General features: G+C 45.1%; 2 protein-coding genes and 1 long non-coding RNA gene across 3 annotated transcripts; 1 reads left to right on the top strand and 2 right to left on the bottom strand.

Moving 5' to 3' along the window:
• Positions 1–2,424: 2,424 nt before the first annotated feature.
• On the bottom strand, positions 2,425–5,483 carry LOC146172939 (uncharacterized). Its single transcript, XR_014702285.1, has 2 exons — positions 5,043–5,483; positions 2,425–2,558 (listed from the first exon to the last, which is right to left on the bottom strand). It is a non-coding gene; the product is annotated as an uncharacterized LOC146172939 (long non-coding RNA).
• Positions 5,484–8,622: 3,139 nt separating this feature from the next.
• Positions 8,623–26,217, bottom strand: LOC146172938 (calcineurin subunit B type 2). The gene is made up of 6 exons (XM_084583643.1): positions 25,963–26,217; positions 21,223–21,262; positions 19,334–19,510; positions 17,606–17,665; positions 16,703–16,887; positions 8,623–13,378 (listed from the first exon to the last, which is right to left on the bottom strand). Exons 1-6 carry the CDS (start codon positions 25,963–25,965, stop codon positions 13,331–13,333), a joined length of 513 nt encoding a protein of 170 aa, XP_084439769.1. The 5' UTR covers positions 25,966–26,217; the 3' UTR covers positions 8,623–13,330.
• A 514-nt stretch (positions 26,218–26,731) lies between these two features.
• On the top strand, positions 26,732–52,283 carry TrpRS (Tryptophanyl-tRNA synthetase). Its single transcript, XM_084584541.1, has 8 exons — positions 26,732–27,070; positions 27,267–27,375; positions 32,037–32,156; positions 34,916–35,098; positions 39,532–39,745; positions 43,862–44,035; positions 48,729–48,869; positions 51,757–52,283. Exons 1-8 carry the CDS (start codon positions 26,926–26,928, stop codon positions 51,919–51,921), a joined length of 1,251 nt encoding a protein of 416 aa, XP_084440667.1. The 5' UTR covers positions 26,732–26,925; the 3' UTR covers positions 51,922–52,283.
• The last annotated feature ends 9,889 nt before the right edge of the window (positions 52,284–62,172 follow it).

The raw sequence follows: 62,172 nt of genomic DNA, 5'->3' as shown, positions 1-62,172 counted from the left end.
TGGCAAAACGCGGGCGGTGGTCGCCTCGGTGGTCGACGGCCGAGGTGCCCCGGTATCAGCTGCCACCATTAGAAGCCGCAACATGGAAACGGCTGAAGAAGTTGCAATAGCGCTCGCTTGCGTCGGAACGCAAGCCAATTTCATAATCGGCGATAGCAAAACGGCCATTTGGAAAAGGTAGGGTCTCGCCGGAAGCGGCAAGGATTCTGGCCAGTAGACGACTAAACAGGAAAATTCGCCTAATTTGGACCCCTGCCACGCGTCCGTTCCCGACAACGAAGCGGCCCACGAGCTAGCCCGAGCTCTCTGCTTCCGGGTAACTGGAGCCGCCCGACTGCCGGAACACGGACGAGCGTCAGCAAAATTATACGGATTCTTGCAAATTACAGGTTAAGCAGGTAACTGGTGCCACCACCGGATAAAAGTCTAAATAGGGAGGCAGTCGCATGGCGGCATCTGCAAGCTGGGAACATTGTAAACCCGGTCTGGGTATATTATGTCCAGGCGGACGATGCAGAAAACGATAAATGAAAGCACCGTGGGGAGAGAAGGACCCTCGACCATATAATCTGGGAATGTGCTAGCTCCCCAGCGGCTAAACAAATATAAATTGTAGAGAAGCCTGGGAAGCCCTGCTTGGAGCGAGGCCCTGCTCCACAGCAACAAGCCATCCGCCTGGCGGAAGAAGCCGCAAAGAACCAAGACCTCTTTGCCTGCTTCTAATCGCGGAGCTCTCGTCTCCCGTCCCTTAGGCCTGCGTGCCGGGGGGCGTATTGACAAACCATATCCCGTAGGAGCACTCGAGCAGACGACGCTCTGACGCGCAAGCACCTGACACAACGTCACTTCCGCGAGTAGCAGCGACGCTGTTTCTCCCTAGCGCCGTGTGACGAGACTACTCATGGTTTCAGTTTCGTTTCATGCAGGGCTCGCATTTACGCTTTTTTCCCGCTGGTGTTTGTCAAAGGTACTCATGTTTCGGTGTCGTTTTCGCGCAGCGCCCGTATTTTCGCACGGCTGTCGGCTGAAGTTCACGTAAAAATAACGCGAATTGCCGTCGGCTAAAAGTTCGGTCACGCCATCACGTTAATTTCGGTCCAGTGACCACTGCGCGGGCTTTTTGCTCTGGTGTTCTGTAAACGTCGGTCGGTTACCGGTCACGTGTTACGTAAATTTCAGTCCAGTGGTCACTTGCGCGGCTGTTCTTGTTCTGGTATTTTCTGGAATCGTCGCTCGGCTCGGCTACACCCCGAAGTTTGCACTTCTCCCCATCCGCATAGCTCCACGCATTTCGTCCGGTGCTTCTGGGTTGTACGCACGTGCACTTGGCTCATCCGTTGCGCGCTGCGCTAACCAGGGTGATTTTGTGCTTGGCGAACTTGTGTGTCAATTGCGGATAACTAGAGATGATGGACGAGCTCCCAGAGCCGCTCGAGCTCGTAAAAGATGAGCTCGCGTCAAAAGGGCTCGGATCAGTGTATCGCGCGAACCTGACAAACGAGGCAGCCGTCAACGAATGGCTGGAAGTCTACAGCGTCGAAACCAACAAGTCTTGGATTGTGCAAAAGGTTCAAAAGGATGGAGAAAGATACGTACTTTGCCGATCAGCCAGTATTGCTCATAGCAGTATATTTCAATCATTGCCAAATAATTTATACTCGGCTAGTGCTATATGTGGGTTGAATTTCAGTCAATTTAACAAAAAGTGGAGCTACATTTCTCGCTTATACACTGGAGTCGAAAGTACACGAGCGCAATATATTAGGCGATAGTTTCCATGCAGACCAATGCAGTTAGCTGGCAAGCACGAGAGAAGAGGCTTTTGAAGGAAGTCATCACCTCGAAGCTAAATGACTAATTGTAGAAATGATGACACAAAGTGCTAGTCACATGCCGTCAATCTGATAACTTTCCCTTGTAAACGTTCGTAAAATCAGTTTACAGAAAAAAAAATCTTAGCCAAAGAACTTATACTGAGTGAACATCTAGTGAATATCTGCCGCAAATGTTAATAATATATCATTATAGTATACATTATAATGTCCACGTTGAAGAGAGTAGAAAGTGGACATGTACCGAATACCCACATATGCCCACACATCTCTTGATGAGATATTAAATGATATTCTGTAGATATGTAGCCAACATCTTTTTAGGGATCAGAGCAATTGCTGAAAAGTGCCAAAGAAGATAATTGTTTATCCAAGGTAAAAATTTCCTACTGGTTTCTTGCGGGGATCCTACTAGTTCCAGTAGTACTGGTTTATAAACACATTCCCCATAGCCACTGGAATCGTTAGCGGCTGGGTCTCCCTGCAGAAGGTCGGTTGGGTGCATTGGTTCTGGTGGGCCTGTTGACCTATGAAAATCTTGGTGCAGCAGCTGCCTAGGGCCGCACTATCAAAATGAAGACAAGGGCAAAGGTTTCATAAGTATGAATCATACTTTATTATTTTCCATGTCTACAAAAGTTCTGCAATCTGCGTGGACACTTTTGTCTTGCTGTGTGGTACTGCTGCAGGTGTTCCAGCTTCAATCAGATGTTGCAATGAAGTTAGCTGCACAGCAAGATTTTTTTCAGAAAAACATACAGCACCACACTACTTTAATTTGAATATCAACAATTTGGAAAGCAGCCATTCAAGAACAGTGCATTTGGATTACGTTTGTGTACTTGCATCGCCAAGGGCTTAGATTACTTCCAACCAAAGCCATCATCTCAGCTTTTAGACATTAGTTGATGGCATGGTACCCTGCCAATTTAACAGTCAAACCATTCCATATGTGACACACCACAAATTGTTAGTGCTGTGCTTCGCATGCTATACAGCTGCTTACAGTGCGATCAATCATGTTTCTGTCTAGTTTGAGCTTTTTCAGAATCAGTGCGTGGCGAGCCTGTGTATGCATTTGGACCAGAATATGAGAGTGAAAGTGTGTGCAATGACAACTGGTGCATGTGGAGAATATGCACTTCATGTGTTATATGTAGACTATGCGAGACAAGTGCAATCCACTGTGTGCGTGGTCTTCTCTATAACTCGAACCAATTCACTGCACTACAACATTGTCATCAACCATTTTTATCCTCATTCTCCTTTTATTTCCCTTTTCTCCCTTCTCTAGTGTGGAGCAGCACGCTAGGGTCATATTGCTGCTGGCTGAACTCTCCACCTTTCTTTTCGTTGAATTATTTTCATCGCTATCTTGCTTATTCACTGTGCTTTGGGCCTCCTTGCAAACACAAATGTGGCTATTTGCAATTCAAAGTAGGTTCTTTGATGGCTGCATGGCTGCCCAGTGTCATTTGTAGAACTGAAGTCACATCTGCCACTTTTTCCTGCCAAAAAGTTGAAAGCATTTGCCAGTAAAACAAACTGCTTCTGCATAAATGGTTTACAATGTATTGCTTGCCGTGCATTTACTAAACAGCAAAGGCATTGTTTCACCTAAATTTAGAAGCAGTGTATTTCAGTTTTGTTTAGTATAGTGTCCCAAATTGACTTAGGCTTTGCAGGATTCTGTAGTGTAGGTCTCCGGCTCATTTTTGACCAATGATTTTTTTTAACATGCACTGACATCACACAGTAAATGGGTGCCTTACATTTTTCTCTATCAAAATATGGTCACTATGGCTGGGATCGAACTCAGGTCCCTCATATTTAAATGCCTAAAACTGGTTGTTTCATATTATCTCCTAGACGACTTTCATCGGGGTAGCCTTGTAGTACCTAATTTACTATAGCCACAAGTCCTTGTAGTACCTAAATTACTATAAACACACTTGTGGCACATGATGATGACATTAACAAGCGTTTCTTTGAAATGTTGGATTGCTAGCTGACCAGTGTGCAAACCATAAGGGAATGATGTCAAAATACTCTGGTTCTCCCCTCTTCAAGTGTTGCTATAATTTGTGAGCTTAATCCTTTAATTTTGTAGCAATGATTCCTTCTTCAAAAAGATTGGTAGGCATAATGGTGCATGTACAACATGTCACCTAATTCAGAAGCTTTTGAAGCGGCTGTAAGATAGTTTGGAATTCAAGTTAGCCAAGGTCACTTTGAGATGTATACAAGGAATAAACAGTTGTTGTGAAAACCAGCACTTATTTATTTGACTCAATATTGAACTGCACCATTCTGCGTAAGCATGTTATGGGTTGCCCACAACTTCAAAAATAAACACTGTTGTTTCTTCTTGCCATGACACTTGAGCAGAATACCAATCACATACATAAAGAGTTACAAAAAACAAATTACACAGCATGCTATGTCACTGCCTCTGCTTAACAGGTGCAGTTAAGTTAGCTATTGCGCTCAACAAATGCCTATTCAACACAGTGCTCTCAAACAAGCGTGAGTACTTTAAGAGGGTGGAAATTCTGGCTGGTTGGTGCATGATCTGTGGCTAAAAACAGCGCTAACACGAGACGAAGCAGACGAAACAGCGTCGTGTCCCCTCTGCTTCGTCTCGTGTCAGCGCTGTTTTTAGCCACAGAAGCGTGAGTACTTGGTTATAATATCACACTACTTTCAGAATCAATAGTTTGACGTCGCCAGATTATGGGCTTCAGAAAAAGGCGGTTGCCGCTATGACCAGGGCGCCGTAATCATGCGTGCGTTCACAAAACGAGAGCATGTTTTCATTTCAAGGATTATTACCGCTAATTTCAGAAAACTGGCTTCGCTGTTCCAGCATGTTGCCATATGAAACATTTCCGTATTTAAATGCCGGAAACTGGAAAAAGAAAGAAAAAAAAAAACAATCCAATTCTGAGTGAAAACAGCTGCTCACAAGGTAGCATAAAATGAGAGACGGCCTTTGAGATGTAATTTAGCATCGATAGTAGTCTACATTTGCCCTTGGGTAGGCCAGTAGCTTTAGCATCCTTAGCGAAGACCCCCGAGCAGCGATGCAGCATTACAGCAAATGTTGCACAAATACACCACGTAACCAAGTTTTTTTTTTTATCTCTTTTTTCCCCCCTTTTTACCCCCATATTCCAGCGGTGCTTATCTAAATATTGCAGTGCTACTAACCAAGGCACTTTCAACGATTAGTGGCTCCAAGGCGAGCTCCAACCGCGCTGCGCAGCTTTCTTGGAATCGACACACTTGCACATCCAGCACCAGCACAGTCGGCATCCAGCATGTTTAGGCAGCAAAAGTTCAGCAGTCGTGGCTTCACAAAATCGCTTGCTGTCAGAGTCAAACACCAGACTTCGAGATGACGGCCAAGACACTTGTTTCGAACTGCAAACATCACAGTATCCAGCATCCAAATGGCACGGCTTGGGCCACTGCATTTATAAAGCCTCAAAACTGCGGCCGCAGCACCCCTTAAGCCACAGGCACTACCACTAAGCCATGGTAGAAGGATACGCGTTTGTCTGGTTAACCAACGCCCCAACGCCAGCGTCGGCGAAGCAACGGCGCGAGCGTGTGCGCCGCCATCTTCCTTTGGCATAAAAAAAAATTAAAACAAGCAAAAAACAACTTAAAGAAAGTGACGTCGTGTCACGTGCTTGTGCGTCAGAGCGTCGTCTGCTCGAGTGCTCCTACGGGATATGGTTTGTCAATACGCTGCCGGGGGCAGGGATTGGGGGCCTCCTTATCTGGCGGAGTTATCATCACGCATATACGAAGCTGACCCCGCCGGGCGTTCGATCCAGGCTTCCGTATGGCGCCTTTCATTTGGGCTTCTTCGAACGCCGCAGTACAGTTTAAAATTGATTGACAGCAAAGAAAAGGCACAGTATCAGTCAATCACAAGCGGTCTCGCAGTCAATGCCTAAGCAGCGCGGCGGGGAAGACGCGCCTTGAAGCCCTTTAGTGAGCCAAAGTGTCCCCCGATTTTTTTTTCTTCCATCATGGTACCGACACAGCACTTCGTTAACTAAGCCAGAGCCACCTGCTAGTTCAACGGACGCTGGTTCGTTCGCGCTCGCCACCACCGTGAACTTTGCACTGGGCTTGCCAGAGAGCCCCATTTAGAATGATGGGGGTATCTACACATTGTTCACTGCATCACATACATTTTGATGGGCATTTTGTAGGCCATGGGTATTATCTTCTCGAAGTGGTCTTGGTCTAATTAAATTGTTTCTGGGCAAGTTGTATGGAATAATAAATTTGAAAGCGCTCAGAATTCAAAGGACGACGGGACAAACGCCACTTGCATGTTTATAATGAACCGCCTTTTCCGCTGTGACCTCCTATTTTATCGTCTGGCTGTGCATGCAGATGCATACAGCAACGTCTAGCGCAATTGAATAGCCAATGATAAAAACTTATAGCATATATTCAATCCCAGGTCAGATGTCCCGTGTGCGTACTGCTAATGGACAATGAGAAGCGTGGCCGAACCGCCTTTTTGCTCATAAACGCAACTTTTTGTACTCGCTGGCGCACTTTTTACTCAAGCCGTGAATGAGTGAGCATTCTAACATTTCCGTTTCGAGCTGTTTTTTTCCACGTCCCAAGTATTATGCAGTGCTGGGAAGCAGCCCGACTTATTCTTACAGTGGAGACTGGTTGTATCCAGTGCCCATTGTCAAAAACATGCTCACTGAGGCTGTCAATCGTTCCGCAAGTAAGCGCCCTTTTGTTTGCTAAATATTAATCACTGCTTGGTTACGCAAAGCGATACTTAATAAAATAAATGCAGTGAGCCTATGTGTATAAAATCCCAGCCAAAGGCAACGCGCTGGAAAACGTGTCGATAAAAACCACGACCTTAATTTCGAAATCTGTACATACAGGTGCGTGGGCCAAAATATTGCAAATAAAAACGGCGCACACAAGATGGGGCACTTAGCAGCGCGGAAAACGAATCCGCACACAGCATGCATATGGCGCAGAATGCAAGATTAGTTAGTGATCACTGTGCTGCGTTGAAGTCAGCCCGATCGACTCTATGCAGCAAAACCATCTTCCGCGCCGCATCTCGATAACCGCTTGCAGACACATTATCGTGTGCTGCACTGAAAGCGCAGCACGGCATCGCGAATGAGGCACACTATGCTAGAAATAGCACAAAAAGGTGTAGAACGTAGCGAAACCTGACCTTCGTGTGCACCGCACGCTGTTTGGCAGCGCACTGATGTTTCAAATGATAGACATTGGCATAGGGCGAGTGAGTTGTCAAAATTCCTCTTCTCTGGACAGTCGGAAACCGGTTTTGCTGCAGCTTCTACAGTCACTGCGCGGGGTGCACATTACTGTCCTGGCTCTACAGCGAAGGCTTGGCAGGAAAGGGAAGAACTTTTATCCTCAAACCCTGCGGAATGGGCTCCTCAGTCCTTACGACCCTGTACCCTCTACAAACTATCCCGTTCACGCAGAAGAACCTCCTATTATGAGCAATGCATGCCACGGCGGCGACAAAGGAATGTCTCCTGCCCAGACTTCACTTCGGAGACACAGAATCACACGGGCGAGTATAGTGCCTGTTTGTTAGCACATAGGTACAAGCGCGACAAGAAATTCAATCAGCGAAGTATACAGGCTCCCCGCTCTTTACATCAGCGCATTTTTATAATAAGAGAACCCTATCAGTACTATATCAGTTAAGGGTATAGGGTAAATACCGGTTGACAATGCGCACGCGCAGAATATGTTGCGCTGAAAGGCGACTTTCATTCTGGGTGTACGCACTCTCGCCACTAACCGATATGGTCCCCCATTTTAAAACTAACCACTTGCAAAGGAATACCGAGGTGTCCAGGGCATCCTTTTATTGTGCAACAAATACCGCTCTTAGCCCATAAACGTATTCACTCGAAAACCGCCAACCTCTTGCCTACCTTGTCTTTTGCTCTGACGCTCATCTTCCGCCAAAACAAGGCACCACTCACATACATATCCAGACGAATGGCAGTTCGGCACATGTGAAACTGGGATGACAGAAAAGCGCCGCGACTAATGTCACTGCAAAAGTTACTTGAGGCGATCGCTTCACCACAGGTGAAAATTTAGAACTGCAATTATATGTGCATGTTCAGCTCATGAAAACCATCTTGACAGTTGCTTGTTTCATATACGAGTATTGCCTATTGCCGAGTTCAACTATAAACTCAATTCCTGGAGATTCCACCTGTCGCGTGAAAGAACCGGGCCCTACCAGCTTCATCCTTTTCGCACTGTATTCGGCAGGGATTTCCCTTTGCAATCATTTTATTGCTTTGTTACTCGACCCAACTGGCGAATGACAGAGCTTAACAGCCAATCATGAGAACACGTCTCATCAATACCATCTGAAAAATGAATTGCAATAAGAAAGCTAAAATGGTACGGTTTTGAATACTGCAAGTTTTCCAGTGGCAAGAATTTCATTTTTTTTCACAGTGCCATGGGAAGATACTTTCCTGTCGCTATACTGTTGCTTTGCTTGTGTGACTGCATATGGTGCTAAAATACACCCTTAATGGCCCAGCAAGATGTTTCCCCACTTTCAGTTCATGCAAGTTTTCACCTGTATTTAAGTTTGTGATGAACACTGTTTGCGGTGCCAAGGCTAGGCAGCACTTTTTTCTGTAGCAGACAGGAAGTGTGACGCACGAGGCTGTGTCCCGCGTGACACCAAGACGCCGCGGGAACAAGTGAGTGACACACACGAATGAAACCAGAGAAATTTCGGGAGAGTGCAGTTTTTAGTCGGGGCAAGAGAGTATTTACAGACGTATGGTACAATCACGAGCTAAAGAGCACGAGGCAATAAATTCATACATTTTTTTTTCGCTCCATTTTTAAGGTCTGCATCACGTGGGACAGTATACACGCTCACACATGCACAAACGCACACACACACGCAAACTCACGCACGCGCACATCAAAACGCCTCGTATGTCGCGAATAGACCGCGTTATTATTTGCCGGCAAAAGAAAAAGAAAAAAGCTGTTTCCTACAGTAAGAAAAGCAACAGCTTGCGTGCTGTGTGGAGACGCGACCACGAAGGCCGTAATGTGTTGCACCTTATAAGCGGGGAAGTACAGGGGCGTATTCAGTGGAGTACAACCCCCTTGGGGTGTATTCATATTTGTGAGAGGGTGTCTATAAATGGCTTAGTGCACTAGTGACAAAAACAAAGTAGCATTTTCGTAGGAGTGATAAGAAGTGCATTAACATGCTATAATTGTGCATATGCATGTTAACATGCTACGGTACACGCTGTCGAAAAAAAAAAAAAAGGCGGTGGCTAGTTTTCTGTGGTGGACATTCATTGATCATGTGCCAAAACAACACTGGGCTAAGAATCACTGAACGGCAGAGGCCTGCAGACCAATTTTGACCATGTGGGGGGTTTGTTAGCAAGTTCTCAATTGCTGCCTTGACATAAGACAAACACACAAAAAATTTGAATGGCAAGCGACCCTGGATACATCGCAAGTATGAATACACCCCTCGTGGGACGCTGGTGCATGCAGTGCACACACGCAAGCACAGGCTAGGACAAAAAAACAAAACCACAGCGAACAAGAGATGCGGAGCATTGGGGGAGAGTGCGAGTGTGTCAAGAAAGGCAGAATGCAAATAGATATTGACAGTGATGGTGCCGGAAAAATCAACGATCACCCTGCAGCTATTACGTCGTGTGAGCTTGCAAGCTCTGTATACGCCATGGGCGCCGCCATATTGCTTTCGTTCATGCGCGCATAAAGTGCCGATTACACAGGCGATGGAATTTCTCCTCAAACGAGGGAGACCGCACAGGTCACACCAAGGGGCTCCACGACAATGCGAGTTCCGGCAACCATCCAGAGGCAGGAGGACGCTCCAGCGAGCCGGCATAAACAGTCTCGGTCTCCCCGAAGGAGAAAAAAAGAAGAAATGTGTGGTATGGGTTGAACTTGCTGCATCTATTGTTTTGCCGAGTGGTAAAGAAATGTTAGTGGTCAGAAACACCTGTCCTATGTACTTTGCTGTTCTCCTGTCAAGCTGTATGCGGATGGAAACAGACATTGCTCTCAACGACTCTTCGCTGCCCGTGTGAAAGCATGAACCGCCAGCCCAATATTGGGACCAATAGTTACCTGCCTGGTTCATAGGTGGCGTCCATGTCTGCTAAGTTTCCTGTATCAAGCTGAATACCATGCTTGGGCTTTGATTCGGAGTCTCGTAAGTGCTAGCTAGCACTGTAGGACCTCCAGGGAACTGCGGCATGTTGACAGGCATAATGGTCAAGTTAAGAAGCTTCGGGTTTTAGGACTCACGTCCTTAGACTATGGAGTAACCATCGTGATCAGTAAAAATGCCACCATTGTTTACAAGCACTACACAACAGGTCTAAACCTCGCAGATTCCCTCATTTATATGTCTGCTGTGACAGCCTTTCAAAAGCACTGATCCATTAACAGCGAGGCTGTGCACAAAAATGAAAATCCAGCACTAAACTAAAACCCTTGGAGAAAAGCACTGCTTTCTGGTTATATACTGGCTTGGAGCATACAGTTCACAATAATAATAAAAATAAATCAGCAAGCTAAGCATGGTTTCTTTTTCTTTTTCTATGGCGTCACCATTTGACCCCTGAGGACACACACATGTTATTCTAAGGTTAAATGAGGTGTTAATAACAGTTGCTGCTGAACTGAACACAACATTCATCCAGTTGACCAGATGGAAAAACGGTAGCATCATTGATTAAAATGGTCCGAGCCAAATTTCAATTGGGAATGGCGAAATCTACTCGCAAACGCGGCTTAACACTTCATTTCGTAATGACATGAAGTAAACATGTAAAACAGTAAAAAGACACCTTCGAGGTCGCATGAGACAATGACAACTTGCAAACTATACTATAAGGCTATCTATCCCTGCTGACTGACTGCGTTTCAGCCACATTTACCTGCAAAATGCTTCGGAAATTATATAATGCCTACCTCAACAATGCTACACAGGCCCCGAGTAGAGCACGAACATTGACAAGCAATCGCGCAGAGTAAATAACACAAGGCCTCGCCAGCTAACCAACGAGATCGATGATGCAAGCATCCACTAGTGACCAAGTCACACACACGCTTGTGACACCCGGGCAGCACACCTCCGTAACATGGAAAAGGAAAGCTCGACGAAACCACACCGAAAAGCTGCAGTGGTTCGTTCACTACGCATGGCACTTTCCAACAATGGTGCCGCATTATGGCCGAAAGAGGGAACCGCTACGCTCCAGATTATATTCCATTTCGTTATAGCGAGAAGTTCACCATGACACCTTCATCCTCCCTATTCCCGAAAAAAGCGGGATTACTCGACGCTTGTTGCAACTGATCAACAAACAGTAAATTTGTCTCTCCCACTGGGCACACTTCACAGGGAGCAAAAATGCAAAAGCCATACCATTTGCTAAAATAGCAAGAACTAAGGACTACGGCTCCATTCGAGGACGACATTCAGGCCTCAAAGTTTCAGTATTTATCTTTTTTTTTTATCATGACCTAGTGAATGCCGCAAAGTTGGGCTCCAATGCGCTAACCATCGAGTGTACTGTCTAATGCAGAATATGCTAAGCTCAGTGAGCAAATAAGCTTTGCCTGAACAAGCACAGTGACCTGGCACAACTGCGTGCAATGTTCAGGAAAGCTTTATCACTAAGAGCCTGGCACTATCGAGGCGGGAATGTCCAAGAAAGGTGGTGCACAGTCCGTTACAGTGCGCTAAAGATGAGCCTCTAAAAGACAAGAGGCAGCAGGTCGATCACACACGGCCCCTCTTCACCCTTGCTTGAATGGTAATCGTGCGAAAACCGAAAGCTCTAGCGGCGCCCATGGCACATAAATACGAATGACACACACACAAAAAAAGGCAAAACTTTTCGTCCACTAGAAAAAACACGAACATGAGGTAATGTTCTGGTGGTGGACGCTGGTGAGGAAATGGGACCAGGGGGGGGGGGGGCAGGGGGAGTACACAGGAAGCACGGAAACTAAAGGAAAAAAATAAAAACTAAGAGAAAAACACTGGGAAGGCTGTGAAAAAAGGAGTGTGGGGAGGGAGAACAGGGTGTGCCACATGCCGACTAGAGTTCCATGTTTATACGCCGTAGCTCTCTCTAGCGTCGACGCAATGCGCTAAAAACGCCTCGAAATATAGTATAATGTGAACACACGCTGGCCGGAAGTCGGCCCTGAGGCTTCCCACCAAAATGGCTGGCTGGGCTGGGCTAGCGCCCGTGCTGATCGGAGGCGCTGGAAGTATAAGTTATACGAGAGATAGATTAAGAGAGCCAAGGCGCAGCCCATGTGTATACACTGTGCATTCAACTCGCAAAAAGAAAGAAAGAAAGAAAATAAAATATGCGCGCGGAGTTGTCGAAGTGCGCGAGTGACCAAGGAACTCAGCGCTGCTTTCGAGGCGGCGGCGACCCCTTCGAAACACTGGCACGGAGGAACGCAAAGGTAAGTCTGGGCGGGTGCTACGTGGTGTTCTCCCCGTTCCTTGCTGTGCACACAATATAGGGCAGAAGAAACTGACAAGATTTTAGATGGGATAAGAGAAGCAAGTTTGCCAACATGGCAGCATGCCAGTTTACACCATGACCATTTGCCTCTCCCACTGTGCCAACAACGGTCCTTGCAACTTGGCACCCTGCTGGAATAGGACAAAAAACTCCACCCAAGTACCTCTACCTGCAGACTTCAACGAGTTGAAGCTACCGCTTTCGCGATTTCACAATTCTAGGCTACGCCGGGAGCTACTGCAGAAATCTCTGGGGTCCCATGCCTCCAAAATATTTGGCTGATTGGTATAAGGCCAGCGGCGCTCTAGTTTCCCAAAGGACTATGAACGGCGGCACGACCGCGCTCAATGGGGAACAAGGTTCTAATGCTTGTCTCTAATCGCCGAAAACTCAACCTCAGCATAAGCGTCCGGAACTGCAACAAAGGCGTCTCGATTTGTCACAGCTCACCTATCACATTAACCTCAACGATCAATACCCCACAGCGTCCTATAGAAAGCCCTCCATGCGTCTTCATTGGCTCCATAGATGAGCTGTACTGACGTTATCACAGCCGCCATATTGGAGAACCAGGTGCCCGGCAGCGCATTCGCCGCCTTCGGCAGGTGCGAGCCCTCTACATACCATCTCGTCACGGCCTCGAAAGCAGCGTCAAGTCTTCGCCTAGCGGTGCGCGCCGCTTCGGCTTCCGCCTCACGCGCAGCAAACGCGTATTGCGGGCCTGCCGCTGCTTATCGGCTTTCCTCTTCGACTGGAGCAGAGATAACGGCAGGAAACAAGGGAGCACACGTTTGAAGTGTTCCGGAGGGGGAAAACGGGCCGCGAGAAAATCAAATCGTCGAGATACGGGCACGCCTTCGCGACGGGCCATCAAACGTCCACCACCATCTTCTTGTGGATATCTGTGTTGCCGACAACCTGCAGAGAGGAAAGAAAAGACCTCGTCAGGGACTACCTCTTTGCAACGTGCCCCACTGTACGCTCAGGCCTGACAACACAGCAAGGTGTATGGGCATCTCAAGCCTGATATAAGCAGCAAAACACTAGCACATCATTATAGGTTTGGTTTGGTTTGTGGGGGTTGTCCCAAAGCAACTCGGGCTACGAGACGCCGTAGTGGAAGGCCCGGAAATTTCGACCACCTGGGGTTCTTGAACGTACACCAACATCGCCAAGCACACGGGAGCCTAGCTTTTCGCCTCCATCGAGCTAACATCATAACATTAGCTTTCATTATAATGACTATTTTCTATCTTCAGGAGATTTAAGGAAGCAACGATTTCCTTATATGGCCTGTGAAGACTGTTTTAGGCACATTAACTTAGTGCTACTGGAGAAGCTACAGGGGGTGTCGCGGAAAAGTAAGCGCATTTTGGAATCCCAAACAAGTTTTCAATTTCTGCTTAGCCTTTTGAGCATCTTCCAAATAATGTTTACAGGCACAAGTGCAAGACCCCAAGTTTCAGATTCAAACAAAACTGATTAGCAACAAGCATTACAAGGCAACTGTGGCCTGATAACAGGTGTTCAACAAAGTTCCATTTTGCATTTTACTGCTAAGCAAAAAGCAAGAGCCAAGATGAGATCATGACAGTAGCACCTTCATTTTGAAAAAGATGACAGTGAACTCGAACCCAGACGCACCTTTTTTTTGCATACTACAGGACAACCGACGTTGCTCAGAATAGGTTTGCTGTATTGCTCTCTTGCATAGTCCTTACATCTCTGATACTACCACAGTAATCACTACTACTACTACTAACTAATCAGCTGCCCTCTAGCTGTACTATTAAAACAGCCATTTTAGCACTTTGACACTGATATTGTGCAAAAAGCTTACTGTAGAATGACAACTCCCATATTAGGATGCAAACTTTCCAACCCTTACTGCCACTCCAGACTAACAAATGTATAAAGGGTATGGGCCAGTGCTGCAGACACGAGGTATAAATGACTTGTATGACTTGTATAATTTGAAGATGTACATGTCTAGATTCATAAGTGGAACAAATATGAAGGAGGGACAAGCAAGCTAAAAGATACAACCAGCTCTGGTCATATTACAGTAATTTGAAGATCTCCTAAAAGCAGAGCGCCGCCATTTTGAGATTTCTTCTCGAGGACAACTTTTAGGATCAGTAAGGGACTTGAACGTGTACTATATTCCACATTTTGAACAGCCTAAAAATGCCGTCTACACTGTGTGCGGCAATCAAGCCATGCAGAGTGAGAGAATAGGAGACTGCCTTCTATGCCTTCAGACAGATGGAGGGAAGAATTGAATAGAAAAAACCTCAAAAGTCCGCACACAAACAACTTAATTCGCTAGAATGAAATTTTACAAGAGCAACGAGTTTTCTACATGACAGCGCAAAAAAACAAGTAGCAGCTAAGAAACTCGGCAGCAGAGGAAAAGAAGAAAAAATAAAAAGAAAATAAAAGACTGCTGTTTATTATTTCTACCATAGCAGCACACTTCCCTCTGAAATTTGCAAGAATCCGCGGCTCTTGGAATCGTTTTGAAGCAAAAAAAAAAGGTATCTGGTGCTCCCGAGACTGCTCTCTATCTACCTGAGCAGCCGTTGCTGCAGGAAAGGCTGTGCAGAGTAGGCCAAGTTTGCACATAAAGGGCAGATCTGTTTTTGCACAAACCACTTTACTCCTAAACAGTTCTCGACTAATGAAACCTAGAAATTATATTCGTAAGCCACAGGTGACATGGCAAACGCAGGCGACAAAAATATGCCTCGAAGCCAACCCACGCTACATTTGCAGCAATCAAATATTTAGGGGAATTCCCCACGGTGGAGCAGATTTGTAATAAGGGAGAATTACTCATTATTCCCTTATTGTAGCCATATGGGTGCGCTTGGGTGGATGCCAATGAGTAATTACTCCCTTATTAGTTTTGCACAGGCGTAGTTTCATTATTGCGCCTTCAGACGTTAGCATCCCACAGCATGAAAATTGAAACTGCAAAATGAAAAAGATTTGCAGTGCCTGAGGCAGTGAGGGTGCAATCTGCTTTGAAAACAGCTGAACAGTGAACATCAAATGCCTATGGAGTCTAGAGTTTTGCTTCAGCCAGCCTGATGTCACTGTTCTGCACTTGCTAAATGTAGGCTCAAAATCTCTGCACAGAGGAAAGCACAACGGTGAAGAGACATTTGCGATGAAGCATGCAGGAACTCCGCCAAGGTTGACACGACAACAGTATCGCGTGGATTTCCACGAGTTCGGATGAGACTGGCCTATGAAAATATAGGAGCAGGGTCCATAACATGGAGGTTCTACTGTATTAGAGTTCATTTCAGCAAACCACTGGAGGAGTCTCACTGCAGCTATCAAGTGCAGGAACTGTTATAAACACTGGCATATTAAATGGTTAGTGCCGATTTCACTGTACACAAGTTTTCTTTTTCTGTTTGAAAGCAAAATATTATACGGACTATGGAATATCATACGGAACAGCAACAGACCAAACAGTGCCAACAGATAAAATTTTGGCAGACTCAGCTTTTTGTTGTAAGCAGCCTTAATAACAAAGGTTACAAACTTTATTACTTGATTGCACATTTCCAGTCAGCAGTAAAATAAAAGGCATTTGAGTTTACACTGCACTGGTGCAGTGCACAAAAAGTACACTTGAGGACAAACATAAGGTCAACAGGAAAACAAATGTGCTGGTATCAAAATTATAATTTATACACTTGCAAGCTTCTAGCAGCAGTTGTACACTAAATCTTACTTTGAAGAAGAGAGGAAGAGAACACTGGAATGCAGATAACGGATCAATGAACACTGGTGCAAGAATGAAGCACACCTTCATCTAAGACATTAACATTATGAACATGAGCAGCACAATAATGCACTGAAGAAAGGAATGGGAAACCGATTGGTCACAACCATTTAATTACAAACATTGAGCTGCTGAGCAAAAAAATAAAAAAATAAAAATAAAAATAAAATAAAAATAAAAAAAAAAGCTCTGATAACCTGATGTTTTCCTTTTTTGAGTATACAATCATCAGGGTCATCACAGCTCCGGTTTACCACATAAAACAAGAGCAGCCTGCTCAGAGGTGTCCAAAGTTCCTATGCACTAAACGGCAAAGCACCCTTTCCAATGCCCAGGAAACTTTCTTGAGTTAGACGTCTAACATATATTTGTTGGCCTTTTGCAAAATGCTTGCACTATTACAGAGACATCACAGGCAGCTCGAATGGCAAACCAGCACAAACCGAGCAGAATTCGTCGAAGGAGATCTTGCCGTCCTCATCGCGGTCAGCGAAAAGGATGGTCTTGTCAACAATTTGCTGCAGCTGAGCTTCCTTGAGGTTGTTGCCAACCATCATTTTGAGCACCTGGAACAACTCGCCGTTGGAAATGAAGCCGTCGTTATCCATGTCGTAAATCCGGAAGGCAACTGCAAGCGGGCACAGTGTGCATGTAAGCAGTTGACCATATTCTGAACGGATTAAAAGAATGCAGATGCTGACACTTTGCTCTTTTTTTCACTAAGGATTAAAGCAACGCACGGTTTGGAGACATTGCTTTTTTTTATCACAAACTATGGAAACTTGAAATTTTCAGTGTGGCGGGCCACGTTGCTTGCTGCTCTGCGGCGAGTAGCCAGTTAAGCCTGGTCACTGCCAGGCAACACTTTTTGTTACCACACGCAACCAAAAAGCAGAAAAGCCACACCGTCCAGTCGGCAAAAAACACTCCTTGCCTGTTCTACACCTCATGTGCTCATTTAAGGTTGTTAGAAGAAATTACAATTAACCAAGAATAATTAACAGCTCTCTCAGATGTTTCTTAATTATCTACATGATGGGAACTTATACTGAATCTGAAGGCACTAAAAATCCATTCTTAATATATGCCGATTTGTGATGTGGGAGAAGATATATCAATGCGCTCAAAAGGCAACCAAGTTTATGATTAAGCTACACCCAGTTTATCTTACACCTACATGTTAGCTACTTTTCCTTTTTCCAGTCAGGCCACAATACCAACTAGTACTACTATCGTAACACCATGTCCTTAATGCCTTCCCTGTAACACAGTTGCCAAAAAGAACCAAGATTCTTCGTGCACGCCAAAATGTCTAGATCAATTACTGTACTGACGACAACACTTACATCTGAGCTTGGACTCCTTGTCCCCTTTGACGCTAAACTGCGACACTCCTTGGATAAATTCTGTGGAAGAGAAAAATAACCCGATGGAGGCTAAATCAGTTCAATGAATTCAACCAGCCCCGAAAATATCAGCCACACAGGCAAATTCGAGAAATGAGACTCTCCTACGAGTTAAGTTAACATAAAGGGAGTCTATAAGAAGCAGTGAAAGGCGTCAAACTATGAAGGATGGGTTTGGTTTGTGGGGTTTAAATTCCCAAAGCGACTCAGGCTATGAGAGACGCCGTAGTGGAGGACTTCGAAAATTTCGCCCACCTGGGGTTCTTTAATGTGCACTGATATCGCACAGCACACGGACGCCACGCCGTTTCGCTTCCATTGAAACGCAGCCGCCGAGGCCGGGATTCGACTTGGGAACCACAAGGATGGGTCCGTATGTTTTTTTTTTTTTTTTTTTAGTGTTTTAATTTTTTTAGTGTTTTATCATTTGTAATGATGCCTATGACATTATTGTACACGGATCAGTACGTCACATTTGCCTAAGACTTATAATCGAATTTCTTTTCTCACCTGTTTCGGTATCAACAGCCAAACGATGGCTGTGACATCACAGTCAAGTCTAGGTCAGACGAGGGATGAAAATACAGCGATATCATCATTGCTGCATCATTTAAATTCACTACAATAATAAAGCCGCCTGCCTCAAGAACAGGGATCACTACCAGTGAAAAATGAGCAATTATATAGCTGTTTTTTCATGCCGCACATCAAGACAAGATTGTGACGCCACAGCCATCTCTCGGCTGTCGAAACCGAAACTGGCGAGAAAAGAAAATTCCATTATAAATTATTTAGCGGCCGTAGGCGAAAACTGCATGTGGATCGATATACAGGAATGACTCATTAACAAGAAGAAAAATGCATCAATGCATCATTAACAAGAAGAAAAATGCCACCAAAATTTGATGTCTATAGTCCTTTAAGAAAGTAACACTATAATGGCTAGAGAACCGTTAAAAGCCATGCTCTTGTCTCCCTGCATACAGATATGCATAACGAGCTCCTTGGCTAGTTCCGCTATGAGCTCGTTCTGCATTTTTTTTGCTTTCCCGACATTCACAACTTTATTGCTTTTCAGATAGTAATATACTTAAATTCGACTTTAATATTATTTAAATTTGTCTGCTCTTGCTTGCATTTCATTTTACTTGCAATTTGTTTTATTACTTTAACTACATTAATTTTTTATTAACTCCTTAACTTTATAGCTCGTTTCCATCAACTGATCTCTTGGCTGTTGTTTTCGCGTAACTGCAGCACATAACACTTTGCAGACGACCTCCGGCAACACAGATCTGGCGCCTCATGAGCCATATAAGGCTTTCATATAAGACATATATTTGGCGTGGTGCCACAATTTTGAAACGAAATTGTTAAATATGAACAGCTAAATGATCAGTTCCTTCTCATTAGAGTTCTCAGGAAATGTACCAGACAGGGCCATGGTTATGCTATGGTGGTACTACATTTGCAAACATTTGCTAACCCTCATCCTACCATCCTAACAAATGCTGATAAGCACCTTGTTCCTTCTGAGCTTTGATTCTGATCATATAACCCTAAAGGACTTCGCTGTCCTGAATGCTGTGAAATTTTATGCATGCCCAGTGCATAAATCATTGCAAGCAATCCAGGAACCCTGATATGAATAGGAAAACGTGAGGGCACCTTTGAAGTCAACTTCTCCGTTTCCATCCGTGTCGAAGATGTCTATTACACGCTGTACCAGTGGATTCTGCTGGAGCTCGGGGAGGGACATGAACTCGTCGATGCTCAGGGATCCGGAATTGTCAAGGTCTAGCTTCTTAAACCGCTTGCCGAGCCTTTTGATTTCGTCGGCATCGACTGAAAATGACACATGAGACACATCGTTGCACTGCCATATTCGGGGTTTAACGTCCCAAAGCGACACACATTACATGAAAGACACTGCGGAGGCTGCTTGATATGTGCCAATATCGCAGAGGATGCAGCACGTTTGAATTTCCCATCTATTGAAATGCAGCCGTCACAGCTAGGACTTTATTTGTGACCTTGGGACGTACAGCCAAGTGTGAAGCCAATGCGTAATTGCAGCCAGGTGACTTGCGGGATGCACGAATGTGATTTAAGCACAGCTTTCACAACAGGAACAACAAATGTGAACGTTTTGCACCGCCATTACAAATAGCAAGAAAGCATTCTGAATATGTGAAATAGTACCAAGACAGCAAAAACTTTAGCAGTGCCTTTGATGCGAGAAACGCGACAGCAGACATACTGAACATTGACACATTTTGCCAACTGTTATAAATGTGTGGATGAAAACTAAGGAGTAATCGGGCATAGAGAATCTGAAGAAATAAATAGAGATTCTGAAATTGCAAGCAGAAGCCAGCAATGGGTTTTAACAGTTAAGTGCAAACATATGAGCAGGTCAATGAGAGTGGAGTTCTTCAGACACTACCAGCGAGCTGCTGGTGCATGAAAAAGAGCCAAGCAGTTTGTCTGAACCGGATAGGCCCAGTCCTACTTCGAATGGTGCCCTTTTGTATTTCTCTGCAGCTATTCTTTCTGGTTTACAGTAGAACCTCATTGATACATTCCTGGTTCATACAATTTCCCGTATCATACGCTCAAATTCGCGGCCAGTAGCATATCTCCCATAGAGTTACACTATTTTTCTCCCAGTTAATGCATTCCCTGATAACACGATTTCCTGGTTATTAAGTTCGAAATTTCGTCAAACTGTGATCATATAATAAGTTTTGCAATCAACCGGATATGTGCTAACGAGCGCTCGCAAAAGTCATCAGCAGTGCTCACCCGCCACATTTGCTTTCCTTCAGTGCTCAGGTGCATGAGGGTGAGGCATCAAAGAAAGCCAACAAACCTACACATGAGGAGCACGTTCCCGCGGAAACACGACTTTATGAGGAGAAACGCGGTGGCTTCCTTGTGGTAGCTTAAGGGCACAGGGGCGAATTATTTGTTAACTACAACTATTTGCCTGCGTACGAGCGGGCCTGGTCTGGGGGACGCAGCACGAGCACAAATGCGATGACTGTAAGCCAATTCAATGGTTTCTCCACATGTCACTTATGTAAGGGGGCAAAGCAGTGCTTTTTACGAACTGGATTTGTCAACAACTAGGAAAGGAGCTGTTCATACTGGATGTCTATAAATGCTAGTCTACACTTTTATGCAGTGAAAGTCTCAATTTTAAATATCTTTGTACCTCTATTCAGCAGTTAATATTTTTCAAAAATCAGGAGGTTTGGATCATATGTTCTCCCTGAAAATTACTTTTGTCCCCGCATTCTTTAAAAGACACATCAATGAGGTTTTACTGTAGACATCTGCTGTTGCTGAACAGCAGCAGTGGAAGCAGTACATCCAAACACTTGGAAACTTTTCAGTGCTGAAATTCTCCACACTTCAAGAGGAGTGGCATCTCCATGCTGCGCCTTTATTCATAGAAGGGAAAGAAACTGGTTGCGCATTTAAAGCATTTGTTAACGTTCAGAGGCAATGTTTCAACTTGCTCCGCATTTGAAAACGGTGATACTGATACTCACAGTTGGAGCACATCTCCATTGGGAGAGAGCTTTCGTTTCCCTGCAGGGAAAAAAAAAAGTTTCAGAACAAGAACGGTGACCAATTATGCAAGATCTCACTAAAAAGTGGCTATTGCCTGGGCATTTCCGGCAAAGGACACTGAACGAGCCACTGAAAACTGTGCTATATAGAACCAGTCAAACAAGTTTACTTCCAATTCACACTGCGTGTCATATATAGTTGAACAGAGGTGAAGGCCTTTGAAACAACTCTGTTCATTGAAAGAAATACAGGAGCGTGACATAATGATGTCTTCTTGCTCATGAAAATTGCAGACATGTGGAAACTTTTAGCTCGAAATACCGTTTCTGGTTTTTCTCTTCTATCCAATAATCCATGCAATTCAGTCCCATTCACCTGATTTTTCCTTAGTACTTCAGCAACCTTTGAAATTGCAACAACAATTTCAACAAGAGTCCCTGAGGCCAAGTGAGAACAGGTTCTCGCCAAATATGAATCAGATCAATTGATTTGAAGCCTTCTACTATGGAAAGAGATAAACACAGTGAACATTTGGCACCAGCTTGGTTTTTATTTTATAAACTGTGTGGTTTAATAACCCTGACAAAGTAACTGACTTAAGGTGATAGTCGGCATTCATAGCATCTTACTTACCTCCTTGCCCTTCTTTTCCTGCAATGATAGTATGCCGAGCTACGTTGCAAAAACCAATTAGCCCAAATGATGAAAGTAAGATTATGGGACAGGACCATACATGAGCTAACCTCCTCCCAATACTGCTAACCTTCACTCATTTGTGTCCAGTAATCATGAATCACTACCATCTAGCCCTGTTCGCTATCTTAAATTTGATGTTGTAACTCCTCGTGGATGAAACACAATGTCTGTAATGCCTGAGCTTGTGCAGAATTCAGTTGCAAAAAAGTAATTACTTGAAAAATTTAGCATCATACTTCCAACAAAGCGGGTTCTGCTGCAATTTCTCTACATATTTCAAACTGCGCAGAAGAAACGTCTTGCTCACCTACGACGCAAGTGCTGTAACACTGACCCCCATTTTATGCTGTCAAGATAAGGCATTCACAACAGGGCAGCAAAACACCGAGATGGGAACTAGAAACAGGATAGCAGGTCTACGCATCTTACAGAGTCAAAGACCAGACAGGAGCGTAAACTAACAATTAGGAACTTCACAATTAGAAACAGTAAAGGTGTGCTAGCACCATTATAATGGTTAAGTTGCCCCAGCAGTGAGCTCCAACATTCTTTTGCCCAAAACAACCTAAGCACTCTTGGCCAGAAGAATGCTTCAGCTTGCCGTGAAGGCAGGGCATCCAAAATAATATGGTTCTCCGCAGGGGGTAAACGTATGCCTGACTATATCACAGTTAATGGCTCGAAGCGAGGCCTAAAACCTCAACTTGAACTGTTTGACTGTACAGCCTTGTGTTGAGAACAAGAACAAAACTGTCCCACATTCAAAAGCCAAGAAGGTGTGACGGTGCCAAAGCAAAGGCACTAATGGCAGCAAAAGTTATTAGTGGGACGTACACCCTACGAAAACAATTCATTGTAGCCTCATCTAGCTATTCAGGCGGCTGGTGCCAAAGGACAAAGCATGTTCACGGTGGCCAAGTTTAACTGCCCAACTATACTGCATAAAAGCAGAACCTGTGGCCTGAGAACTTTTGACCAACCCTGTACATCCACTCTTCAAGTAGGTGTGCGATTAGATGCCCCCCCCCCCCCCCCCCCCCAAGTAACTGCGCAGAAATAGTTATTCCACTCAACTATATCATGTCAGCTCTTACTGCTGAAGGCATATCATGCAGCACCTATTTAACTATACCAGTATGTATTCAAAATGGGGTATGAATGATTCCATCACATATACTGCCAATGCTACAAAACAATGACTCTGAACACTGACTTCATTCTCAATAAAACGCAAGTAAAGACAGCAAGCAGCATATGTTCCAGACATCATATGAAAGCGGCATTCCTCAACTGATTTTGTTTTCCATTTAATGTGTAACCACACAAATGTGCACAATGGAGTAATGGACGGCCGAGATGATACGATTTCCAAGGAACATAGCATAATAGTCATGAATGGCATTTTCCTATTTGCAACCGATTTGGCAACATCTCTATCAAGGAAGTGCAAGGTTCCATTTGTGGTTAAAAGAAAAATCAGACGTAGTCAGAAAATGGCTTGAGGGCGTCAGCTACAATTGTAAGCGTGACGTGAATTGCACGCAGATAAAACAGCACTAGTCTTGGCGCGCTACATTTCTATACCACTGACAAATAGTCTATGTAATAACTGCTGCATCTTACTTGCATTTACATATGACCCTGAGTTTCCATGCGAAAACCAACATTCAAAACTTTTATTTAGAAACTAGTACTGACGATGGCCTCAATACAGTTGTGCAAATGCTGACCTACGTTTAGTCTATATGTTGCTGATTTGATTTAACCCCACACTTTCCTTCCACAAGATCAAGATAAAAAAAAAAAAATCAAAATGCTAAACTTTCACAAGTTGTGGTTCTACCATTTGACTCAAGTCATGGTTAAACTGTGCACACTTCTCTGCGTGCCCACACGAAGTTCGTCACGTCTAACATTATTTTTCTGTGGGCAATGTGAATACGGCTACGTATTATGAGAGTAGAAGCATGCAATTTAAGACTACTACAAATCTGGCAATGTCATTCAAGGCATTACCATTCCACGTACAAGTATCTGCAAACACTGTAAAAGCAAGCAAGAAATGCCCTGTCATGAATTCTGGAGATCAGCCCACAGGCTGGCAACAGGAAAGCAATGCATGGAACATTAGGCCACAAAGGTGAACAACATTCGTCCGGACTGCCATTGGTGCTTCAGGTGCTGGCTGCCAGCCAAGCATTAAGGTACCACCATAACCTGCACATCTTCACTTATCTGTCAAAGATCTATCTCCAACTTACGACATATTTGCACTCTACTGTGCCCATAATTCAGGGATTCTGCTCAACACTGCAACATGTTTGAGCGTACAGCATAAAGCTACAATCTCGAGCTAAATGCTTACCAATTTCCACAGACCTTAACTACTGAGATGGTTGTTTAGAGAAGTTGGTATGGCAATTTGAAAATTTTATTGCAATGATTCATCAAGGTGCTACCTGAAGGTCAAACTCGGCGCTAAACACGAGAAGAAGCAACAATATCTGCAATTTCAATCATACATGGCTGCCATGCATGAGCAATGTTGCAGATCATGGCTGGTCACGAGTTGCCTGTATTTACTGTATTTCGCTCTTCAATAAAAAAAAAAAAAAAAAAAGTAGGCAATAAACACTCGTGTGTGTTCGGCCTGTCATTGCCTGTATCTTGTGCAGTGCGGTAATTTTCTAACCATTTCAAAAATTTGCCACAAGCGGTTTGACCATGTGAAAACGCACGACGTAGCGACACCGCGCGTGGCATCGTTGCTTGTTTTAGTCGCAATGCCGGCGGCAAGTGGCGCAATAATCAACGGGCGGTCATTAACTGGACTGCGCTGCGGGCACGGAGGAATGCGAAGCCAAGAGCGAAGGAACGAAGGCAGCAAAAAAGAAAAAGAAGGGAGGGGGGCTACACGGCGCGCTGCGTTCAACGCTCATTGGTGTGTAACGGAAAGGCCACGGGCTCGACACGCTTCGCGGGCCGCGCTTGAAAACTATACACGCTCGAATCGAATCAACCGCGTGCGAGACCGCACGCTGAACCGCGACCGAACACGGGCCACAGGGGTTTTAATGCGAACAGCAAAACAAAACAAAACAAAAAAAGCTAAGGTCGACGCGTCAAACTGCGCGGCGACGAGCAACGGGTGGTGCTACTCGCGCATATACAAATAAAAGAAAAGACTTGCCCCTGCATCACAGCTTCGCGTGCTGTCCCGCCCGCGCCAGGGTTTCTGCGCGACATCGCGGGTGGGTCGCTGAAAATTTAACGCGCCTTGTTTTCACTTTCCAGCCCCCTTCGCTCGTTCGCTGCGGTGACGGTCGCGCAATGAAGGCCGTGCTCCTTGGAGGGGCACTTGGCCGTTTCGATACATCATGCTTGCTCTGCGATGCACAGGGTGCGTCAGATTAAGGAAATTCAAACCAAAAATAAATGAAGACATAAGCAGCAAGAGACCGCCGCCTTCGACACGCTGGACGACTTAACTGATCGCGCGTGCGAGCACTTGATCTGCGAAACTGAGTCGGCCGCGAAACAGCGGCTCTTGAACTCACAATCGCTAGCCTTTGCCCCTGCTCTAGTGGGAAGTGAGAGAAGGAATGAAAACAAATTGAAAGCGAAAGAAAGGAAAAAAGTTTGGACGGAGGCATCCACACCGCTATGGCTGCGCCACAGTCACAAGCCTCATCACTTCGCAAGGCGCAGCAAAAGCGAAGGCGCACTGCTGCGGGCCCGGAAATTCCAATATCCTTAGGCCTAGGGACATTTAAACGCGCCCGAAGGACGAGCATTGGATCAACCCCCGCCGCTCGTAGTGGTAGAAAGGGCGTGTATGCCCCTCGAAGGACGGTAGTACAAGAGCTCGCTGCCGTCGCATGCAGTGGCGGGGCTGCAGCAGTGAGTAGCGGTTTCACCCAAGTACGGCCACAGCGCTCGGGTTGGGTACCGTCCGTGCGTGCGTTACGACGCAGCCTAGCTTGAGGCAAAACGACGCTGGATGCGTCGGCGAAGGCACTTACCATGTTTGGTGGTGGCTGGCTCGGACTACAGCACAATAAATCCGCGCCCAAGGACCGCCACCCGCGAATAAAGCGCGACGAATTTTCCTGTTCCCGGACGAGCACCGCTGTTACGATCAGACGGCCGGACGGCTGGTAGAGACATCTAGTGCAGTTTATTTTCGAATTGCCCCCTTCCTTTTTTGCTTGTTCTTGTTGGAGCTCGGTGCCAATGTCTTGCTGTTTGCCTTCTTGGCACGCAAGTGCAAGTATTTTTTTTTTTGTGGCAAAATACAACGCTCATTAAATATGCAATAAATGCTTTAAGTACACACAAGTCCTTAAAACAACAAAAGAAAATAATGGCGTTTTGAAAGTCGTCCCCGTGGTGGCACTATCGGTCTTCTTGCTTCGAGGAAATTTTGGCTCTCAGATCTTTGTATTTACGCTATGCTGACCAAACGATAAATAAGGACACGTGAGAGCTTGTTGTTAGTAAAATTGTTTTTAGCTTTGATTGCTTTAAAACGATAAACTTCTAATTTTACGTCGATTTTTATTTGCGTATTAACACAGTAAGTAAACCATTAGCGCTGCAACAAGAAAAAAAAAAACGCTGTTTTTACTTATCTGTTATTCTGTCATCTGTAGGTTAAAGTCGTAAACGTTTTTTGAAACTTTTTACAAAAAAATTGAAAATAAATATTTACCTTACTTGCCTATAGATAGCGCCATATTATTGAATTTGAATTCATTTCGGCAAGAACGCAATCAGATAAGCTTTGCCACGCTTTGCGAGGTCAACTAGGTACTGCGACGGAAAACGCTTCGTCTACTTTGATGCGCGTGGTCGAGTACGTGGTCCGTGGATGAGCCGAGTGACAATATTTTTTGCGCCAGTTTGCGTGTGTGTAGTACGTGCGCTTTTGGGAATTGCACTCTCAAATCTTCTGAGTGGAATTAGCTTACCGATTGCCAGCCGCGATGTCGGCGTGCATGGCTGATATGTCTCAACTTTCCTTAAACGAATGCGGCGACCAAGCTGACTCAAGAGGCGATGAAGACGTGGTGAATCCTTGGAACGTGGTTAGCGCTTCGGCGACAGGCGTTGACTACGACAAACTCATCGGTGAGCTGTCCTGGTGGTTCCTTGTGGTGAAGTTTGCCGCTATTTAGCCACCAGTAATCGATTTTAGGTGCATACTGCCGCCCGTCGTGTGTTCACTCGTCGCGCTGTCATTTCATTCATGGTAACCATTGATAGAAAGAGCGGAACCTCCGCCGTATGCGTTTAAACTGTGGTGGTCTCGCATGTTCTGTTTCAGTTAAATTCGGCTCGTCCAAGGTGACGCAAGACCTCGTGGACAGAGTTGAAGCTCTCACAGGGAAAAAAGCTCACCACTTTCTTCGGAGGGGAGTCTTCTTTTCTCACAGGTGCGTTTGTGTAGGTAACGCCTTTATGACGATCTGCCGTACTTTTTCTTTCTTTTTCTTTTTTTTTGTAATTCTAACGGCGATCGACCTCCATTTCGCTGTAATGCATGTTTTGCACTGCGGTACAGTGCTTTCGAGCTATGTTGGTTTTGAATACATGGTGCAAATATTCGTAAGTTACGATTGTTTACATAGCTGCCACTACTGTGAGTCTTCGATCCTTTCGCGTAGCACGCGAGCTGTTTGTGTTTAATTCTGTAATGCTATATGCCTCTGCGCTTCCCTTTTCAGAATGGCATAGCCTGGAAAATGTATGACCATATACATATAGTTCCACGTATGTGACGTAATGAAAAGTATGAGAAAAATGGCTCTTATTATTTCCAGCCGTGGCGGGCCGCGTTTCGATAGAGGCGGAATTAAAAAGCTCGTGTACTGTGCAGTGTCAGCGTACTCTAAAACATCCCAGGCGGTGAAAATGATGTGGGCATTCTTCATAAGGTTGCTTTTGAGGCTACACTTCATAAGAAAAACCAAACTTTCCTTTGCCTTTTTATATCTACAGTGATAGCTGTGTCAGGCAATTTCTCAGGGGTAGATGGCAATGATGTCGAAGGGCAGGTATGAGCCATATAAAAGGGAATGTGTAATTATTTTTCAGTTATGAAATGTGATGACAGTTACGCTGTTTAGCTAGCAAAAGATCCATCACACAGCCTTTGCCCTTAAAAGCAGGTTGTTTGTATTGTCCAGTTGTGGTGTACCCGAGTCACTCAACACGCGGTAAACAGTACGACTCACATGAGCAACATGAGCACGTTTATTGTGACTGCATATTATACCTGTGATACACGGGCATCTTCGAATGACATTCGAGTATACTGGCATTCGAGATTTAGAATGACATTCAGACTCAGCGGGCTCCCGCGATGCTACACGACAGTTTCCAAACTCATTCGAAAGTTTCAGCATTCACTCACGGTATTGTAATGGAGCTGCTGCTTCGAGTTTCCCTTCTGTACATTCGCTTCTCTTCAGTTTGTACAAAGTACAACGGCACAATGACAGTGGTTCCCATGGTCACGCTAGTCACGCTAGACCGACAGCAACACAAACGTTTCCAACAGCTGCATATTATTGTACTGTGAAATGTTTTTCGGGCAACTGACACGGACGGCAGCCCTTCATGTGCTAAACAGATCACGGTGGCTTCACGGAAACTTTAGGTTGGCGAGGCGAGGGCGTGACGACAGCGCTTGTATCTACGTTATACATTATAAATACAAGCGAAACGAGCGGTTATATCTCACACTTGAGCACTCAACTATGTGATAAACACATGTGAAATGATCGCATTTCATTTGATGGCGACTCTTTTTCCCCACGATAGCCTTTTGGTGATTCTCCAGAGCCAGTGCAGAAGTTTTAATGAATGCAAATGACCATCGAATGTAGTTTTGGCACTAGTGTTCTGAAATCGACTATTGGTTACATGGCAGGACGTGCACACAATTAACGGAAAGCGTCGATGTGACCCTGACTGTCGAGCAGGCGGCCAGCGAAGTCGGAAACTTCACTTGCGGATGACAAATAAGGCCATTGCAGTGAATGCGAACGGTCACTGCACATACTTCTGGCTAAAGCGATCTATGTCACGTTAGATAAAGCCGGGAGAATCAGCGAGAAGCCCTGATTATACGCGACGTCACCAAACCAACTGTAAAGTGCTTTCAAGGTAGGCGATCGCATCAGCACTTCCTACAGAGTTGTCTTACTGTGTAAACAAGCAACAGTACAAATGGTTCGAAAGAGAAGATAATACTTCGTAACAGTACAGCGCAACCTGCGCTTCATGTCAGGTAAACGAGCACTGGTTTTATATGCCCATCGATGTAAACATGCATACTGGAACGCAATCGTCGCATCGGCGCATTTGTGTGCAGCTTTTGCACTCACGCGGTAAACACCAAGCTGTGTAATATTATCTTCAAGCATTCATTTAGCCAGTACACAAACTATTCGAGAAACAGGCAGCAGAATGCAAGCAGCAGATATCGAAATCAACAACAGCAGAAGCGAAGCAGACGCGATACCTTGCTGCCATAGTCACGCAGCCCGGCTGTGGGCGGAGCAAAGTGATGGCAACCTGCTATTGGTCGGCGCTTGCTGTGTTTGCGTTTTCAAGGCATTCCAAAATCTCTAATGCCTTTGCATAGCTCATTCGACTCGAATGCAATTTCAGACGAATGCCTTCGAAACACGCTGTGTAGAAGCGCACGTTCGGCATTCGAGTCGAATGACATTCGGTTCGATCGAATTGCCTGTGTAGCAGGGATATTAGCTTCGTTCTCCCCCGTGAGGCCTCACCACAGTTACCAGACGCATTTTTTACATTGGCCAACAATTTGCTTTTAGAAGGTTAGCTCTACTGCATTCTCTTGCGAGCTTTGCGCTATTCCTGAACCTAGTGCCTCATGCATTCCACAGATGGCGCAACATACTCGTGCGATGCATGTTGTTTTATCTTGCATCGTGCAGCAAATATCGTCGTCTTCATCGCTGTGCACAGGCTTGAGAGCACTATGCTATCAACATGGCCGATCACGCCTATGTGCAAAACTGCAGCACACTCTCGCACTGTGCATTGAACATCAGTGTCTTCGTGAGCGAGCCGAGATCAAAGGGCAGTAGCGACTGCGGCTGATGGCTAACATTCATGAAACTTGGTTCAAGGATAACTAAAACTGTGCAATTTTTTTCTCATAAATTGACAAGCAATGTTTTACTGCATATGTATCAGAGTGTTAAGTTGATGTACCTTTGATCGCATGTTTTTACTGACAGCCTGTGTTTACCTGCTAGGCAAAAAAAAAGTGATCATAAGGTGGGCTTGGGCAAAGGTACCATCTCTTTTACAAAGTTGTCACACTTTGGAATGCACACCCGCTGCGGTGGTGCAGTGGTTGGATGCTCGACTTCTGTGCCCAAGGATGTGGAATCGGGTCTCGGCCGCAGCAGCTGCTTTTTGATGGAGGCGAAAAGCTTTGGAACCTGTTTGCTGTGCGATGCCAATGCACGTTAAAGAACCCCAATTGGTCGAAATTTCTGGAGTCCTTCAGTCTAATCTCTCATAGCCTGAGCCGCTTTGGGACATTAAACCCTACAAACCAAACCAAACTCTTTGGAATGTGCCATTTGCTGCTGACAGTTGGCACTTGCTCACCTCAGGTGATAGGGAAAAAAAAAGGTTTATGGGTTTCTCTCTGTTTTCTTTTCTCCCGAGTGCAGGCGATACTCCGGGACAGAGAAAGGAAAGCCTGAAGTGCAGAAGAAAGCGTGCGATGATTTACTGGCGGAATCGGCGCTCACTAACACTGTGCCTTCTAAAGCATCTTGCAAGCCTGTTAAAAAAAATAAAAAAATGTGTATTTAAGTGAGCACAGTCTCTGGTTAAATGGAGGATGACAACTTTAGCTTCACTTTGGGGCTTAGCAGTTTGCTAAGTGAACACAGTTCACCTATGTCAATGCAGTGTACCAGTTTATCAGCCTAGTTTATGTAAGGAAAGTTTTAGAGTTAGGTTTGTAGGTCGTTGGGCAATGGATCATGTTCATCGGCACACCTGGAGGTCGGTTTGGTTCGCGTCTTGAGATCACCTTATTATTATTTTTTTTTTCTGTACAACCCATCACGTCACCCCCACCCTGGTCAACCAGCCAATCCAAAACTAAGTGGATAAAATGGTGCTCACAGAAAGCTGTCAGTCTGTAAAGTAAAAACTGTGCTGGCAACAAAAATTCTGGAAGGAAACGTGCGCTCAGCAGCGAGGTCTGTGTGTCACGCTCCCCGTTCATTGTTCGCTAGCGGTTTATGGCCCTTTTCGAAGAAGCCATGTTTTTGGATGGTTGGAAGGTGTACCGCATCGCCAGATGATGACACATGCGAGCCGTCACACTAAAATCACGCGCCTGATGGTTTTTTTTTTCATACCTTGTCGATGGCCGGCGGAACGCAGACGCTTTGTGTATCTGTACAGCGGCACGGCTGGGGGTTGTGACATATAAATGAGTTTTTATTACTGCACTGCTGTTTGAGAGAATGGGTCTCTGTGCCATCTCTCCTAAGGGAAGAGCTGGAACGAATTCCTGGAATGCACATGTGCCATTGGCTATTTCAAATTGGAAGGCGCCGATTAGCTCACTTTCTCTGTTGGTCACTAATGGCTGTTTCAAATTGGAAGTCACCGATTGGCTCCACAAAACACTTTCTCTATTTGTCACTGATGGCTATTTCAAATTGGAAGTCGCCAATTGGCTCCCATAAACACTTTCTCTATTGGTCACTGATGGCTATTTCAAATAGAAAGTCGCCGATTGGCTCCAACACTTTTTCTATTGGTGACTGAGATGGTCCCCCATAATGCTCGGAAAAGTGATTTGATGTGTGGGTAGTGTAAATAAACTTAGTTGTACAATTGTGCCAAGAAGTCTGCCCATCCTGGTCATCCTTGTGCAACCTGTCACACCCAGAGAACCTCATCTCCACTGCGAGGCCCCGACGTTGCAATAACAGCAGCAGCCAAGTCTAACTTACAGGCGCTAACAATTAACGATCTTGTGAAATTGAAGTGTCTAAATATTTTCATCTGCTTTTTTTCCCAGGGAGCTGAATGAAATCCTCAACACGTATGAGCAGAAGAAGCCATTCTACCTGTACACAGGGAGGGGTCCCTCATCGGACGCCATGCACATCGGTCACCTGATACCATTCATCTTCACAAAGTATGTCCCGCTTATCACAAGCTACAAACGCCGCGACTGCTGAAAACAAATGCCAAAGGTTCCGCTAGTAACACTTTCACACCTTGGTGGCGGGGAAGTTGAGAAGTTACAAGGCAGGTGTCTAAAAAAAAATGTTTTTTTTTAACGATGTGTAAGACTTTATATAGATATGCACTTTGTTTTTTCCTGCGGCTGCTGAATAATTTACAATTGAATTGCTTTCTCTGACCTGTTTTAGTTTCGGTTTCAACAGCTGAGCGATGACTGTGATGCCAAGGTCAAGTCTAGGTCACGTGAGGCATAAAACCGAGCAGTGATACAATCGCTACTTTTTCACCTGTTATGATTCCTGCTCTTACGGTAGGCTTGCTTGCTAAAGTAACAGAAGAAGCGTCTTTTAGTGCAGTCAGTAGGACCGTTTTGAAACTGTGTTAACTCCAGAAGTAAAACCAAAACTCTGCTTGTAGCCAGAAGTAATGCATTGTGTAGCATCGGTTAAATTTTCAGTAAACAATGGAAACTTTGATAGTGTTTAAAAGTTTATATATATATCTATATATATATATATATATATATATATATATATATATATATATATATATATATAAAGGTGTGCGAGTATTGAAATTTTTGAATAAAAATCAACTATGAATATGGGAAAAATAGTTTGCGTCAGTAATTTTATGTGATGAACATGTGTAAGATGGATGTCTGCGTTAGAGGTGACATTGAAGTAAGAACGACATTTTTTTCCCGGTTTCGCTGAGCGCTTCTGTTTACGCAGACTGTCACGAAGACTCTCTTCACACGCACAAAACTAAAATGTCCCTTTTCACAAAGTGGTCCCGTCGCATTTTGAGCATATGTCAATGCATAGCCCATGTGGTCAAGCGTTGCAGTGAAGGGTGCAGTGTAGGGAAACTTCAGTGAGTTCTAACGGTGTATTCGGTAATTTTCGAATACCAGGTTTTTGAATGCGAATGCAAATCGAGTAACAAACATGTTTGATAAATATTCAAAATATGCACTGTTGTGAAGGAAACGGCTCAGCGGCATCTCTGTGGGACTAGTGGAAGACAGTGAAGAGAAAAAGGCCGGGAGTGCATGTTCTCATTCGGACATTGTGCGGTGCGTGTCCTTATTTCACCATGACCGTTGAACCCTGTAAATAAGCCCTCCTCCTTACAATCGGTTACCAGATGGCCCAAAATAGTTGAATTTGATTCTTTCAACTTAAGTTGTAGGCCAGTATAGGACAGGCATTTCAGAACGGTCTCTAGGCGGGGCAGATGGATCGGGAAGTTAGAGGAGAGAGAACGACAATGTTGTCAAGGTAAGAAAGGCAAGTTTTCCACATCAAGGTGCGCACTACCTTATCCATAGTGCTCTCAAATATTGTCGGGGCGTTGCACTGTTCGAACACCAGGACGTTGAATTAAGATAAGCCATCCGGAGTCACGAAAGCTATCTTAGGATGGTCAGATCTGGCCATTGGAACTGGTCAGTAGTAGTTTTAGTGTAAATGCAGCAATGAATTCTGTGTCATGTAGGCAGTCAAGGACATTGTCAGTCTGAGTAAGCGAATAGACGTCATTACGAGTGATCTTGTTTAGTTAGTGATAATCAGCACAAAAATGAAAGAGTGGTCCTTCTTGACTAAAATGACCGGAGAAGCTCAAGGGGTTGTGGGAGGCCAAATGACACAGCACCTTAGGATGCCGTTGATATGCTCCTTGATGACTCGATTTTCGGTGGAGGAAACTTCGGTAAAGGTGTTTACAGAGTGGAACATGAGTATCAATGTCTATTGCATGAGTGACATTCACGTTTTGGCTGAGTGCTTCAGCAGTGTTAGAAGCCGAGATGACGGAATTTTAAGGCAAAGCAAGTAGGGCTGAGGGCATTCAGCATCAGTCCACCGGACGAGGGGAAAAGGTCTACCAGATTGATGTCAGCCTGGGCTGGCAGTTACTAGCAAGTAGCGTAAAATGAGAGGAAAATGGATTAGAAACTCGTTTTTTTAACACTGTGGTCCACAGCGAGCACAGCAAACGATAGGAGAAGGGAATTGCGAGAAACGAAAACGTCTGACGGAATGACTAGAATAGCAGAATTGGCCATAGGGTTACAAGACAGTGTGACGATGACAAAAGGGTGCGAGAGCACGTCAGTATTTTTGTGATGTATAGTTTCTACACTCTGGTACTGCAGTGTCTACATGCAGATCGGGTAAAGTAAAAAGGTAAACCCCGGCGCATGCACAGTCGATAACGGCGCTGTACTGGGACAGAAAATCCCGACCCAGGATGATGTCATAAGGGCAAGATGACAGGAAAACACATTCAGCAGTGTACAGAATGTACTGGATGTAAGAACGAGCTATGCACATGGCTAATGGCTTAACTGGGCCCACTGTTGCAGCACGGAGAGAAATGCCAGACAGCGGAGTAATCATAATACGCGGTGAGTGGCAAAGACGGGGATCAATAATGGAAGTGGTGGCACCAGTATCAACAGGGGCTCTTCGCGCCTCTTCACGCACAAATCCTTAGATCTTGTGGAGTAGTGAGGAATCGGTGATGGCAGTCAAGTTTGACAAGGGCTCATCTGGTTGTTGAGTAACAGTGCGTTGTCGTCACTGCTCGTTGAAGCTTCGGCACACATGGCGAGCGAGCTGGGGTGCGGAATGCTATTGAGTGGTTGCACCTAAAATGGTTTTGAGGCCTAACTGTGTTGACCAAATACTATATGCTTTGTAGGTGGCTTCAAGATACCTTCGATGTTCCTCTGGTCATCCAGCTGACTGATGACGAAAAGTTCCTCTGGAAGGACATGACAGTGGAAGAGGCGGAGAAGATGGCTCACGAGAACATGCGAGACATCATTGCTTGTGGCTTCGATCCCAACAAGACATTCATCTTCACGGATTTCCAGTTTGTTGGGTGAGCTTGTGCTTACCTTCCGTAGACTTCTCTCTTCTTTTTTATACAGTGGAAGCTATTATGGAAGTCCGTCCTTAATCATTGTAGGACCAAAGGCCATTGTAGATTTTGGCACTGCTGTGAACCGATTCAATCAAGCAAGAATTGCAGTGGGGAGAGGATTCAACAACGCCATCGTCTAGACAGGAATGGACAAAACTGCTCTCATTGAATGTTTTGTTCACATATTGTCTAGTTAAGGCAGTCATTGTTTTCTCATACCCAAACACGGGGAAGTATCGATTCACGCTGTCTACCAGTGTGGTGGGAAATTCATTTAATTATTAATAATGTATGTGGTAACAGCTCGGCTGTAAGGGCAGTATGTGCAATTTTTTTTATGGCCTGTGGAAGTATTTGTAACAAGGAGTTGAGAAAGAGATTACAGGTATAGAAATATAAAATTTTTGGGTCCTGAGCAAATGCAAATGATAAAAAAATTTGGTCTGAATCGAACAGAATAGTTTTGGTTCACATGACCTTGTGACGCTGAAGACAAAGCACCGGTTGGGGAAGTGCAGCATTCAGGATGACACACAGCCCTCGCGTATCGGTCCTATCGGACTGCAAGGCCTTTGATGTGCTCAAATACTGGCACTCACAAAAATGAAACCATGTCGTTAAACACCCCAATGCGCGCACTGCACTGAATGTATTTCAATTGTGCGGGCTTGGTTCTAGCCCTTGTTTCTGTCTAACACTTTTTTTCGGTGACTCTTGATGGTTTCTAGCGCGATATTTCACCTTCAGCTTGGACGAAAGAAATTCATAAACTCTATACGATTAGGAGGCTCTGATAGTTTGATTAGAGAAAGCGCGGTGCAAATTCAATTGTATAGAAAGCGCTGTCCGAGAAACTGTTCGAAGTTTTGAATATTTGCACGTTCCTAGGAAAAATGAGAGGGTCTTTTAGATGTCTTTTAAGAAGAGACTGGCAAAAGCCTACCCTTCCTCTCCTATCATTTGCCTCTGATCATTTGACTCTTATCGGCATTCGTTGCAGTGCTACATATATAAAACTGGTTTACAGGAAAGGATAAGCGCAGTACCTGTCGCGCATTCTCCGGCAAGTGTGAGTTTGGACAGTACACTATCGCTCCTGTCGCGTGGCGTTCCTTGGCGCACGTTCAAGTGTGGGACTGCAGAGGGCGGGAAAGCTAGACAATAACGCATCTCGTGGAATATGATAGATCTCTTGCACAAATTCTGCACACAGGATTTCATTCGCTTTAAAAAAAGACAAAAACGCATCTCGCAGAATCGTGTTGAATATGATAGAGGTCACGCACAACTCTTGCACACAGGATTTCGTTTGCTAAAAAAAAAAAAAGCTTCCTCGACGTGCTGTTGGTGGCATTTTTGTGGTGGAATCATGACCTCACCAAAGGGATAGGGCTCATCTGTTACTCTGACTGATTTGCATTCAGCATGTCCTCTACAAATTTTGTTGAGAGTAGGGTGGCGACCTTTGATTATGTCTTAGTGAGCTTAGCAGCATCCACCAAGAGGAAAGTGTGTAGGAGTTGTGCCTTGCTTGTGCTTGCCTATGAGGCAGGAAGGCTGTTGAAAGATGTGGTTGTACAAGAAGGCTTGAAATTCAGTTCAGAACAGCGCAGCAAGCTGCAGAAAGAAAGGTTGTAGATGTGGCATTAAGAACTGAGGGAGAGAGCAGAGCGGGTCCGGAGACCGCCATGAGCTGTTGACGGGCTAATCGCTATCGAGAAGTGAAGAAATAGGCAGGCTGTATAATGTCACAAGCAAGACAACCAATGGCTTCTTATACTTACAGAGTGGACTCCACGTGATGGCAAGTGAAGTGCAGGGGGGTGGGGGGAGGAAGAAGTCAGATGGGCAGATGAGATGAAGCTTACAGGGATAAAGCAGCCACAGATAGATGGCACAGAACATGGTTAATGGCAGAGATGTGGAAGAGGCTTTTGCCGTAACGTGGGTACAGTGAGGCTGACAATGCAGTAGAGGCCTGTTAATGATAATGTATTCTGTTAAAAATGTTGAAAAAAAACAACTGAATATTCAAGAAAATATTTTTGAAAATGAAACACGATGGCATTTATTGGCACTTCCCTAATATTGCAAATCAGAGCTTGTCGGCTGAAGAGGATTTTTTAATGCTTGTGGGCCTTTGTCCGTAGTTGTGTTGCCTCTGAAATAAATTTTTGATGCGAGAAATACAAAGTAGTTCAGTTCTTTTTTGCCATAGTCATTTTCAGATGCCTTGGCACATGGCTGGCAGCAGGCACTGAGGAGACGTCATTTTGGCAAGCAGCTGTAGCTGCTGGTGTTCTGTTTTATTTGTGTTGCAAGTCGACGGGTTCAGCCTCTTAGAACTTCATCAGCCTCGCAGTGGTGGTGCATTGGTTGAGGCACTCTACTGCTGTTCCCAAGGATGCAGGATCAAACCCCGGCCGCATTGGCCGCTTTTCTTTGGAGGCAAAAAGCGAGGAGCCCGTGTGCTGTGCAATGTCAGTGCATGTTAAAGAACCCCAGGTGGCCGACATTTCCGGAGCCCTCCACTACAGCGCCTCTTATAGCCTGTGCTGCTTTGGGACTTGTAAACCCCATTGACCAAATCAAACCAGATCATCATTGTACAGAGGTAGCGTGTTTCAAGAGCGGCTTCTTCACGGTGCCTCCAATTGGGGACGAAAGTTTTCTTCACGTGATAGCATTGAATTCTTCATTCTCTGGAAAGCCCGGTGTCGGCGTTGTCACCATTGGCATTGTGAGCAAAAAATTATGGGCATGGCTCTGGCAGGTGGAGCCGATACGGTCGGGTACCACTTGGTTGTTGGCTCTGTGATGTCATATGACCACATGACATGGCTGATTTGGCAGGAGCTGCCAACTCGTGCTTCTCATTTCCAACTGAAGGGAGGCTGAGGGGAATCGATCCCTCCAGAACCATTGCGTTTCCAGCCAGACCCCTAGGCCAAGTAAGCATGTTTGTACGGCTTGGTTAAGCGAGGTTTTAAATCTCATGTCGAGGGGAATATCATAATATGGTTACTTACGACTGTTTTCTCAAGAGTATGTGTGAGATAATAGAGGCACGAAATGAAGGGCTTAGTTATGAAGCAAGTTGAAAACTGCACGTAAGCAAATCAGGATCCGTTGAGGGGAGCCGTTAACGCTATAGCATCCGACCCTTAAATGAGGAGAAGTCACCCTTGCCGCTGCACTTCTGCTCTTTGCTCATGCTGGTAGGCTTCGCCCGCTTGCATGTTTATGCACATTCTGCTGGTCGCCGACATAATCATAAAAAGGAAAGCTCAGGAAATCGTGAACATACATGCTGGTAAATGAAATTATCCAGGAGCCTGTTAATCAAAAGAAAAAAAAAAGATTTGCAGCTGCAAGGCATTTTTATTGATAATTTTGAGGGCATAAACCGGGGAATTGCACGGACTGAAAGTGCCTCATTGTCCCCTACAGCTTTTGGGGACCACTCACTGTTCTGGCAAGTGCGTGACGGAGCAAAATGCCTAGCTGTTTCCTCAGAGGAAAAAAAATGACATTATAGTCTTCCAACAGCACCCAAGTAGCCCGCCAGGGTATGCACTTTTGTCATTTCCAAGTGGCCCAGCATTTGAAACAGGACGTCACGACGCGTGCACATTTCCACTTATTAATTTTTACTCGTGTCTATAAAATTTGCTTGACGATTGCGACATTTGGTAAAGCGAAATTACAGTGTAGCTGCGTAGGCATTGGAATAGTGGAGGATTTTGTAGGGAGCACAATTTTTAAATGTGGCAGCACTTTTTCTTGGCAGTTGTGGCATGCCTCTGCGGGGCCAGAGTGTGTTGCCAACAGCGGTCACCTTGTAGCAGAAGCACACCACTCTTGCCCTACTCTCCTCCTCAACTTTCCTGCTCCACTCCTTTCGCTATTGTACTTTGATCCTCCACTGTGCTCTGCACTAGCTTTCTTTCATCTTCCATTGTGCTCCTCATTTGCTTTGCCGGTTAAGCTACTGAAGCCAATGCTGATGCACATGTGTCTTAGCCACTATACTGGGTCTTCCAAGCTGTGGCAGCTGTCATACATGTGCTGAAGAGTCCACCTTTTGAGCTTTCTAGACAAATCTTTGGGTGACCTTACGTGCTTAAGACCAGTCAGATTCATGTGTGTATGTGCAAGGTGTTAACTTTTCTATCAGTAATGCAGTCATAATTTCAAGCCCTCTGTTTTTTCCTAGCAGTTGCAAGGCTTTGGTTACTGCTGACCATTTCCTTGCCATTTAGGGCAAAGGCTTTGCTTTTCCCGTGGCTAGCTTTAGCCGCACGTGTAAGCGTGGCCAACAAAATGCTTGGAACCTATTAGTTTTGTGCGGGGATGATTGTCATTCCTTTGTCTTGCTTACCTTCTGCTAGGAGCTGTCCTGCGTTCTACAAGAACATAGTGAGAATCCGCCGCAGCGTCACCTTCAACCAGGTCAAGGGCATCTTTGGCTTTGGTGACAGCGACTCCATCGGCAAGATCAGCTTCCCAGCGGTCCAGGCTGCGCCAGCGCTCAGTTCTTCTTTTCCCTTCATATTTGGGGAGAAGAGCCGCATTCCTTGCCTCATCCCCTGTGGAATCGACCAGGTAAACAACTCCGTTCACTTCGTTAGTCTTCGACTGTTCGTCGGCGATGTACAGTCACTGACTGATTTCTCAAACATCCAATTTTCTGGACCTGCCTGATTATTCGGGCTCCGCCATGGTACCGTCACTCGCTCCATAGACCAAAATTTTGGACGTTTGAAACTTTTCTTGTTCGATTTTCAGGACTTTTTCTCTCGATCGCAGATCATCAAAAGCTACAAAAAATTGGCACAACATCGCTGCCATTTTGTTTTTGTGAAACCTCGAACCCGCGTTGCATGCATCCCACATGCCTGCTATACTGTCGATAGTAGGCACCGTTAGCTGTGGTAAGTCAGTGACCATACCCATTACTCCTCGAAATCGGGCAGCCTGCGTCGCGGCTCTTGCTCCACAGTTCTGTCGTGCGGCAGCTCCGCTTCATGAAGGACGGGTCAGTAAGCGAGAGCGTGCTTGTATCATGTGACCAAACATCACGACTCAACATTACTGGAAATAGTAATGCAACGTTGGTCACGGCTTGCGTGTAGCTACGAGTGAGAGAGCCAGTGGCCAATGGTGGCTGCGAGCATATTCACAGCAGCACGCGTCCGCTTGCAGACGGCGATGCGCTAGCGTGGAGGAAAGAAAAAATTGCTCGCTTCTTGAGCGTCCTGAAAAGCACCCGCTGCCATTTGACAACCTCATATTGCAATACACCTGGGTGTTCCAGAGAGCTCGCGAGACAGTGTAGCTTTTTTTTTTCATGCGAGAGAAAAAAGGCATTGATGTAGAGTCACGTGGGAGCAGCGAGGCTCCATACGAGCTAGTTTGGTGGTGTCCTGCGCCTTCTTCTGTTTAACATCATGCCGCTTCGACCGTTGCGCGGTTTTCCCGTCATTGCCGCTGCTCCGGAGAGGTGACGGCTGTGAGAATTAGGAGGTTGATACAGAAATAGATTGACTAGTTTTTAAAGCTGCTCGGTAAATAAAGTTATGTTTTTATTCTGAATTCGTTTTTCTTTTTTTGGACTGCTTGATTTTCCAATTGCTTTTTCACCCCGTTGAGGGTCCAAAAAAATCGATCGGTGACTGTATAGCAATTCTCCTGACAAGGCTCTCTGAAAGGAGGAGTGGAATATAGGATCTGGGGTCGTACTGACCAAGATATCACCTCATAACTCTTTTTGGGGCTTGTGTTCTTTTAAATTGGCATGGAAACTTTCACGGTCTGGTTAGCACCAAGCATGTTTAAAACCATCGTTCCATAACTGACTTATACAATGGACTCTCAATAACTGCACTCGTTTAATTCTGATTGACGGCAAATCGAAGCTATCACTTGAGGGGTGTCAGACTCACACATACTTTCTGTTGGCAAGAAATTACCTGGTTTCAAGTGGTTAATTTTAACTTGAACTGGCATGGGCTGCTTTTACGCCCGATAACTGTTTCAATGCTTTCTAACCATCATCTTAATATCAAGTATCCTCTTTGGCCATTACTTCCAATCTCTGCAAACTGCAGTCATACTGAGCGGCCAGACTGTGTGCCTGTCAGCAGTCGGGTGAGGTTAGGTGTGTAAGGAATAGCGCGCAAGATAGGATATTCTTCCTCTGCATTTGAATGTGAGCATGTCTAGGCAGCAGGTATACTCTGTCCTGTTATGCAGAAAGCGTGAGCTGGGGAGATGAAGTTGGCAGTAGAGATTAAGCAGCAGGATAGCCAGTGTGGTACCGGCCTTTGTTAAATGGGCTTATTGTATGCTGAGGACCAAACTCTGTAAAGTGACAAAACTTTGATGTTCATGCTTTGGAACTCAAATAAGGGGATAAGAAAAGGTACACCTGTTAACACCTCTGGTGTAGTGATGAAGGCGGGGCTGGAAGTAAATTAAGTCGCAAAATCAACAGCATTGTTACAAAAAGGTGAGGGAAAAAAATATATAAAAGCAAAATTTCCAGAAGGAAGCCCGCACTGCTCTCTTGCATAAGGCACAAAGACAAATCAAGTGTTCCTGAGCACCTCTCCTTTTGATTTTGTTTTCAAGAAGGCTGAGAAAATTGCCCTCAGAAATATCGCAGTGAATGAAGAATGCAGTACAGCGGTGCAATTTCCATTTCGCGCCTGGACGTTTGCGCTGCCTACTTTACTGCAGCTTTGAACATTTTTTGATTTTGCTTCCGCAAAAGTCTACAGCTTGCAGCTGGTGAAGTGCACGTGGAAGTACCTGCACATGTGTGTGTTGTGTGTCCTATCAGCAGCACATGAAGCATGGAAAGGATACTTGTAATTTGACTTCAAGATGCTACTCCACTAGCTGCTGGAGGAGAAAAACAGACGGGATGCTTTAACATTTCGACAATGCAGTCTTTGCTCCTTTCTAATAATAAATAAATAAATTAGTCTAATAATTGCTAGTATTCTGCCTCTGTCATCTAGCGTTTTCTCTTATTCTGGTCCTAACTTAAGTGGTCTTGTTCGCGCTTCGTTGTTGCGGATACCATGCCACCTGTCAAGAATACAAAAAGCCGAATACAGTGAACTCTCATTACTACGAAGACCACATTAACAAATTTTGAAGATATCCCTAGCGGATTTCCTATGTTTTCAATGCAAAACTATTTCAGAACTACAAATTTTAATATAACATATATTTCAGATTAACGTACATATTTTATTTTCTCTTCTATATAATCTAGGAACATCATTGCTACGAATTCGACCAAAATTAACAGTGCCGCAGCTCGCAACTCTTGCGTGAAACAGAAACCGCCGTTTCTGTGTGTATGGTCTGTGGGCTGTAGCTATCATCATCAGCATATCTAGGGTCAGCTCCTAGTGCCACCACAACACTGTGCTTTAATAGGCAGTGCCAGCAGGCTTAGCTGCCTGCCTTTTTTATTCCTCTTGTGTGTGTTGTTCGCCGGTTGCCCGTTCGTGCCATTCGCGCGTGAGGGGAGTTTTTTTTTTTTTATTGCGAATTATCTTATTGCCAAGCTTGCATGAAATCTGTTAGTGATTGTAGCCAGCGAAGTGCAAGAAGATAGGAATGCAGCTTTCGCTGAAAGGAATAGGCGCAGGAAAAAAATCGAATCGGCCTCTGCAGACAGCTAGCATTGCAGCTTCAGGGAGCACTGAAGATGAGGTCATTCGAGCTCTTATGTTCTTTTGGCACATGGACAAAGTCCATACTTTCATCACTGTGTGCAATCACGCATCCGTTGAGGTGTTGCGCAAAGTGGAAGGTGTATGTGCTTTAGTGGTGTGCGGTCGTGTTTGCTGCACGCGACAGAAGAAAATTATTGGTTTCTTCAAATAAATTAGCTTTGAAGTTAGTGTAACATTTTCATTTGAGGTATTGCTTGTCTACACACGTGCCTACTGCCAAGGTACGTCATTTTCATACCTACGTTTGACCACTGCCTTATAACTGGATATTTTTCATTACAACAATATTTCAAAATAACGAATGATTTTGTGCCGTCTCGTGGGATTCGTTATATCGGGATTTGACTGTATCTGAATGAATGGGAGTTAAATTGACGAGATTTCACCATGTAATATTTTGTAGGAAATGTGCGCGAGGAGCAGATCATTTGATTCATTGGATAGCAAATCGGGCAATCCTCACTAAAGAAATTGGAAGGTCTTTTCTTGATGTTTGGCACTGTTTAGGAGTTAAAAGTACAAATCTTGGCACAAATTCTTAGCCATACGATGACCTGTCCCTGGTGTAATGTAGTGAAGACGTTTTGACTTGTCCCTGGTGTAATGTAGTGAAGACGTTTTGACTTGTCCCTGGTGTATTGTAATGAAGCCTTTTGCCTGCCATCCCACTGGGCATCACCGAGCAATTGTCATATTTATTTCTGAAATTTGGCATTTATGATATTGAGGAGATTATGCAGTAGCCAGTAGCTTGTAATATATCAATGTTTATTATAACAAGGTTAACCTCTATGGCCTTCCATAAACTTTTTGACAATAGATGTACATTGACTGTGTGTAAATCATTTGACCGTGAGGGGTCAGGATTACTATTATTTGCAGTAGTACCTAGTTCTGACCAGTGGCTCTGCTTGTTGCTGGCCCTCCTCCTCCTCCCATTTGTCCCGGTGATGTGGGTGGTCACCAGGACCCTTACTTCCGGATGACCCGGGACGTGGCTCCCAAGCTGGGCTTCCCCAAGCCTGCCCTGCTCCACTCGGTGTTCTTCCCGGCACTGCAAGGGGCCCAGAGCAAGATGAGCGCCAGCGACCCAAACTCGTCTATCTTCCTCACGGACACGCCGGCCCAGATCAAGAACAAGGTGGGCCGATGGAAAATGTGCTGAGAGGGACAGTGTACATAACCTCGATTTTTGCCCCAAGTGTCTTTTGTGTGTTACAATATTTTTGAAAGTTTTAACCTTCTGAGTGCCTAACATTTCTGAAAAAAATTTTCCCCTCTGTGTCACGTTTTTTGAAGTCGACTTTAAACAAGCAAAATTGTGAAAGTCCAGAAAAATGGGCGAAAAATAAATAGGGAGAGTATTACAGTCATAGCACCAATCAAACTAAATGGGAAAACAATGGCACCCCGTGAGTGTCGATAAGTTGAAAGAGTGCCAACAAAGGTAAAAATCAGCCTTCAAGGGCCTCTGCTAACATCCCAACGAAGATGGAGATCAACTTTCGTGTTTCCATTGCGATTGCGCGGAGAAAACGAAACCGCTAGGGCCAGTCAGTGCAAACGATCTGTAGCTTGAGTTCTTTTTATTTTTATTTTTTTTTTTTTTGCTGCAAGATGGTAGCGTAAACAATTTTGCTACATTTCTCAAGTCCTAGAAGGCGAACACAGGCCTCCTCTGGCATCTCAACAAAGGTGGAGATCGAGTTTCGCGCCACTGTTGTGATTGCGCAGAGAAGCCGAAACTGTGAGGGTGCACCGCCGCAAACAAAGCGCAGCACGACGGCCACAGTCAGTTTTCTTTTTCTCCTAAAAATGGTAGCATAGACACTTTTTATTTCTTCTTGTACATTCTACAAGATAGCAGCACCTCTGAGTTAGCGCATCTCTTCAAAAGGCCACGAAATTTCAAACGCGCACTCAGTGCAGTACGCTTACGGCGAAAACCCCGCAGCACAGAATTCGGCCGCAGTACTCTTATGGCAAAAACACTCAAAGAGTCAAGGTAGTGCATGCAATTGTACAACTATGGCATGGTGGCCAATTATGGCCCAGGCTCTAGAAATAGCAGGGAGGAGATCAGTAGAGTTTGCTGAACGAATTAATTTGTGGGTGATAAGTGCCTTTGTCAGCAAGTTGAAAAACTGGAAGAGGGCATGGAAAGCCATAATGGGGTGATTGGAATTGATGTAGATTGCATATTGACATCGTGCAGGGTGTGTAGGTCATCAGGAAGGTACGGTATAATGCTATAGGATGGTGAAGTCTCGAATTACTCTAGACTTGAAGAAGGAACAGAGGGATTGCGAAGGAAGAAGCCCACCAAGGAGTTGGTGGTATGAGGGGAAGTAGAGGAACTGAGGATCTTGCTATAGAACAGGCATTTGGCTTTAACCAAGAAAGATCACCTTACTGGAGATGCAATGAAAGATAATTTCAGAGACATCATTAAAGAGTGCACGGCAAAAGTAGGTGGTAAGCTAGTTTTGATAGAACACTAGTAAACTTTTTAAGGAGATGAAGGATCTGATTAAGAAACATTCAAGCATGAAATCCCGTAACCCAACAGACTGGATTGAACTGGCAGAGCTGTTAAAGGTAATCAGTAATCATAAGGTAACCACGATATCTATAATATGGGAAATATTGGGCATGCGTTAAATATGGTAGTAGCCTGAAAGCAATTAAGAGAAAACTGGGCATATGCAAAAATCAGATGTATGCACTGAGAGGCAATGCGGGCAATATCATTGCCAATATGGATAAAAACTTTATGCAGCCGAGGAGTTCTGCACTGATCTGTCCACTAGCCGACTTAATCAGGATGATAATGAGAATGGCATTAGTGCAGAAAAGTTAGATGTTCTGCCGTTGACAAAGAACAAAGGGAAGAAAGGCTTAGAAGCAATAAAAGGGGGAAGCAGCTAAGGTGGAACAAAAGGGAAATGACTGGAAGAATCAGATTGTGATGGAGCGTGTTTGGCAAGTATTCGCAGATTATGACCAGCAGCTTACCGGTATCGCTCAAGAGGAAAGTATACAACTGTTGTATCTTACCTGTACTTACCTATGGGGATGAAGCATTGAGGTTAACGAGAAAGGTTCTACTCAAGTTGAGAACGCAGAGAGAGAGCTATCGAACGCAAAATGGTAGTTGTAACGTTAAAAGATAGCAAGCGTGCAGAGTGAGTCATAGAAATAACTTGAGTTAATGACGTTTAGTCGAAATTAAGGAGAAATGGTCATAGGCAGGACTAAAAGAAGGCAACCGTTGGTCTCTAAGGCTAATAGGCTTGATCCTAAAAAAGGACGAGTGTAGCAGGGGGCGGCAGAAAGTAAGCTGGGCAAACGAGAGGTGGAAGTTTGTTCAGATTAATTGGCTGCAGCTGGCACCAGAATTTGTTAATTTGAGTGATATGGGAGGGGCCAACTTGACAGGAGCTGGGAACTCAGGCAGCTCCGTTTGGGATGTAGGGCGAGTTGGGAATCTAATCCATAGTACGGGGCCTAGACATACGTTAGTGTGCTGTGCGCCAGCAGTTCCCCATAGAAAAAGGTGGCTTCGTTTGCAATGAGGGCCACCAGTTGCCGATTGAGGATGCTGTGAACAGAGTGTGATCATTATCACCATCATTGTAAACTAGTATGCAATATTTGGCGTCAACGTTTTTCTACTTTGTATCTGTGTTATGTTTTTTTCTTGGACTGGCTAAGAACTTTTGATTTCTTTCTACAAAGGAAAATGGCTATATAGCCTCAGAAGACAGTGTTGCTTAGGAGATAATTTTGCTTAGCATACAATATGCTTAGAGCAGCTGGCCTGGCATTGCCTTGTTCATGAGTGCGCAATTTCGTTGGTGCGTGTCATTTTTGGGCTTTTCATAATGTGACAGTGATTACTCATGGCAGCAGTGCCCAGGTAAGGTGGCGTTTCAGAGAATGAACATACTTTGTCTCAGTGCACTAGAGTGGATACTATTCAAGCAGTCAAAGCACCTTTCTTAATGGACCCAGAGGAAAGTGGACCCTGTACAGCTCATACCCTCATACCGCCATAAAAATAAGCATACTTAAAGAAATAATCGGAAATTCGTGCTCGCTTAAGTGGCAGCTGTAGCTTGACAAATCGCTGTGAGCATCTCTTTCAGTAGCACGTATGCTAGCGGCAGTCCTTTTGGCGTGCACGAAACTGATCAGGGACTTGATGAACTGCAGGACATCACTAGCCTAGCCTTGATGATCAATGTAATCATAGAGTGTGGATGCCCATATTTTTTTCGCAAGGCTTTCAACCTTGAAACTCTGCCAGAAATCCTGATGAATCTGCTGTTTCATCTCCAGAGCTATTGCGCCATCTTCCATGGACGCACAATCGGCGATAGTGATGCCGATACGGCTGCACCCTTTGCACGGCTACAGAAGGCGATTGCGATGATGATAGTGCTCATTTCCCTACGCTGTTCCGTTCTCGCCGCTTATGTAGAGTTTTCACGTCATTCTCTTCTTAGTATTTAATTTTTTTTAGCAAACATTTTTCAGGTTTATTATGTGGTGGCGAGAAAGCTATCGTTGCATTTGATATACAGCCAATAATCGATTGTTATATCTAGTTTATTATTATATAGGGGAAATGGAAAAACTGATAATGACCAATAATTTGATCGTTATAAGCAATTTATTGTTATATCTGGTATCATTATAAGTAAACTGCAGGGCTTGATGCCTATAAATGCTAATCTGCACTATTTTGTAGTGAAAGTCTCAATTTTAAAGGCCTTTGTGCCGATTATATGTTTTCCTGAATGATACATTTTTTTCTGTAATTTTTAACAAGCATATCAATGCGATTTTACTGCATTGTACCCACAGGGACGCTTGTGTACCAAGTCGTACATGTTACTCCCAGGCTGCACAGACACATTTCTATGGCATAGTCAAAGTGGGACTTTATTTTTCTATTTCGAGTTGTCTGCCGCATAATATGGTAGTGACTGTATGCTGATAAGTGCGCGAGATAATAGAGGCATGAATTGAGGGATTAGTGAATGAACAGCTAGAACTGTTTCTGTAGGCAAATGAGGACCCACAAGGGGATCCGCAGGTGTGTGCCATTAATGCTGTTGCATCGGACTCTTAAAGATAAGAAAAAAGTGGGACATGTGCTACAGCACCTTGAGTGACATTCTTGACTTTGTGGTGCTAAAGGGGCAAGCAGAGTGTCATTCGTGGTAACAAAATGACAAAAATGTCATCGAACAACTAGTGGAAGTTTTAGAAAGGTAGATGGAGAATCAAGAACTTCTCAAAGTAATCATTTGATGCAGTAGAACGAATAAAATGAACCTAAATGTATGTTTGATGGCAAAAAAACCCGATAGATATAGAAGAAAGGTTAAGGCCAGCCAAGGCGACTTTCTAGCCCCTTCAAAATTTTGGCAAGAAACAAGATGGCCACTTTAAGAGCAGTTGTTTTTGATTGTTTACTTTTGTGGTGTTGCTTGTTGGTATAACAAAGTGATCTGTCTTAAATGCGATGCTACGGCAAGTAAAATTAAGTTGAGTGCTTTTGTGATGTGTGACATTTTGTGCCCTCGAAGTTGCTACTAGCAGGGCTGCACACAAGGCCAGCAAAGTGGGTTCTTGGAATGCACTCTAATCACAGTGCACTCTTCTTCGAGTGACTCTCCACCTGGTCATTTAGCTCATTAGAGTGGTCCTATTGTGCACTTCTATGCAGCACTACCAAATCTACGATGAGTGTAGAGGCAACCCTTTTGGTTTAGTTTAGGGGCCCAATTTTTCTTTTTTTTTTTTTCTCTTGGGCATTTCTGCAGATCAACAAGTATGCCTTCTCTGGAGGCGGCGCTACGGTCGAAGAGCACAAGGAGAAAGGAGGCAACTGTGACGTGGACATATCATACCAGTACCTCCGCTTCTTTCTCGACGATGATGAGAGGCTAGAGCAGATACGCAAGGTATGTATATGGTTTGCTACTAAGCGGTACCAGAGACTAAATATCAGTGTTCCTGGGTATTGATAAGTTACTGCATTCTGATCGCAGAGAGAGATGGATGGATTTACTGAAAGGAAAGGCAGAGAGGTTGGCCCAGAATGTTTAAAATCGGCCCTGCTACTCTGCACTCGGGAAGGGGATAACACAGAGAGAGCACTCTCACTTAAGCCTTCTTTAAGCCGAAGAAGATCAAAGAAACTAAATACAGGTGTTGCGATTGGCGATTTTGCAAGAGAAGTGCGTGTGTTGACGCTGATTTTTTTTCATAACTGTGTAACTTGTTTGAACCAATGGAAAGAAAATTTCTGAATCCAATTTTTTTCCCGATAAATGTGTCTTTTGCTGTTGGACAAGTGTCGAGGTGGCCAGAAAAGGCAACATAATCAGTTTTTACCCAGAACAAGACGTTAGCATCGCTTTAAAGACAGGCAGTCGCTTAGCTGAATGCTTTGCTCTGAAGTTTATTTTTGCTTTCAAATCTCACGTAGAGTCATTGCGAACTCCTGCCTGCTGTTTTTACAAGCAAAACTTTGCCTTGAACAGGGTTTGGATATTAGTACTGAGTTTCCTGCTGTATTTATGGTTAGAATGTTCCACTGCCCACACCTTGGATGTGTTGAGCATTAATGCGAGGATCCGCCGCGGTGGTGCAGTGGTTAGGGCGCTCTACTACTGTGTCCAAGGATGCGCGATCGAATCCCGGCCCCGGCGTCTGGTTTTCGATGGAAGTGAAAAGGAAGGGGCCCGTGTGCTTTGCGATGTCAGTGCACATTAAAGAACTCCAGAGCGCTCCACTATGGCGCCTCTTGTAGCCCGAGTCGCTTTGGGACGTTCCGAACCAAACCATTAATGTGAGAAGGACTGCACCTGAGAGCAGTGAACCTTCAGTTTGCACGCATTTAAGTGGTATTTGCCTTTTTATTGCTTTCAGGATTTGTTTGTTTTCTTAACACTAAACTTTGTGAGTGTTTGGGAAAAAATTATATGGCAGTTACAGGAGGACTCATTCGGTCACCGAAATGTCGCACTCCTGCAATTTCGAGCCGTTAGGAACACGAAGAAAAAAGCAAAGGTTGAAATTATTACCAAATACTGCATGAAGATTTGAAGATAAATAAGAAAATGTACTTCCACTCACCTGCTAACATAGCGCCAGGTTGAATCATAATGCAACCATACGGCCGTACTTATTTCGCTTTTCTTTTTTTTCCAGATGCGATAGGGCTCTGGAATAAATTGCTTACTAATGTTGTACAAAGTTCCAGTAAAACAGCATTCTAGAAAAGTCTCGATCAATACTTCGATGAACTCTTAACATGTCGTCCCCCGTGCGTCGCATCCTATTACTTTGTATATGTGCTTTTTCGCTTTCTATGTCATTTGTTCCAGCTCAGCAGTTTTTTGAGATGGTGTTTGTATAATTCTAACTCAGTGTTCGTTACTGTATTCTGTCATTTGAAATTTTAGATGCATTATTGATTTTATAAGTATTGTTGATTCCCTCCCTGTCAGGACCCTCAGTACGGGTTAACAGTATGAATGAATGAATAAATAAATAAACGCTGGTCATGTGAACTGAATGGCCTCCAAGAGGTAGCCAAATAAGATGGCTTGCACAAGTTTCTTACATAATTATTGGGCATGTACGATATTCGAAATTTTGAATACGAATTGATTATGTTTATCAGATTCGTATTCGAAAAAAAGAAATGATATTCTGAATTTTTAATGTTCGAAAAGTACCGAGTGCACTGAAAATTTTCAAGTTCACCCATTTTATCGCACTGCACGCTCTACCGCAATGCTCGGCGCTATGCAGTGAAGCACCCTCAAAATGCTACGGGGGCCGTTTTGTGAAGACAAGCAAATCTCGAATGCAGACAAGCATCATACAGGAGTTCATTAGATAAAATTACCGGGATGTGAACAGTTTTTGACTGTTTCTACAGGCCTTATTTCATAATTCAAACTTTCGGTTAATTTGGACATTTTTTTCTTCTATTCCCTTGAATGCCAAATCAATGAGCTTGCTGTATTCAGCAGCAATATGACATCTCCACCCAGTTTAAGGCAGGTTCTGCCTGTACAAAAGACAGGTACAAGGAACCTTGTATAAAATTTATACGAATTTATGAATAATCTATACAGTTTTGCACAGCTCTAGTTTAAATTTTGTAGTACCACATGAGCTCTGAAATATGCAAGATGAACAGTGTTTGCTATATTTTAACTTTCCATTTTTTTTCCGCTCACCAGATATTTGTTCTATTCAATATTTGAAGGTATTTTTTTCTCATATTTGTTCTCGATTTATATTCGAAACTTTCAAAATTCGCACCCCCTGAATATTTATGCTTAAATTTTATGCTAGCCATAGATACCCAGACAAGGGATTGCAGGCCGTTGAATTTAAGGCTTCAGTCGTGAATTGATCTTTTCTTCAAAAAACATAAATGATACTCTGTGGTATCCACAGTTGTGGTGAGGCTAGGTATAACTGGTAAATTAAGTGTAGCCATGTTTATGCTCTCCGTTACGTGCTGTGGTGGTAATCATTACTACTGCCTCTTTAATTTTATTTATTGATTCCTTGCGGGCCCGAAGGCATTGCATTTGCTTGAGATTGTTAAAATGCTAGCGCAAGGCTAGTATAATGTAGAAGCCAGAATATAGGCCGTACTTATCTTTTAGAAAAAATGACTTCTGGCATGTAATGCTTACAAGCAGGATTTAAATGTAAATGAAAATAAATCTGTTATGTAAACTCGCTCATTTCATTCAGCAGCGTCTTCACCCAACATCCTAACCGCATTGAAAGCAGTAGTAATTTGTTCTTTTTTCTTGCCAGGACTACACAAGTGGAGAGTTGCTCACTGGCTACCTGAAAAAGGAACTTATAGGTATTCTTCAGAAGATCATCGCCGACCACCAAGTGGCTAGGAAGGCTGTCACCGATGATGTCATTTCCAAATTCACAACTCCAAGGCCACTGAATCTGAAAGGATCGACATAACGTGTTTCAGCCTAGGCTTTACATTCTTCTTATATATTGAATCAAATGCGAGAGCATTCACGTATTGCAGTGGCAAATTTGAGTTTTTGCCTGAGCACAGCAGGTCTTCATATTTTTTTGGCGCATTTGTCTACAAGGAATAATAATCGTTGTGAACTGAAAAGGATTGTGGAATCGGGACAGTGATTCCAACAACCTTAGCTCACTTCTGTGGGTTCACATGGAGACTGCCTCTTTTGCTGACAGCTTACCAGAGAAGATGGTGTTTAATTATTGATGCCACCTTGTTTTTTGAGGTGTATTGTGGGTATTTATTGTTGATCATGGCTTGATAATAAAAGCACACTGTGGTGTGTGAAAAATGCCTGTTTCATGCAGAATGCTTACATCCATGTAAAAGCTTACACAAAATGTTTTTTGGGATACTGAATTTTAGGGATATAGCCAACACTCTGTCCCATCCCATCATCCCATCATACCTTTAAGGGTATGATGGGATTAAGGCTATATCTTAAAAGGCATCCTATTGAATAGTCAATGTTCAATGTTTGCTTAATGTATTAAATGTGGTGGTTTTAAAACCATTAGCATATTTCAAAGGTCCTGATGATAACCTATGCTTAGTAGCAAGCAGTGCGCTTCGCCACATTGCACAAAATACTACTGGTGGTGTGGCAAGTATTTGTGACTTTGTCTTGATCTTGCTAAAGATGTGATATATTGGCCTCGAGATCGGACAGAATCGCTACCTTGCGGCGTAGCGGCGAACCCTACTCGGTTTGGATGCGTGTTCGCGTCGAGTGGCAGCCGAGAGTTATCTTTATGCATGTGTGCGGCGTGTACAAGCGTATTTTTTGTTTGTTTCGCGATTCCGGTGCGCTTTTCTTTACCTATATGCATCTTGCAAAAGAAATGTGAACAGGCTATCATACCACGTAAAAAAAACAAAAATTTGTCCATATCGAGTATGTCATGCTGGATAAGGACATCATCAGTTGGTCTGCGGCGCTTGAGATTCTGACGTGAGGCATCTCAAATGAAGCGGTGCTGTCGTTAGGTGCCGTATTAAAGCAAAACAGGTCGCTGCCATCAATACAACTCAATGCAAACGCTCAGAAATAGTATATTCCTGTTTCTGTTTGGAATCCCACACATACTGAAGCATATGCGACCGCAAACTGCTGCATAGCAGAGTGCAGTTTGAACAGGGCACTCTGTGTCATTTGTATGCATGATCAAATTGCTTGAGTACCTTCTTATTCTTTTTTTTTTGTTTTGCTTCTTTTTTTCTTTCCTTTTTTGCAGTTAAACCTTCGTCACTGTTTCTCAGTAGTAGGGTGCTTGACTGCTGAGCTCAGAACGGGGGATTTAATCGTGCGGAGTTGATGTGGGATTTGACTGCACGTTTAACAACCTCAGGTGGTCAGAGACACCGAAGCTCGCCACTACATTATTCATCATAGCCGATGTCGCTTTGTTGTGTTAAACCCCATGTGTTTTGTTTTTGTCTGTTGAAGGTTTCTGCGTATCCACAACAGGAGCAGTGCGCAAATTTTGTTTTAGAGAAATGCTCTTACGTTTGAGAAATATCTCTTCCCAGCGTTCTAATTGTTGCACTATATATATTACATGATACACCTAGATCAATGTACTTCACTGGATAGCCCGGCCATTAAAATCCCTTTTCAGTGTAAGTGCTACTGCAGCCTCGCGAACAAACTCGTTTCTGGCAAGGGGAGTAAAATAACTTTACACGGGCCTAACTATCTGTGTTTAGTTGGATATAGATACATATTCATAGTCGCATAATAAGAGTAACTCTTTCTTTAGTTCTTTTGGACAGTTATACATCTGACACCTGTTTTGCAGTAACCCTAATATTTTGCTTCGCATAAGATTGAGTCTCTGCCCAACGATTGCAGTGATAAAGAAGTCTTCAGCCTCTCAAAACTCCTTGCCAGGACATGATACTTCCATGCGCAGTTTTTACGATTTATTCTCAGGGACTGATTCATACAGCTTGCACTAAAATCAAACGCTGATAGTCCTTAATTTTGTCTAGTGTGTAAACTTCTTTCACATAGTGAAAATTACTGGCATTGTAAAAAAAAAACATTACATGGCTAATTTACGATTAATATAAACATCACACACATCAGAAATGCCTTATAGTACTTTCCCCAGTTTCAGGAAATATTTTACTCATTGGCGCAGTGGCACACTATCAGATTCTCTGACATTGGCCACGAGAAGAATTCCTCTCGTGAATTCGGTAAACTCACTCCCCTCAGCGCTCTAGGCGTGAACAGTCAGCTTTCTTTTGTGGCGAGATTTACTGTAGGGTCAGCACAATCTCAATTTTGGAAATACTTGTGCTTGGTTTTCTAGCTGTAGAGTCTGTAGAGTTGATTTGCACTCAGTCTAAGGCAACTCGCTAGGTAGTGCGCTGGCAATGCTACATTTAACCAGTTAATCTTCGTGTCAAGTACAATAATAATGAACCAGGGTGTCTCGACTCATTCTAAAGTACTGCAAGTCAAAGCTCGAACCTTGCATCTGTGTGGGTTTGACTCTAAATTTGCAAGTCTGACACTCATATAAGACACGTGCACACTGTTAAAAAGGCGATAAGAAAAACAAAGCTGTCATTAGGCAAGTGGTAGACAAATATCAGGTCCATGAGAGTGGTACAACGCAAAAGGCGTGCAATATGACGGCAGTAAATCTAAAAGATGGGTGGTTGCGTGCCTTGTTTTTTTAAAATATGTGCTTTTTTTCCGCAGCATTGGCAGAATCCATGGATTTTTTCCTGCAGTATTGGAACACTCAGCAGTAAATCTTTAATGTATTGCAGAAGGTGAGTTTTCTTTGCCAACAAGCCCACCGTAAACTTGGAAGCAGACCTACGCCGCGTGCGTTTCTGCGAGCGCCGCCGGCTGCCGATCCACACGGAGCGACAGTGGCGCCACCTCTAGGTCGATCTCCCGGCGAATAGGCTTGTAGCTTTACGGTTCTCGCCTTGCTATATACTTCAGTGTTGCTTGGCTTAAGTCGCTTGTCTCGGGGGCTCTGAAAGCAGCATAAAAACAACAACCTGGATGCAGAAGCTTTCAGTTAGACATGCCGTTTTTACACATGACACTGCTCTTGTGCATGAAAGCATCCTAGCTGGCATTGGCAGCATTGGGCACAGAAGCCACATTTGGTGCTTTCTCGCAGCATTTAAAATTGGCACCAGTGTCTTTCGCTAAGTGTTTTGAAGAATGTTTTCGTTCTTACTCTCGAGATGTATGTCCACATTTTGTGCCTCTTTATGGATTATTGCACTACTTTCGCTTCCGGTTTTAGCAAAATTTAGCAGGTGTAATTTCAACAAAGCCTCCAGTGGGCTGCACTCTCAGTGCGCATTACAAAGAACTTCCAGGCAGTCTAAATTAACGTGAAGCCTACCACTATGGAGTCTCTTAAACGCATATGTCATTTCTAGCCATTAACTATGCGCTGCAAAAACTTTATACGAGACACTTAATCTCTACCTTTAAAGGTATGGTGTGATGGTGTTAATGTGTCTCCCATGTGCCGCTCCCTGCTGACCTTCCTTTACGTACATGTAGTTTCTGCTCACTTAATAAATGTCGGATACTCGAGAACCCCCGCTGTTGCATCCGAGGCAACGCCCACAGTCGGGATGGTAGGGTTCAGAGAGAATGTTCGAGCTTTGTTTCGGAGCTGGTGCAGTTCCTTCCCACTTCCGGTCTTAACGCCTTCAGTACTTGCCTTTAATTTCTTTTAATCCTATATTTTGTGCTCCTTAAAATCTTCCACATTCTTAACATAGTTTCCTAACCCACTGTGGAGGAACAGCCTCTACCGTGTCCTAAGCTGCAGTCCTGGCTGCGAGTCGGGGCCTTATCTCCAAGAAGTGGAAAAGGGGGAGCCCATTTATTCTAACTTGCTTAATAAATAGAATCACAGGGAATGAAAATTCCACATTATTAACCCACTGCTGTTAAAATGATGGTCAGTGAGCTAGTCAAAAGGGTAGCTTTTTTTCGTAGCCCTTTCACGCACCTCCGCATACATGAAAAAATGTTGATATAATAATGCGTATGAAAAACCGAGATGGGGCTCTACCTAATGTAACTTTGTTTAGCCTCGTCAGTTGTGGAAACCCTGTCCTGCAAAAATAAATTACCCGCCAAACATGGGGGCCCTTTCTTATGAAGGGGTCTGCGTTTGCTTACACATTGGGAAGTTTTTTATGGGTTGCCATCAATCCTTCCATCCTTTCTCGTGAAAAAAAAAAAGCAAGGGGAAGCAGAAGGAATCATCCTAAATATATAAGGACAATATGTGGAATAGGAGAAAAATTTAGTTTTTCCGTTACCACCACAGTCTCCACATCTCAAATACATGTAATGTTTCAATAATTCAAACTCTGTTAATTCGAAATCCTTTAATTTGTAGGATATCTGCGGTCCCGTAATTGCTAATGTACCTGCACCAGCACGATCAATTCGAAGAACGGGGGTTCTATGTGGGAATGTTCAGTCCCAGTTTCACCGCAAACCAATGAAGCTATGCATGGTCCCTCGAAGCCAGGAAGCGGCGCTGCAAAGCGCTGCCATTCTTGACGTGCCGTAACGCCCACGCCTTAAAACTCGCAGCACACACACTAAAAAAAAAGTCAATTCTGTGGTACGGATTTCGACCGTCTAAGCATGCCTGCAGAGGACAAGGTGTCAAGACAGCACATTGTGGAGGCGCTGCCATCAAAGCACCTCCCTCTTCCGACGGTTTAACTGTACGCAACGCTGGCCTGCGCCTTCTCTTTTAATGCTTTGCCATGGTTAGAGCGTTAGGTTACCGCAATCTCGATCATTTTAAGTGCTGTCGCGTTATGTCGACATTTCATCAGAAAAACGGTCGTCCGAAATTTGGCCGACCCATTTGCGGGGTGTGAGGTAACCTCGAACGAGCGGCAAACGGTGACGCGAGGAGCACATCGCCACGATGCCCGTTTGCGGCTGGATGGAGGGAGCCCCACGCGTCAAAATTAGTATAGTTGCTTCGTATGTAACGCGGTTTGCCCGGTTATTCGCGCTGCCTGTCGCTTCCTTGGACAAGCTATGGGTATCGCGAGAGGTGGTGGTGAACTCTTTTGTTGCGCCCAAAAACAGGGGACCAGTCAAAGGGCCGGTTGCGCTGACTTAGAAGAGGTCGGCGGGGATCCTTTGGGATGCCGCGGCCTCCACCGCGCGTTGGATAAGCCAACGTTGGTCTGCTGGCTCGGAAGTACACAGGAGAGACTCCCACGTCTCTGGGGTGTTTGTGTTGTCTGTGTTGTAATGTGTTGTGTTGTAACTTCCGATAATATGAACCGCCACGGAAACCGAAGCTATACGATCGTGTAGATTGGCCGCAAGCTAGTCGGGCTGCATTCGAGTAAAGTAAAGAATCGAAGTAAAGTGCCGCTTTTGATCTCTGCTAGCACCTTGGCATCGCTAGCACCTCTGCTTGGCATCGTAAGTTGGACGCACTCCGCAGTGCCATTCTGCAGGCAACTACGCGTAGAAGGCAGTGTGACGACGGGACGAAGTGAATGTTTTGTGCTTGGTGCGTTCCCGCAATGAATCTTCTAAAGCGAAAACATTGCTAACCTTGTATTGTCGAGTTTCGCCGTCGCCAGCAATTTCACTCATTTGATCTTATCTGAGCCGTAGCCTTGGCAACGCATCACGTGACTCGTCGCGCGCCTGGTTAAGAGGAGCGCCGTGCTCAGTCAGTATGAGTTTGGCCATGCATCAGAGCGATACCTGACCGTCACCTGGGAGCGTTGTGGGGGACCGGGAGGCTTTGAGCCGTCGTCGGCAAGAGGCCCCTGATGACAACCCAGCGGATATCGCCTGGCGAACTGCTTCACTGGAGAGTGCCCGAAATGCCAAGCGCTCGAAGCTGGCGTCGGAGATCGAGGAAGGGCCAGTCGTTCGGCTCGCAAAGCGCCTGCAGCGGGAACATAACCGTAGACAAGCGATGATTGTCTACATAACTATATTAATTACGGCTAAGTCAGATGTTAACCAAGACTTAACCAAGCTTTCGCTTTGCATATCCAGGGTTAGCTCAGCTAAGCCGCAGCGTATTGTTTGTCTGAACCTGATATTTTGATGTGTTCGGATAATCCGATTAATTCAAACAATTCTCGCGGTCCAACTTAGATCGAGTTAGTGATGTTTTGCGGTATAGTTCATCGCTCCCCTTATCCTGCTTTTGCGAAGGCGAATGGAAAGGCTGTCACATTGTCTTCCGGACAAGTTTCCTCTTACCCCTTTGGCTATTAGTGGTTGCGTTCGTGCTCGCTGCAAAAAGATGCTAATGAATTACAATAACGAAAGTCCTATTGATTGCATTTTTTTAATGTAGTACAGTAAGAATAAAACTGGGTGCACTCCAGTAGCGTAGTATGGGAGTGGGGAGGGACCACCATAAGGTCAAAGGGGCATCAGGCACATGAACCCAGGGCTGCCATTTTTCTGATCCTCACAAGGAGACCACTATCGAGCCTGCCCCTACACTCCCCCCCCCCCCCCGCCCCCCGAGCTCATTGGGTACACAGACTGGACCCTGCGGGACAACTGACCAAGATTTTATGACCTCCCACGGAAGCCCTGGGACTTTGACACCGACACCCAAGGTGCCCTACAGCATCCCCTGATACAGGGGACGCGTTTTTCCCTCGCAGTTTTGCCCTCTACTACCCTCTAGGGTCAAGGACCTGCTGATTCTAACCAGGCTGACTCCCGCTTGGTTACCCCTTCCGGAGACCATGGGCGGTCATTACTACCTTCCTCGGGGCCTCCCCTTCATGACGATCATCTCTCCCTCCCCCCTCCTACAGCCAAATAGGACAACGGGGAGGGGATATATGGAGAGACGCACCCGGAAACGGGCACGTATCCCCAGATAATGGCCATCGTTCTCGTCCGCCTTCATTCCTTCCAGGACGCGGTCAAGGAGGATTGATGTGCAGCTCTCTATGCTCATCCTGGCGTATGTGAAGTCTGGTGCTACAGACACCGAAACATCATTGCAGATGACGTCGCCTCTTGCGAGGTCCGTGATCACCTCCTTGGCATAGGCTGCCTTCAGGACACTCCTGTCCAGTCCTTCGTGGCATCCTCGCAGATGGACATATCGGCACCATATATGGTGTCAGCGGAGAAGTAGATGCTTCCACCATTACTGTCACTGGAATTCACCGTGGACATCAGTGTAAGGCGCAGCGGACGTGCGATATCGCTTTGCTGGCCCCCATCCTTACCATGCCGTCATCTCGGGAATGCGGTTTGAAGTCCGTCCCCTCCAGTCCCGGCCTCTACAGTGCAGCCGCTGCACCGGTTACACCACGTTCCGTCCACATGCACCAGACCCTTCCGGTGTGTCACCTGGGGAGACCCTCACCATCGCTCCGCCTGTCAGGCAGAGCATCCCAGGTACCTCCATTTAAGGGACGCCATGCAGCCACCTATGCAGTCTACCCCATATGGCGACATTAAAGCCGAGTCTCCACAGCTCTCCGACGCACGCACCAAATCCTGCGAACAGGAGAAGGGTATTGGCTGTGCTACGGGCCTCCAACCACCCTTGAGGAAAGCACGGAGCACCCCCTGCCCTCAAGTTCAGCTATGCTGGAGCACTCCGGTCCCACCCCCCTTCGCGGCGCCCCTCGCTTCTAGGGACACCGCCGGCAGATCTCATGGCAGCCCTGTGCCTTGCCGTGCAAGCCCTTCTCAGCTGCCTTCTGACTCGGCGGACCACTCGTTCTGCCTGGTTGCTGTAGCCACACAAAGCCCTTTCAACCCCAACCATGGCCACAACAACTAGCGAATCGGGGCACCTGCGAGTTCTCTAGTCGAACCTGCAGTCATTACGGGTATGCTACCCGGACCTCATCGCGGATAAGTTCTCCTTCGATGGTGGGCCTTCAAGGAGACCCACGTCGAGGTGAACTCCCTCCGCCTTCTAGGGTTCGTAGGATACGCCAGTGCTACGCACTGCACCACCCCATCGTGCCAGAGGCCCCTCCCTCCTGCATGGATGCAAACATGCTCTCACTGCGCCATATACATCCTAATGGATTTGTCCCATGTAATCCGACTAAACGACAACCTCTCAAGCCGCGTGGAGGCCTGGGCTGTCACGGTCCGCATGGGCACCACGGTGGCCTCCATGTTCATTTCTCTAGTCTTGGCAGTACCATACTTGTAGAAGAACGGAAATCTGAGCTAGTTGGTTCATTGCAAGATCAAAAAACAGCGCGGCTACTTGGGACAAACAGAGAGGAGAATAACGGACAAGCGCTGACTAACAACTGAAGTTTATTCGAAAAAAGCACAGGTAATATACAATTTTTTCTCAAGAACCAGGACGCATGCGCTCCCAAACAACACTTTTTAACAACACTAATGTAATCTACAGGCATAAGGATCAACTAGCCAGGGAGTTATCAGAAGCCTATCACATCCATAGAAAAGGGGATAGTTGCGTGAGCACGCCATCGGTGCTTCTGCATGACACTGAGATTGTATATTTGGATTCCCATGATTAGACTGATGCTTGTTTGGGAGCGCATGCGTCCTGGTTCTTGAGAAAAAAAGTGTATATTACCTGTGCTTTTTTCGAATAAACTTCAGTTGTTAGTCAGCGCTTGTCCGTTATTCTCCTCTCTGTTTGTCCCAAGTAGCCGCGCTGTTTTTTGATCATACCATACTTGTCTGCGGGCACTTCCAACACCCACCACTCGAAGTGGGGATCCCGCACAGCCACTCGCAAGGGGAGTCGCCTGCTCCAGATCATGACTTTGGCAGGGTTGTTTCTCCTCAAGCCGCCATCCCCTACCTTCGTCCGACCTGGCCAGAGTTCTACAATCGACCTCGCTTTCATTTGGGCAGGCTTGACTTATGTCTATAAGAAGGAATCAGACACCTGGGGATCTGACCAATTTTTCCAGTTCCTGGAACAAACCTCTCGACGCCCCCAGGAGGGCAGAGCTACTGTGACGTCCAGTATACTGACTTCCGCCAGCTGTGTAGACGTCCCAGAGGAAGAGAACATACTCGACCATATTACTTCCAGCACTTGCTAGGCCAATGCCAAGGCAAGTGCCTCTCCCTGATATCCCGTTCCAGACCCGAGACAGCTCGATTTGTGGGCATGACGTCAACAAGAACTTCGGGCTATCACCACCGAACTTCCTGCCGACTGGACATCTTTTGTAAAACTGATACTGTCTGTCGACGACGCTCCAGGCGCAGATGAGAGCTAGGTGGCCATCTGCTCAAAAATACAAGCCTGACACTCCGACATAGCATGGTGGCTCCTGCGGATCCTTATCTCCCCCAGTATTCCCCGGCGACCTAACCTAGCCACCGTCATCTCACTGTCTATCACCGTGGCTGTCCTCTAAGAGCTCCTGGCGGATCAGTTCACTGCGTTCCGCTCATAGGGCTGATGACATCAAAGATTGTGTGTACCTGGACACTCTTGAGCTACAATGTCTCCTGGACAGCCTCAACACCATCTGGCGGATGACTGCCTACCTTCCCCCGACTGGCTCCTGGCCCTGGTTGTACCTGTCCTCAAATCAAGAAAAGCCGCTCGGCTTTCCTCATCATACCGGTAAGTATTGCTTACCTCGACTGCCTGCAAAGCTGGAGGCAGTTGCAATGGCTAGACTGACTTGGATTACCCGAGCAACCTATTTCTTTCCTTAGCAGCTAACCGGCTTCCGGCGCCACCGCTGCACTACGGACTCTTGCACGTGGTAACCATCCTGGAGGATGTCAAAAGTGATGGCGATGCCGTCATGTGGTTCCGGACATCCAGGCTGCCTTGATACCCTCCCTCACACTGTCATCCAAGTTGCCCTCGACCTATCGGTGTGGGGGATGCCCTGCACGCCTTTATATGACCTTTCTCCAGAAACGGACCTTCTAAGTCCATTTTGAGGGCACCCTCAGCTCTCCTAGAGCTATAACAGCCAGAGTGCCACAAGGGTCTGTACTGAGCCCGTTTCTCTTGAACCTGGCCATGGAGTCGCATCCAGCTTGCCTACCATCCAACAAGAAAATCCCTGTGGGCTGCTCCCTTTATACTGACGTGTCCCTTTCGGTTCGTCGTCCCTACCAACGCCTCAAGACAGCCTTAACTGCCCCCCAGTAGGCACTAGATGCTGTAAAAGCTTTCGAAGTG

The sequence above is a fragment of the Amblyomma maculatum genome, chromosome 11, assembly GCF_055883805.1.
Source record: "Amblyomma maculatum isolate TAMU_Amacu chromosome 11, ASM5588380v1, whole genome shotgun sequence".
In the NCBI taxonomy this organism is placed as follows: domain Eukaryota; kingdom Metazoa; phylum Arthropoda; class Arachnida; order Ixodida; family Ixodidae; genus Amblyomma; species Amblyomma maculatum.
This window is presented reverse-complemented; position numbering and strand designations above follow the sequence as displayed.

Coding starts and splice junctions, on each gene's coding strand:
- LOC146172938 (XM_084583643.1), bottom strand. Junction 19,511..21,222: donor AATGGAGATGTGCTCCAACT/GTGAGTATCAGT, acceptor TGTCATTTTCAG/TCGATGCCGACGAAATCAAA. Junction 16,888..17,605: donor CAAGGAGTCCAAGCTCAGAT/GTAAGTGTTGTC, acceptor GCCCGCTTGCAG/TTGCCTTCCGGATTTACGAC.
- TrpRS (XM_084584541.1), top strand. CDS start 26,926: ATGTCGGCGTGCATGGCTGATATGTCTCAACTTTCCTTAAACGAATGC. Junction 27,071..27,266: donor TGACTACGACAAACTCATCG/GTGAGCTGTCCT, acceptor GTTCTGTTTCAG/TTAAATTCGGCTCGTCCAAG. Junction 48,870..51,756: donor GGCTAGAGCAGATACGCAAG/GTATGTATATGG, acceptor TTTTCTTGCCAG/GACTACACAAGTGGAGAGTT.